This window comes from Ambystoma mexicanum, chromosome 1q (genome assembly GCF_040938575.1).
Source record: "Ambystoma mexicanum isolate Mex_15411 chromosome 1q, UKY_AmexF1_1, whole genome shotgun sequence".
Taxonomy (NCBI): Eukaryota; Metazoa; Chordata; class Amphibia; order Caudata; family Ambystomatidae; genus Ambystoma; species Ambystoma mexicanum.
This window is the reverse complement of record NC_090922.1, coordinates 817,766,670-817,838,758: the sequence shown is the minus strand read 5'-3', so window position 1 is coordinate 817,838,758 and position 72,089 is coordinate 817,766,670. Positions and strand designations below refer to the sequence as shown.

Sequence of the window (72,089 nt, the reverse complement as noted above, 5' to 3'; positions counted from 1 at the left end):
GGTGAAGGGAGCAAGACGGTCAGTGGACAGGACAAAGGAGCCTCGTGGTCTGGCCATTTTGGGAGCCAGGCCACCATTTTGGGTTCAGTGCGAAAAACGCGCTCAGAACGCCAAAAGGAGCTCAAAATACACAAAACGATCGCTGCCACCATTCCAGTCCCTGAATGACTTGCACCGATCAAATACCATCCTAAAAGAGTATCTAGGGCCTGTAGAAGGCTAGAGACCCAAGAGAGCTGTAACTTAGCTTACAGTGCCCTCTTGTGTCATGTTGCACTAAAGCCGCAACATGATAAAAGAAACTACGGGAAACAGCGTTCCCCGGTACTGACTGTCTTAAGGGCATGTCAGTTTCCCCATAAGAAAAGGAGCGAAAGCCCAGAGGAGTGCGGCAGAAGGCTGCACTTCTCTGGCAAAGTCAAGAACAAGGTGAAAAACAAAAGCAAAAAGTTTAGGGGTTGCCACATGGAAGGAAAATTACCTACAATTACGAAATCTTTCCTAACAGCTCCCAATATTTTGTGAGTATGGAACATGGAGATCAGGGCTTATAGGAAGTTCCGAGTGAGAGGCATTATCTAAAGCTATATCATTTGCAGGTGACAATGGCAGATGTAAGTTTGATGGTAAATATACATCAGAATTATCTGCATTCATATGCGAATCACGATTTTTTGGTATTAGTGGAGTCAATAAACCGATAGATAACCTAATACGGGAGTCCAAATCAGCCAGAGTTTCGAGATCTAGATTACTATTACAAGGCTGCGATTCATTAGTAGTGCCTGGAGACAAGTCATCAGGCTTTTTTGATTCTATATTCAGATCAACCGGATGTCTTGTAATATCCATATCGGCAATACTCATGGAAGATGCCCCATTATTAGTTTGGTCGGTAAGATTAGAGGGGATCGCCATTTCTGAGCATTTTCTGCTCCTCAGACCACAGGCCATCATATATGATGACAAATAAGTGCCCGATAAAATAACTCACACTTTTTTTTATTATTTTTATAATGATCACAGAATAGCTATGGATTTTAAATAGCAAGATCCTACCTAGAATACAATAGAGGACTCTACAAGTGTACTAACAAAAAAAAAAAGAACCTATATTCAATCCAAGATTAATCCACGAACGCCCTCCCGCTCACCCGAACAGCCAAACAGCCTCAGCACTTCCCATGCACTTCCGGAGGCGCGCGCGAGATGCGCGGGCACCGGAGATGATGTAGGGAAGACGCGATCTGCAAGTGGGCGGGTCGGAGGGCGGAGCTAGGGGGAGAGAAAAAAAAAAAGAAGTTGGCACGTATCTTCAAAGAAAGAGATGCAGAAGTTGCACACAAGTCCAGCACAAGTCCAGCAGATCTTACTAAAGATCTAAACAATAATAGTTAAGGTCTTTCCACACACCTCGCGCTTCCTCTTGCCGACGGCTTCGCTCGCGGCATGAGACGAGGAACAAAAGCGAGGAAAAACAATCAGATGCAACTTTTATCCTTGAGCAGCGGTCCCAGCCAAACAGCCTCAGCACTTCCCATGCACTTCCGGATGCGCGCGCGAGATGCGCGGGCACCGGAGATGATGTAGGGAAGACGCGATCTGCAAGTGGGCGGGTCGGAGGGCGGAGCTCGCGCTTTCTCTTGCCGACGGCTTCGCTCGCGGCATGAGACGAGGAACAAAAGCGAGGAAAAACAATCAGATGCAACTTTTATCCTTGAGCAGCGGTCCCAGCCAAACAGCCTCAGCACTTCCCATGCACTTCCGGATGCGCGCGCGAGATGCGCGGGCACCGGAGATGATGTAGGGAAGACGCGATCTGCAAGTGGGCGGGTCGGAGGGCGGAGCTCGCGCTTCCTCTTGCCGACGGCTCCGCTCGCGGCATGAGACGAGGAACAAAAGCGAGGAAAAACAATCAGATGCAACTTTTATCCTTGAGCAGCGGTCCCAGCCAAACAGCCTCAGCACTTCCCATGCACTTCCGGATGCACTCCCTACTTTTAAACTTTGAGTGTAGATGTGATTTCAAAGGAGCAAAAACGAGTTTTGCCCTCCACAAAAAAGTAAGTAAAAGGTATGGCAAAATCCAGCCGACGCATCCAAAAAGTTAAAACTGTATGGAAATCCTTATGCAGCAGCGGTCCACATCATGACAGAAGAGCAGGTGTCTCTCTAATTAACAATTAAATCACAGTGTGCATATTTTTTGCTGGTGTCTTTTAACATGCCCCAAACAATCAGAAACATACCCCACCCAAAAAACAAAGAAAATACTATCAGTAAATGAAAAGACATTTTCAAATGCCTCATTCCCACACAGTACCACGCCTGGATGCCTACGGGCTTTGGCGCGGTATAAGCACAATAACATAACATAACATAACATAGAAAGCAGGGTTTTAGCTTCATAAAGACTTGTATTCAGTAGCACTTTAGCGGTCAGCAGGGTGCTAATTGTAATCACTCCTTTTGAATTTCAGTGCCTTGCTGGAGTCAGAAGGCCAAATACAGAGAGGGCCCAAAAGGGACGTTTGAAAGTACAAGTGGAGACATCCCAGTCTCCGCTCACAGTGATTGCACACATACATACTATACTTTTGGGCTAATCTTAGTTACTTGGTTCCTGCCCATCAAGCGACACCCATGAATGCAGAAAAATACGAACTGCGCTGTTATTGAATAGTTTCTTTTCTGATGATGCGCACCTCTCATGTTTTACACACACATCATGTGTAGGCAACAAAGAAGAGAAATGCAATAAAAAGTTGATGTACATATTTTAAAGTGTGTGTTTTAATTAACAACATGTTTTTCTTGTCTACACAACTTTATTTATTAAAAAGGCAACTATTCTGCTCCGTATTCGGCTATGTCCGAATTCTTGTCCAACTTTTCGGATAAAACTACTATTCGGTACACCCCTAGTAATAATATGGACAGCTTAGTTACAATTAGGAAGTATCCCTTTAGCAAACAGATGTTGCTTTTTCAGTGAATGCTTACTTGCATTGCACAAAAGTATTTTTCAGAGTTTCTAGAGGGGTGGGGGGGGTGTTCAGGGTGCTATAGCCCCGGGTCTTTTGGTTGTAGCCCTGGATAGAAGCCCAGGGGCTACAACCAAAAGACTAGCTAGCCCCAAGTCCCGACCACCCCGACATTAGCATAGCCCCAGATCTTTTCCAGACCTAGCAACACACTTGATAGGTACAGTCATAGCAGTACTTAATTTATTCTGTTGGGGAAACTAGTCAGCTTCAACCCTAATTATTACTGCTACAATCCTAAAATACTAGGAAAATAAATATACGTGAAAAATGCCCCTCTCCACCAGACACAAAACACAGCAGCAGTTGAAAAGAAAGAAACAATTTCTCATCTCACTGTGTGCTCTGACAAGCTCAGAGCACAAAGCTCAGTGGAAAATGTCTGAACTGCTCCTTCAGGGCTTGCAGTTGCATCCATACAGATAAGAATCAAAGCATGTGTTCTGATTTCTGCCAACCCTGCCCTTTGCAATGACCTCTGCTCTCAACTGGTGTGTAAAATGGTACACAGAGAAAGAAACAAGATGTCATATTTGCAAGGTTTTAATGCATGAAAAAGCCTGGCATGAGACTTATCTTGAGGCCTGATTCCATTGTTTGAGTGACTGGATGTCCTTCAGTTCTACAAACGGTACATCCGTCCTGTCCCGCTCTGCCTATGGCCATTGTAGGCAAAGCTGTTTCTGTAAATGTCTTAAGTGTAGGTTGGCATTTGGTACCAGAAGAGTACAATATGTCATCAGACCCAACATATTCATTAATCTCCGCTCTGTCCAAGGTTGTGATGACTGCTACCTGAGAATCAGGTCCTGAAAAAGCTGGTATCATCTACTATGAGCAACAGGCCAGTGCCCGTTTGGAATCTATTAACACTCTTAGAATATTCTTGACTTCGTTGAGGACTAGGTAAGATGTTTTAATGTTGTCCCTGATTCCCAAGTGGTGTAGGTGCTGGGCCATTCTCCAAAGCATGGATTGGACATGAACCCATTACCTGCCAATCATGTAGGTTATGGCATTTATGTGTAGATATGCTGCCACCGCAGGTAACACCCTTTTGGAAACTCTTGTGCTTTGAATTGGTAAAGAAAAGCACCTACCTGAAAGTGCAGCTTTTTTATGTGGCCCGCAGGCAATTAAATCTGAAAATAAGATCCTTGATATTGATAGTGGTTTTGCAATCCACCTCTTGTATCCAAAGTTTGACTTCTTGAAGTGTTGACCTCTGAAATGTTTGTTTTAACAAACTTGTTTAGTGGATGTTACTGCAGGATGGGACTAAATAATTTTGAGGAATAATTGAACTATGTCTATTAGCCGAAACCTAGCCCAACATTGTTTCCCCTTCCTGACCCCCACCCAATGAATCCCAATCACTTATGCTCTCCTCTGTGAGCCCATTCACTGATATAGTTCCTTCGATGCATACTCCTTTCCCTTGAGCTTCGCTTTCAAAATTGGGGTCTCCACCACCATGCCCTCTGTCTATCTCCCCTCTTATACCCCGTCAACCCACACACCCTCTCTCTTCATTCCATTTCTCTGCTGGTGGGCTGCGCCCCTATACTCCCTGTCTTTCTCCCTTCATATCCCTCATTATTTCTTCCTCTCCCTTTGTATCTAAATGGGGGATGTCACCTACAAACCACCTATGAACCACCAGTCGCTCATATTCCCCAGCCCACACCTCCACTCCTCTACTAACTCTCCCTTCTCCCTTACTTGAAAGAAATCCAGGGCAGGCAGTGGCAAAACAAACATCGGACTGCTGCGACTGCTGTTGGCAACTTCTGTTGCTGCTGTTTGCACTTCCTTTGTTGCTCACCCATGAGCACCTCAGCACCTATCCCATTCCTCCTCCCTTCTGCACTTGCACATTCTGAACACTCACAAGGCATAGTCGGTTCGTCTCACCCCCACTGTATTAATATTTGTATGTATTTCGATTGTTATTACATCCTCTTGTCCCCTCCCTGTTGCCTGGTGGGTGTTTTTAAACAGTATTTAATTCCTGTATAAGCGTCTAACAAGTAAACATTAAATAAATAAATAAAATAAATTTGGAGTGCACTGAAAACAGAGATCACATGAGTTGAGATTCGAAGGAGAATAAAGCCAAATAAATATCTTGATTGTTTTCTCCCTGGGGACTTCCTGTATGGCTCTCGTTTGCTGCCAGAGGACCTTGGCCTCCTCAAAAAGATGGGTTCAAGGTTGTTGTTGTAGAATAAACTGGTTGGTGCCTTGGTGGCCTTGTCTTTTGACAAATGCGTGCAGTTCCCGCTGTGTACTTTGTGTAGCACTCCTTGGTATGTCGTAGCTTCCTCCCAATGTTCGGCAAATAGTGTGATCCTGCTTCATTGTGGGGTGCTTTGGGAGGGGATGGCAGTGAACAGCCACTGCTCCTGTGAGCGTGTTCACCCTCATGCAACCTTCTCTATTTTTTCCTTTTCCGCTTGATCTCTAGGAAGTTGATCTGTAACCAGTTTGAATGTGTTGTTGCATGATGGTGATTGGCTCTAAAAGGACTCTGGCTAACCAGGAACGCCTAATGTTGTCGACATCCCCTCCTGATTGATGCAGTGCCTGTTCAGCAAATCTGCCTAGATGTGAATATCTCCATGTATCGTGCTATTTCAGTATCTCCAACGATCTTGACAGGCACTTGTTTTCTAAAAAATGTTTTTACAATCAAAATGCATTATAATAACTTGCAGTTGCATCTAAGGGATGGATCTGGGTACTCTTAGCAATGAATGCCACTTGACCACGAGCCCTCTTGTTCCTCGTCTTCATGCAGTTTCATCTACATCTAGACTTGTGTTGATCACTGTATTGGTCTCCTTTCAGTACAAATGTATGAGGTCCCTGAAAACATAGAGATCCAAATACTGATGCACACATGCTGACGTCCAATACAGACCGCCAACAAAACACAGTGAAATAGCCTGGACCTTTTGCTAGATAGCGACCTATGCATAGCATGTCAAGTCACTCTAATAAAGTATCACCGAGGCAGTCAGAGCCCCCGGAGCCTAAGGGCTATCTTCCCTTGCGTGTGCTCTCGCTTCTTAAACATCATACTATGCCATCGCCTCTCTGCTCCTCACTGGGCTAATAATAACGCCGTTGCATTAGTCATTGCTATGTCATATGCTGCTGGTGTCGGCTATCTTCCTACCAACAGCATTTAAGGGTAGTTTCATGTTGTCAGGTGATGCGGTGGATAGGGAAGTAGGTATGCTGGACCTCATTTTTGCTACATAAATCGCATACATAGGATTTGTCTTTTTTTGTGTTTTTAGATTTTGGTTCCCAGTGATCCTATTTTTTTCAAGATTCAATTGCGGTGACCTCGTGTGTGTGTTTGACCTCATTTGTGTTTCAGTCATAATCATGAGGTTATGCACAGGATGATGCTTGACTATTGTAGGGTTCTAGGGCACCAGTTACCACTCTTCCTGCAGTTGGGTTATTTCCAGTATGTTTGCACTGGCGCCATCAGTGGTAATGTCTCTAACTTTCTTTGTGGTTCTGTTAATGTTCCCACCAACAAATCAGTATCACCGTCCTCTTCCTCATCTTGGTATTGCAAAATGAGTGCAGTCCGACGAATAATTACATAGTTTTTGTTTGGTCATCATTACTGGTGGTTCTGTTTTATCAACAGAATCCAGTGAGGAACTGTCCCGTACACTGTTGTTCATTCTCTTTAGTTTTTTGATCTTCTGGAAAATAGTTATTCTACCTCAATGGTGCCTGTGCTTCCAAGGAGGTACTTGGAAGATGTTTTGAAAAGGGATGGCCAGTGGATATGGCTTGTGTCCATTTTTTTCCCTGCTCTACTGCCCTGGATTTCATTAACTTACTGATGTTATGCAGAGCTTCTTAAAAGACAAACAAGTCCTTGGGCCTCATTCAAAGTTTGCTGATCCGGAAACATGGGTGTCGGTAGCTCTCCGGCACCCTTGTCCCCGGACCGGCAAATTACATGTTTGATTGCCGTGGCCGCTGTGCTCGACAGGTCTGACCCTCCTGGGCGCAGCAGTCACGGTAGGTAAACTCTTCACAGAAGCAACAGCACCGTTAGCAACAGTGCCGGTGCTACGGTGTCTCCACTCCTGTAAAGACTCATAGGACTATAAGGGAATGGGGACTTACAATTTACCAGCGCCTGACTTCCCAGGCTGCAGGACTTGTAATGAGCAGGTGGCACCAGGGACTCAAGCACCACTAAATTATGCCGCGACCGACGGCCCATGCCGGTAGCACCGGCAGGGTTACCGCCGGACCCGTAATGAGGCCCCTTGTCTTGTTTACTTGCTTCTCCATCTTGTGTTTTCATTAAATGGGTTACCGTCATGGTCTAAGTCTGATGATGATATCTGATGTTCGTTGTATTACTTGAACACCTCTAGTGTATACGCATGGAGTGTTTTCTGTGTCAAACAATATATATAATGCACTGACATTGATTTATTGAAATCAGGTTTATTGAATCAGGTTGGTGTCAAGTTTCAAAAATTCTATTTTTCTGCTTTATGTCTTTGATGACGATGTGTTGGTGTGAACATTTCCATCACTAAACTTAGTTGATGTGCAACCTCTTTGGTTGTGAGGTTGTGGCTTTTAGGACCAATGGTGGTGATGCTTGTCTGTGTTGTTTTGATGTGGCAATTTGTGGGTATTTGCTACACAGGTGACCTATGAATAGCCATGTTTTCCTTAACATTTTCTTTTAACCTTTATTGCTTGTATGAGTCGTAGACATCCTTTGGAGGGGCATGTCGGATATGACTTGTGTCGGACCAACGGGGAGGAGCCAATCAGTAACATTAATACCCATCCCTTCAATTCAGTCTGTATTGACTTGATCTGCTTGTACTCACCTCGCGTGCTCCACTTTGGTGGGGTCTTCTGCCGACACTGAAGATGTGGATGTACCTGCCTCCATGGCATACTCTGCCAACTGCCTTTCCTTTTATGTCTATAGAGTTTGGGACCTCAACTTTTCTTCTGTAGGCTTCACACCTGACTTTGTTGTTGCCCAGTGGGAGACACAGATATATAAGGATGGTAAAAGGGGTTCTAGCCAGTGTCGCATGCCACTGAAGAGAAAGGAGAATTTCAATTTGTAAAAGTTATTACATTCATTAGATACAACCTGCCTGGTCCATAACCCAAACATCTCTTCCAAGATGGTCTGTGCCTCAATGTTATGTCTGTGTTGTGTCTGTGCCATGTCCCATAGACGCTTCTTTTTGTTATTTTCCTTTCCGCGGCTCCAATCTGTGACCAAACTGATGGGGGAAATCTGAAGATGGCATCTCCTTTCAGTACAAATGTATGAGGTCCATAAAGACCTAGAGATCCAAATACTGATGCACACATGCTGACGTCCAATACAGACCGCCAACAAAACACAGTGAAATAGCCTGGACCTTTTGCTAGATAGCGACCTATGCATAGCATGTCAAGTCACTCTAATAAAGTATCACCGAGGCAGTTAGTAGTGAGTACTTTAGTTTATTATCAGAGCCCCCGGAGCGTATGGCCCCCGGGGCGTCTTCCCATTCACAATGGTTCTGGAAATGATACATTCCAGAACCATACATCGTATACAGCACTCTAGCACTCTGAGCAATGAGACCCATATATAACATCCGCCTCCCTTATATTATAAAGCAAAATTAGTAAGCCGATAATAGAAATAGAAAGAAAAAACAAAGAACAAACCTTTTCTATGGGAAGATGGGGAAAGAAAAAATAGAAGAAACCAAAAGTACAATTGAGGTAAAAGATATGTCTGTGATCCCGTGGGGCTCCAGTTTCAACTTAATAATTAATATAGTCATTCATGAAGATCTGGATCATCCTGCGGTTCTGCTTAGACAACACGCCTCCTGGAACATCACTCCTACTCCCAACCTCCTTGTCACTCCTGGTAGGGCTGCTGTATTCTATTGTCCTATCCGCGTGGCGTGTCGTCACTTGAGTATCTGACTTGCTGGTGCTCGGCATATTGAAATTTTCCAGAACAACTCTCCACTCTTTGTGGTGACCTAAACCTGGACTCCCCTTTTGATACTTTCTTGGGCTCCTTGATACAGACCCAGTCTCCACTCTTGATTTTGTTCTCCTTCACTCCATTCCTGTGATCATAGTTCCCTTTATATTTTGTTTGTTTCTCTCTCACTCTTCTTATGATTTGCTCAATGTCGATATGTCCTTTATGTGCATCCATGAACATCCATGCAGGCCTCAAGCGATTGGATGGTAGACTACCGCGCATCATGGTGAATGGCTCCACATCTGTGGTGGAGTGTGGAGTTGTTCTTTAAGTATAAAGAGCTTCTTTAGGAGTTTCTCTCTATGGAAGCGAGTTGGCTACAGCCAGTTGAATTACACCCTTTACAAATCTGTTCATTCTTTCAACAAGACCATTGGCCATGGGATGATAGAGTGATGTAGTTATATGCCCAATTGCCCTGTCTTTTAAGAACAATTGAAATTCGAGTGCAGTAAATTGTGCCCCATTGTCAGAGACAATTTCCTTGAGATCACCTTCTCTATTAAAAATCTCATTTAAAAAGTTCATTATTTTTCCAGTTGTGACATTCCCTTCTATTACAGTCACATAGTGCAAAACCAAAAATATATACTAAGCCACTCAGCTAGAACTGGCTGTGTGTCTCGCTACGTTACCGACCATCTGAGTGCTCATAGAAACAAACGTATGGTCTTCCCTCCTGTACCTCACCAATTTCCAAAAAGATGACAAACCTTACCCTCTCTGTGCAGCGAACTGCAAAACAGCACAAACACTGTACACTGTATTGCTCATTGGATAATTGCTCCACTGTGGTGCGCTTACATATGCATTTGAATAATTGCCCCATATTGCCTGCTTTCATATTTGAACAATGGTGATACCACTGGGCCCCAATTTGACTGCATAAACATGTAAATAATTGTGATACCACTGTGCCCCATATTGCCTGCACACACACTTGAATCATTGCACGTGCACCCCGGTAAACCTCCGAAATAGAACTTACATCCACAGCCTACTTGCTAAAACTAGTCTCACACTCTAAACTAGAAGAGCCTTGTGCAGGTGCAATATGGAACTTCCCCTAACCTACCCATCGCTTCCTGCGGCAACCAGCAAGCTGCAACCAACCTCAAATGGAAACACTACTCCCCACCGTCCTCCAGTTTACAGAGACTGCAAATGTCATCCACACTCCCTAACTCTCTTACTATTCCTCCAACTCACTTCCTACCTAGATTACCCCCTTTCAGTCTCCGGTGCACCCTTGTGGGAACTGCCTCAGACCACCCTGAGCTGTGAAACAAACTACACTACTATACTGTGATAGTATTACCCTCTTCACAAGCCTTACATGTGTATTACTTATTGCTCACCATAAAGCCCTGGTATGAATACGCGGATTATGCATGTTCAGCCTTTGCAATGTCAATGATGATATTATATGATTTGTATTCATCTACCCCTGTCAGATTTGCTCACCACTTACATTTAGTGCCTTAACACTTTGCTGAACTATTACAGACCCCATTTATCTCCCACCACCTGCTCCGATGCAACCGCCTCCCAACATGATGTCAGGCTTTTCCTTATCATGGAGCTGGACTTTACCTTTTGTAACTGCATGTTCTGATGTAGCCGCCTTGCAACATGAGGTCAGGCTTTTCCTTTTCATGTACCTGGACTTTACCTTTGTAACTGCATGCTATGATGTAACCGCCCTGCAACATGAGGTCAGGCTTTTCCATTGTGTGTATTTGAACAGTACAGCACTTCGTATTTGATGCGCTATATAAATGTCTAAATAAATAAATGCCTTGTTTAAGAAATTAATTGTCCTTGTAACAGCCATTCACTGCCTGTAAATATTGTTGAGTATTTCCCATATTTTCATTAAATGGATCCAAATATAATCAACACATATCCCATGAACACGCCTGTTTCTCTCATATGATCAGCATTACATTTGTAATGGTTGCTTTTGAATTAATTATCTTTGACTTTGTTTTTTGTGATATCTTTCATGCTATCTAGACACTAGGAGTCACTGATCATTACCACAGGTATGCGTTGTTGATGTTTCCTTCCATGTCACTGGGCCTCATTAGGAGGTAGGTGGCCAGGGAATTAACTGTGCCGGTAAGGGACTGCCACCGTTCATTCCGGGCCGCCCTACTACGAGGTCTGCAGTGGGTCCCGCTAAGGAACGCCTGGTCAGACCAGGCGTCCTTGGCGGGACCCGCTAGCAGACCAGGATGCTAACAACGGGCCCATCATTAACTGGCTCAAATGGGAATGGGGATTCATTTTTACCGTTGCCCAGAAAAGGGCAATTACCAGGTCCGTCAAGGTCGGCATGACCCAGTTATTGCCCTTTTCTGGGCTCTGGTAAAAAATCATCACCGGTGGCAGCCGTGCCCTTAAGAAGGGCACGGCTACCGCCAGGGTCGTAATGAGGCCCACTGTCTCTTAAGTGGGCGTGAATTTTTTTGTCTAACTATTGTATGCACATCTTTTATCTTCTAGCATCAGCCCTGACGAAGGACCCATGTGCGAAATGCATTGGCAAAGTGCTCATCTGCTTCTTTGTTGATTTCATGGTGTAAATTCGAGAAAAAGCCATCAATAAAGAAAAAAAAGACTCAGAACTCTATTGCAGAACTTGAAAACATTTTGGGGAATTAGTACTAGCAAATTTCAACATTTATTTCCGTATGTGTGCAACCAGACCTGTTGGATTGTCTGTTAGTTTTACTCTTGGCTTGGTAGAGAAATTGTTGCCAGAGTTCCCAAAGACTGAAGAGTATAGTCCCCAATGCAGGCGCTCTGTTCACACAAACATTCTACATTGAGCAATTATACGGTTATTCAATCCACTCTGTTACTGTTATCACCAGTCATCCAACACATAAAAGTGCCCAAAAATAGGTGAGTAGGTTAGTAACGTGACTGCAGCAGTCTCGAAATCCTTGCTATTGAATTATAACACTGTATGACATAAATAAACAATGCCGCCAATTAGATGGCCACGAGTTTCGCCAATCAGGGCCTTGTCATGGTGTTTAGTCTTCAAACCAGTAAAATAAACGTTGCCGAAGGATGTTCCATATTAATTATAATCCACCAATGAGTTCATCTTGCGGGCCAAATCAGCGCGTATGCCTTAAGAAAATCTATTTCGCAGTCAAATCTGTAGTTTGGCGGTAAGGGAAAAGAGGCGGTAAGGGAATTACCGCCACTTGTTTCCCACACGCCAAACTTATGAGGCCCATAGAATTGGGAGTGGCGCAGCTTCAACAGGTCGGACAACCTCAGCATACATCACAAAGACATTGCGCAGCTCAGCCAGGCCTCAGCAGGTGCCCCAACCAAACAGGTTCTTGGATGACTAAGAGCAAAATAAAAGTCCTGACGTGTATTAACAAAGTACGAACTGCTGCTATGACCTTTGCCAGGATAGTCGAGAAACCAAGCCCCCCAAAGTACAGTGAATCTAGAAATCCTCATGGACGAACCAGAAAATGCTTTTTGCACCCGAGATCAATCAGGCAAATCTCATCTCGCATTCCAGAAATTATTTAGAACCAAGCTTGTCACAAGACTGTAAGACACCTGCGATTCAACCAGAACACACAGAGATCCGAAGCAGACATGACAAAGATTGAAAAGAGAGCTAAAGCCCAACAGCAAACTCCAACCAATTTTAGAACCGACTGGCAGAAAAACAGGAAGCTTAACCTCGACCCATAGGGCACAGGCGAGATTGAGGCTGCCACCAGAGTATAAGAGCACCCTGAGCACATGTGAGACATATGGGGTTTTAAGACTGCAGCCCACAAGCTGGTCCAAGTAGAGGTGCCAGCTTTCCAGTACAGGCTTTTAAGGCCTGGAATGCCCTCGCACTACCCATTAGAGCCTGTAACTCCCTGCTGGCATTCAAAACCTACCTGTTTAACAGGCCATAATTAGGCATCTCTCACTTTAGCGCTTCTTCCTCCTGTTCCCAGCCGTGATCACGACTAGTCTTGATATATGTCTCTGTAGAGGAGGTCCGAAATAAAGCCTGCACTCCAATCGTCCATTTTGAAGTACCAGGAACGTTCACACCAAAATACGTGACGTATGACGAGCAAATAAACCAGCAGAGAGCCGCAGTAGGGCTCTTCCCAGTGCCTATCAGAAGAACAGCACCTATTGAAGTACCAATACCAAGAAAACCATGGACAGTAAGGTATCCATTAACAAAACCCTACCAACAAATGAAACGAAAGTACAGTCCTGGAAGAAACCAAAAAGGTCTTAATGGAAGACGAATGGTGACGTCACAAGGACCCGGACTGACTTGCAGATAGAAGAACTGACGACCCGAGAATGATGCAAAAAGACAAAACGCCATGAATAAGGATATTGTGAACCTGTGATGCTGGAAATGCATCAGAGGGACAGAGCCTCTCTGTATCCTTGTCCTTTACTGCTTTTTATCGTGTGTTCTGTCGTGTTTTCCTCGCAGGAGTTCATGTGGGACTCCTGGCGATGCAGCTCTCTCTTTTGGTTTTGGTGAACAGACCCCTGGGATACCCTTATGGCACCCATGGGTGGGGGTACAACCCTGTGCCCCTAGTATATGTTTTGGGCACCTGTGTGTGGCCCACAGAGAAGGGTACGGGCTGGTGGCAGCTCTGTGCTGAATTGACTGATGCCCTGAGCGTCCTCCATTTTGGGATGCCCAGGCCCTGTCATTGGAATCGGTAGATTCCTGATGGAGACAAGATGGCCCCCGTGGCCTCTTGCCTTCCATCACCTGTTACCTTGATCTTCCTGAAGTCCCGGGCAGCCCCGACTCTGTCCCTTCCCCTTGACTGGCTGTTGGTCCCGACGAGGAACTCTACAACACCAGGTACTTTGGGGTTGCTGAACTATTGGAAAGACTCTTGTGAACAATATATGGACTGGGCTTGTGACATATCTTTACTTTACAGGTTGCCCAGGTGGGGGGATCCCCGCACAGAGCTATGTCTAGGTAGCAGCGCCAGTATTCTGCCTATTGTTCTAACCAACTGCTTTCCACTTATATGTATTGTTCGTTTCCTTTACAAACTGATTTGTGTGACATTTAACCGTACAGTTGATACACTATAATGAGATCTAATAGTAAGAGTGGTACCACGTAGAACTGTATATTTGCCATTGTAGATAACGGAGTACAAAGTGAGTTATCCTGATAGTGTACATAACTTTGAACATTTATTATATAAAGACTGTGTTTTAACTAATAGTGTTTGGACATTCCTTTGTGGGGGCTTGAGGACTACACTGTACTTAAGAAGCAGCCTGCATCACCTCCTGAGAAGCTAGGCCCTGATTGTTCGACCACATACCAATAATAGAGAATCTTGGCTGGGGTCCTCTGTGCCTCTCCCCTACCATATAGAGAGCAGAAGTACAGACACCCCCCTCCAGTCTTTACAGAAACTAAAGTGAAAGGATGATGTCGAAATGCAAAGAAGTTTAAAGCTGTAAGCAAGATGAAGGCATTCGACCAGTTTACACATGTGAATATGCTTGGAACCACAAGAAAGCTAACAAAACAGTGCGGCTTGCTATGCTTAGTAGAAGAATAGTGCGGCAAGCGCCATTATACATAATCTACCTCAAAACGAAGCACATTATTATGAGTGTATTTCTACTTTGCACAAAAAGCAGAATCAACCCAGGTTACTAAAGGCCAAATGAGAAAGATTCATATTTAGCAAAACGAGAAGAGACGGCTGAAACGAAACTCAGCAGAGGCAACTCATGCCAGGAAAGCCAAGGTCATACTAATAAAAGAAGCAAACAGTAGCTACATCTAATTGAAACTGGGAACAGAATATCCTGCCTCTGAAAGGTCAAGATAAGAAGACGAAGGCAGGTGGCGGGCTAAATGAGAATCAAATACACAAATTGAGAGAAAAGAGACAAATTCACGGTGTAGGAATCATGTGACCAGCCGAGCTTGAAGAAGCAAGGGTTCACACCTACACTTGGCACCTGACCAGGCAGAGATATCAGAACTTTTCCAGACAGAAGATGCAGTCTCAAGGCCAACCACAGTGAACTAATAGACACGTGGCTACTAAAGTGATGATTGATTGTAACCATAATCGAAGGAAGGCCGGGTAACTAAGGGGCACCTCGCACCTGGCCAACCATTCTGCGTGCTGATAAGCAAAGTAAAATGTATGCATGGCGTTAGTGCCAACCCAATCACAATGGACCAAATAATCTAGGGTCCTATAGTTATTAGAACCAATGAGATGTTGTACTTTCTGTGACGTCTACAGTAGTCATGGTTGACGGAAGGGCTAAGATGCCCACCTGACGGCGTTTACCCAATCCCCTCACTCCGTTACCATATACAGATATAGTACCTATAGTAAAGTTACTTTTTCCTAACCAATAGAAATGCATGTTAACGTTTGAGTGGTACAAGTCAGTGATGACGATTTTTGAGTATAAATGTTACAACTTGTATGAAGTTGGAGTTGAAGCGAGAAGGACGATCGCATCACTGCTGATATCCATAACTTCCGTTTTCTGTACTTGTCATTAAACGGACTCCCTTTGCCAAACCATTGAGTTGTCCTTATTGATTGGTGTTGGAGTAATGAATCTGCACCCCCATCCATCTCAAGGGTGCAGCTATCTTAAAGTACTTCTGAGGAAACCTCGGCTCTATGGGCCGGCCAGGGGTCTCAGAGTACATCTCTGTCTTGTTTCGTTACTTGTGCACCCAGAGGCCCATGGGCATGTGGCGCTTTATAAGAAATAAAATAAATGCATTTACGATCTTAAACTAACCGTGTGGCGGCGAAGGCTTTCGGCTCTGGAGCAACTATTGACCCAGCTATATCGACGTCCCTTTTCGACTACGAAAAACAAAATGCAATACTCCGCAGTGACCACTGGATGTCGGACCTATGCACAGCATGTGAATCTAAGCAGATTAACAACCATCAGAAATAAGCCTTCTGCTTCAACCAATATACATGTCTCCTCTGCACTAGTACCCACAAGCGGGCCTTCATCTCTTGCAACTACCTATTCCATGTGTTACTCTTCACTTGAAGCATAACAAGTACCCACTCATACCCAACACTCAACTCACCCTAGAGTCTCCACAAGACCGACCAGAACACCATATGGCGTTAGTGCCAACCCAATCACAATGGACCAAATAATCTAGGGTCCTATAGTTATTAGAACCAATGAGATGTTGTACTTTCTGTGACGTCTACAGTAGTCATGGTTGACGGAAGGGCTTAGATGCCCACCTGACGGCGTTTACCCAATCCCCTCACTCCGTTACCATATACAGATATAGTACCTATGGTAAAGTTACTTTTTCCTAACCAATAGAAATGCATGTTAACGTTTGAGTGGTACACGTCAGTGATGACGATTTTTGAGTATAAATGTTACAACTTGTATGAAGTTGGAGTTGAAGCGAGAAGGACGATCGCATCACTGCTGATATCCATAACTTCCGTTTTCTGTACTTGTCATTAAACGGACTCCCTTTGCCAAACCATTGCGTTGTCCTTATTGATTGGTGTTGGAGTAATGAATCTGCACCCCCATCCATCTCAAGGGTGCAGCTATCTCGTCTTAAAGTACTTCTGAGCAAACCTCGGCTCTATGGGCCGGCCAGGGGTCTCGGGGTACATCTCTGTCTTGTTTCGTTACTTGTGCACCCAGAGGCCCATGGGCATGTGGCGCTTTATAAGAAATAAAATAAATGCATTTACGATCTTAAACTAACCGTGTGGCGGCGAAGGTTTTCGGCTCTGGAGCAACTATTGACCCAGCTATATATAAGCCTTCTGCTTCAACCAATATACATGTCTCCTCTGCACTAGTACCCACCAGCGGGCCTTCATATCTTGCAACTACCTATTCCATGTGTTACTCTTCACTTGAAGCATAACAAGTACCCACTCATACCCAACACTCAACTCACCCTACAGTCTCCACAAGACCGACCAGAACACCATATGCAAACATGCTCTCAATCCAGAGTCAAGAGAGCTCCAGCCGGGGGCGCTAGCTTCCCATACTTATCAGCTTTGTAATGGAATGCCCTAACACTACCCCTGCGAGGAGAAGTCTCCCTCTTGGCGTTCCACAAAGCCGTGAAAACACTGCTCTTCACATAAAGCCCTGACCAATATTGACCAACACCAACCAAGGTATGATCCATCACTGCATGTTCAGAAATTTCCCAATGTATGTATTTATGATTGTACTAATCTATCCTTTCATGTATATATGAGTCACATGCATATGTTTCTCCTGTAACTAAGCTAGCTAAAAGTAACAGTGCTGCGATGCCCCCAGGCTGTATGGGCGCTATGCAAATGTAAAAATAAAATAACCGTCATGTCACACTATGCCAACCTTCCCATTGCATTATTATATTCACAAAGGCCAGGCTAAGACTTGCGGACACCATAGCAAGTGAAGCAACGCACAGCCTTTCCTCAAGTGCCCGGACACTTACCTGTAGCAAAGCATGGTTTCCCTGTTAAACCTTGCACCAACATCTCAACAATCTTGATTGTATCTGTATATCCCAATACCTACCTACCATCATCCAAAGCAGCAGAATAGGGGACACCAAAATAGTTTAAAAAAACATGTTAGTAACAAGCAATAACATGGCTGCTATGTCAGAGACATTTTAAGGTGTGTGCCTTGGGTCTGATTTTTGATAAATGTTGGAATGAACATGCTGCAATTTGAAGTTGGGATGGGAGGATTGTGGACACTAGGGGCAGGTGTGATGCCAGTATGTAAGTGGTATTGTTTAACACCCTTCAGCCACTTTTGGTGGCCTTGCTCAGTGAAACTCTGTAAAAAGAAATGGGGAGGTCATTAGTGGAATAGTAACGGAGACAGATGCGGAAGCTGTCGTGTCGATGGGTGCAAGATGGTAGTATCCGGTTCATGTGTCAATCTGCATTCTATGGGTTTGGTGGAGAGACTTGGAAGTATGATAACCATAGGCAAAAGCCCAAGATCTGATAGACTAGTTCTTTGGGTCAGCTTAGCCGCTGATGAGGGACAGTGTGAAAGGGCTAGAGATGTGCTGATGGCTATTCCTGTGGTAGCCCTTTGTGGGACATTTTGTGTGAAGTAAGGTGGTAGATCTTAGCAGTTAGTCAACAGGGGTGGCAGTGGATGGACCTTACAAGGGAAAAGAACCTACAACCCTGCACTCCTTCCACTGGCCTCTTGAAACAAGTCCCATTTCACTATTTTGCACTGCCACTGTCAATCCCTCTCTCTCTTTCTCAAATAGATACAATGCATCCAATGTACAATAAAGCAAGGCTCGGCAGTCTGGCAAATTATGGAAAGGGGCAAGTCTAGAAACTCCACTCATTACATGCTCAAGGCAAGAACTTATTTTTCGGAGAAAGGGCTGCAGGTACTCATTTTATCTTTCTTAATATGTTGGTCGACACGTTGACAAGACATCTCAAACCTCACTCTAACATGCTCAGGTGCTGTGCACAGTGTGGCATGCTGGGACTTTTGCTGGGTTCGTTAAATTGCTGAACTAGGTTTACTTGTTGGATTTGACTAAGATTTGTGCTTCAGTTCCCTTTTCAAGGGTGAAGGAATAGTTATAGGGGAAGATGATGGGGAACAAAGGAGGTGCTGTAGTTGTATTCAGTTGTGAAGGCTGGTTAACAGTGCGCAGAGACCAGGCCATACAAGTAGCAGTAGAATAGGTTTTAAGTACTTCTGCAACTTCAAATGTCTGACTACAGGGTTTAGTGGTACGTGATGCCTCAGAGTATGGCAGTCTGCGTTCAGGGTAGAAAAGCACCTCTAGGTTGATGACCAGTTGTGTTGACTTTGTTAGTTGGCCAAGCAGCTTCTGATTATTTTGAAGGGTTTGGGTTGATGTTCATCTTAATAATAATATCATACTTTTAAATATCTCTTTGTGTAGGATTCAACCTGCTAATATAGTAGTAGTAATATTAAGTGTAATTATTTCCCAATCTATTGGCACTCAATATATTGACCCTGGAAGGAAGAAAGGCTGAGACTGAGGCCCTGCTGGGCTTCTACCTTTTGTCTTGCAGGCTGAACACGGATGTCTGGGGCAAGTGATGGACACGCTTAGCCATCTTGCTACATCTACAGTGATTCTGGTGCTGTAGGATTGTTTTGCATTAGCACCGTCTTCTTGAAGCATCCACGGATGCTAGCTGATCCTCTGGATCCTTAGGCGTCCTTTGGTGGATCAGTGTGTATGAAAATAGGGAAGCCCAATTCACTGAACATTATACATCTGAATACATCTGAGTACAGAATTCCCCATCCAGATCATGTCCACTCCAGGCTAGGCCAGCAAGTAAACTAAAGAGAAAGTAATTCAAATGTGACTCAAGAATTGAAACATGTATAGCACTCCTCCGAGTCTCCCGCCAATAATTGTTGGGAGGAGTCTAGAGAACAAGTTTGTGAAAATTGTTTTTTATTACAAAAACAAACTATTCGGAAACAGAACATTTTAGAAGAAAGAGAATTGTACCTTGCAAGAAACTGCCTAGGTAGTAAATGAGGACTTTAAAAAATGTTATTGACCTGTCTCATAGCCCCCTAGCCGGAGGCTTCCTACCCAAATGGAGAGATGGGCAGGGAGGGGCGAAGACCACTCAAGGTTATAAAGTATCTACAATTTGTGCAACCCCTGGGGCTGTTGCACTATAGTCCAGTGTGACGATCCCACAGGGTTACAGGGTGGCTTGGCAGTCGAAACCTTTCGATTACCCGCCCCTTCCCTGGAAAAGGTTCTCACTTGGCAAGAGATAAGACTAATTTTCCTCTGGCTACACTTACTTGAGCCATGCCATCTCACACCCAATAGCACCCATAAGAACTAACACAGGTTCTGCTTTTGTCTAATATAATCTTTATAATTCTTTTTTTACATTTAAATATAAAAATACTACAGATCCATGTACTAGAAAGAGGGTCCCGGGGTTACAATGAGTGAGGTTAAGGGCCGTAAAGTGATGGCATGAGGTCTTGGTCCAAGTGGGTACCCTATCCCCTAGATATTATTTAAAATCTACATTTTCATCAAATAAAAACTTTTCACCCCACAGCCACTTTACCACATGCCCAAGGTGCAAACAAGAGACACCCCGCACACAAACCAAAGGGAAGGAAGTGGTTGAGTTTCTTCAAAATGTTGGCAATTTTTTGCCACCAGGAGGTCTACCATCGAAGCTGGCCATTCTATCATCTCTTCCCTCGCCTGTCCCTCCCTCCTATTCCACAGTTGTCCATTCCAACAGTGACATTTATTTGGGTGGACTGTGCAGAGGAGGGCGTGGGAGAAAAGCAGCTAGGGAGGGAGGTGTCCCCTTAGGAATCTTATGCTAGAATGTGGGCTTCAACTGGGCCCCGAGTAGAGGCTCTACAGGTGTAGACATCGGTCCAGCTAAGTCTTTTGTAAAGTGTCCAGTGGGCTGGAAGCTATAACCGAAGCTCCCTTAAACTACTCCCAGTCTGCTGATGCCTCTGCCCAATGTTTGGTGGCCCCTGCCTAACTTGTAGATCGGATTCCTTTCAATGCGAGATCAAACAGGACAAGTGTCTTTAAACTGAGCTTCTACCAAGCAGTTTGCTTAGTTCTTGTACTCAGCGGGCCGATCTCCGGTTTCGTTGAGGAGGCATGTACGGACTAGAGCCTCAGTCACCGGGTACGGGTCGCAGTTGGCTGATGGACGGCGGTCCTCGAAATAGCCCTTCTGGTCCTGGCCCACGTTTCTGGGGATGCGGATGCTGGCGCCCCGGTTGGCCACACCAGCTGAGAACTCATGGATGCTGGATGTCTCATGGAAGCCTGTGAGACGCCGGGCATTGTCTTTTCCCCCCTTTGGATCATAGATGCAAATGTGATACTCGTGGCGTTTTGACAGCTTCTCAATCGCGTCCTCGATGACCCTGTAAAGAGAATGACAGTGACAGGTTAAGGAGGATTTTTAAGGATCTTGCAGCGTGGGAGGCAACTTGAGGAGGCCTTGTGTGCTAAGGAAGGACAGAAGAACAATCTATTTGTTTTAAGTTATCACAGGACATGGTCGGACGCACTCTAGTGATTTTTCAAAAAAGAGTGGCAATGGATGACCCTCTTTCGAAGGCATACTTTCCCTTTAAGGGTGTTGGATCACTTTTGACTAAAATTGGTGAGAGAGGATCCCACAATCTACCCCACCTTCCTTGGCAAAGCAGCCACAATTATTTGAGTGGGGTATGGGGGGGTTAGATGAAGCTACACTGTAATAAACAAGATTCCAAAAAATTGAAACAGCCTCTGCAGAGTGAACAGAACAAGTGAGCATTTCACAGAGATGGGTGAACAGGGCCGGGCAAGCAGGTTCTTGGTCTCTCCTCTTCTCTTAATTCCGTGTTTTGGGTCTAAAAAAGCATATGCCAATGAAACTAATTCATGTACGATGGGGCAGGACAAGCTCAATAATACCATACCTTTGGTATGTTCCGTTCAAAACAATAATGGGGTCATTTTATGCACTTGCAAACGGTAGGCAGATTCCATAGTAATCCGTGTAAATGTCATTCGCCATGCAGAGAAATGCCAGAGAGCATTTATGGTCCATTTTGACAATGATGTCATTCTGACATGGAAGCCTGTATTCACGTGCATTTCCATCTTAAAATAATAAATCTCTGAAACAGTCTTTCCCAAGCTGTGCGATAAGGATCTGGAAATCGGTCCCTCCTGAACTACATTTTTCCTCATCTCACATAATTTTCGGGAAATCTTTTCTCTTCAAGAAAAACCTGACACACAGGCTGTAGCCTGACACGCTGAAAGCTACTGATATACATTGCAAGCTCACAATTATTGCTGAATTATTTATGACAGTACCTGGCCACGTCCCCTGACATTATTTCTACCTTGCTGCCCCTTCACACCTTGCTTCTTAGTTGCAATGTCTCCCCCATTCCTAAGTTTAACCTTGCACGCGCTGGCCCTCTGTCATCCCTCTTCGGCAATGAGGACGCAAAGGCTTAACTGCTAACCATAACCACTTTGTGCACTCCTTCCGTCTTTCCCTCTTCTGTCCCGCATATGCTTAACTGCCACCTACTGTGGCCATCTTTCCTGCCCCGGTCATCCTACGACTATGGGCTTTTGAGAACTGAGGCCTAAGTGGATAGCTTCAATGCACTGGACATTTTGCCCTCAGCAATGGGTCTCCAGCTATTCTCTTTGTTGGCAACCTGTGTATGCCCCGGAAGAGCAGCTGTCTGTTCACTCCTCACTACCCAATACAACATTTGTGCAAAGCTACTTACATCCCAATGCTAGCCTACAATTGCAACCTTTCGGTTTCCACCCCTGGTTCTGTTAGAAAGGTGATGAGATACTTCCGTCATAGCATGTCTCCTCCTCGGCACACCTACACATCCCAATAGACTGTCCCATGGATTGCCCCTGGTCTTCCGTGGATAAAAGGTTCTCACCTTTTCCTCCTGAGCCCTGTAAGACAGCCTTCCTCTCTACCTGTGTGTAGAAATACTGTATTCGGGTGATGTTAAGAGACTAAGGGCCTCATCATAAGTTTGGCAATGTGGGAATAAAGTGGCGGTAATTCTGTCACCTCGACTTTTCCAGCACCACCAAACTACATGTTTGCCAGTGGGGGTTGACTGATTAACCTCCAGCCAAGAACTGGAAGTAAATCAGGACCCCACCTGCAAAAAAGCCGGTATTATCAGCTGTACCTATGCTCTCCATGGAATGGGGATTTACTTACCGTTGCCGGCACCTGTAATAACCTAGAAATGCCAGGATATCAGGCGCCGCTAACAACAGGTCCATTTGCCGTTATACCATTGTCATTACCAGAGGGATACTGGCAAACCTCTGAGGGCACAAGATCATTATCCAGATTTATATGTCATACATAGACGTTCATTTATATACTGTTTTGACTATTTTGCTATATAATTTCCTGTACATCGCTATGATGCCACTTGGACTTGGTCCGCTATATACAACTACAAAAATAAAGTTTAAAAAATAACCCAGTGAGTTGAGCGGTGGTAGGAAAAACCCAGAAGAGTAGTGCAACATTAGAGCCTAGACACTTTTCATTTTCTGCATGGATCCAATGAAGACTCATCCTCATTGCCTGTAATGTCTCAAATAGAGGGACAACTGGAAGGCAGAACGAAAGGTGCGGGGGAGATATAAGACGATACACACCACATTACTAACACAAATCGCCCTTATATTTCAATAGAGAATGGGCAATCTCACACCTCATTGTCAAGAGCTTGAGCAGAGCGTGTCATCCGTGAGCAACACTGGAGACTCATATTTGGGCAACAATCCAAAATTGACAAGTGGGGGCTTGCTTAATCTTGGGCATCCAGCCAACGAAAGAAAGGACTCTCCAAATGAAATGTAACCCAGACTCATTCTCAAGTATATCCAAGAGACACCTTAAGGCATAGTCTGCCTGTAGAAAAACGTCTGGCCATAAGGGGAGACACTCTGAATAAGTAACAACATGACATTTGGGGTTTTCTCCACAGGTGAGGTGTGTCATATTGTGTCTGCCTGTTGCACTCTTCTGGACTTGGCGCAGAGGAGGCTGGGTATTTGAAGGCAGACTCATCTATTGTTCTTTTATCTAGTCACTTACTTGAGGCCGCCATCTTCCCTCATGGCCTGGGTGCTGAAGTTCGTATGGCATCCTGCTCCATTCCAATTGCCAGTGATGGGTTTGGGGTCGAACGAAACAATGACACCAAAGTCTTCACACACCCTGTGCAGGATAAAGCGTGCAATCCACAGGTGATCCCCCATGTCTATTCCTTCGCAGGGGCCGACCTGGAACTCCCACTGTAAAGAGAAGAAGAGAGTGCTCTTTCACTCTACATAACCAGCTTGCAATACACAATGCACAGCCTGATGAAGGTTTCCCAGCAGTAATCTGCCAGTGCAATAGGTCGCGTTTAATACCTTGTCAGGGATTTAAGACTCTGCTAGTGTGAGGTCCCGACAAAATTACATAACAGTGGTGAAGGATCAAGTTACTTACCTGTAACTGTTGTTCTCGAGCATGGGTCTGGCATGGATTCACATGCTCATGAATATTCCCGTCATCAGGCTGGGAATCCTCGGCAAAGAAAAAAATCAGTTTCACTTCTGAACTGTCTTTCTCCTAACAACCAATCACTGGTCTCTGGGTCATACTGCCCCCAGCCAATGCCTGCCATCTACCTAAGCCCCTCTTCTGGCAACCATCTTCAGATTTGGTAGCACGTAAAGTGGCAGTAGGACCAAGAGAAGAGCCGCAGAGGGGTAGGCTGGAGGGTTAGCATGTGAATCCATGCCAGACCCATGCTGGAGAACAACAGTTACAGGTATGTCACTTGTTCCTTCTCCAGCATGGGGTCTGGCATGTTTTCACATGCTCATGCATAAAGAATACATAGCAGTACACACATGCACAACCACGGGAGGTGGCAAGGCTCAACATTAAGCATCTCTTACCTCCTCACCGGGCTCACCTTCAAGCGAACAGGTGGCGGAGCACTACTTGGCCGACTCTGGACTCCTCCCTGGAATCCCTGTCGATGCAGTAGAACTTTGTGAAGGTGTGCGGCGACCGCCACGTAGCAGCCCTGCAGATGTCAAGCAGGGGCACAGCAGACAGGAACGCCGTAGTTGCAGCGATCGCTCTGGTCGAAGGGGCCCTCAGATGGCCAGGCAACTGCCGGTTTGCCGACCAGTGACAATGAGTGATGCAGGCGGAAAGCCACCTGGAAATGGAAGCCTTGGAGACGGCCTTCCCATGGTTCACAGGGCCAAAGTTCACAAAAAGTTGCAATGTCTTCTGAAAACCCTTTGTGCGGTCCACATAGAACTTCGGCGCTCTAGCCACATCAAGCGAGTGCAAAGTCCCCTCAGCTGGCGACAAAGGCGTCGGGATGAACAAAGGTAACACCAAGGGCGCGTTTAGATGAAAGTCTGATGGCACCTTGGACGTGAAGGAGGGGTGCGTCCGTAGCACTACCCTCGTCTTGTGGAATTTACACAAGAGGGCCTGCATCTCTCCCACTTGTCGTGCGGAAGTGATGGCCACAAGAAAAGCTGTTTTCCACGACAAATATTTCAGTGGCGCCGAATGCATAGGCTCAAACAGAGGACCCATGAGCCTAGTCAGCACCACACTGAGCTCCTACGCCGAGGCCTTCAACGACAGGAACGAGTGAAATGGTCCTTTGACGAACTCCTTGACCAATCGATGCAAGCATAAGGATGATCGTCCAGGAGATCTGGTGTAGCGGGAGATAGCCGCCAGATGAACTTTGATGGAAGCGTGGGCCAGTCCCACCTTTGCCAACGACAACAAATACGGAAGCACCTTCAGAGCAGTGACTCGTAGAGGGTCGATTTTCTGAGTACGGCACCAACCAGCGAACCTCTTCCATTTGTGCCCGTAGCATTTGAGAGTAGACGAAGCTCTGGCCTTGGCGAGCACCTCCTTACAATCCGCTGGGAGATTGTAACCTCCAAACTCTATCTCCTGGGCCGATGAGGGCTGGCGATAGGACGAGGCACCTCCTTCGAATCCTTTATAGGAAATTTGGGATTTCCCTCCAGAAGACCGAAAGGACGGCCATCGTTGTTAAAGCATGCCTAAGGCACGTGCCGTCTCAGTGTCTGCTTTGATGGCCTGGAGAGACTCGTCCAGTCTTTACAAACAAATTGTCCCTGTCGAAGGGCATGTCCAATACCCCCGACTGAACATTGTGGCGGAAATTGGTGGCCCTCAACCATCCTCGCCGATGAGGGCAAACGCTGTTGCCCATTTGGCAGAATCCCGTATCGGCAATGTCCGTGGCCACCTCGCCTTCCTGTAGAATCTCCAACGCTTCAGCCCTCTTGTCGTCGGGAAGGAAGTCCAGGAAGGGGCCATCTTGAACCAAAGTTCCCTGTCGTAATGTCCTATGATGGCGAGGGTGTTAGTGGCCTTTATGGTCGTCGTCGCTGGCGTGATCACTCTTCACCCCATGGCAATCAACTTCTTCCCCTCACCGTTTGGTGAGGAGGAGGCCGCCAACAAGGATGAGCCCGAAGACTTCTTGGCCGCCGCCGTCTGGAGATGGCTGGGATCGTAAGCACTTGGGCGCAGAGTCCGGCACTCCGTATATCTTCTCGTAGCGATCCCTCTTCACCGGAGCCGACAAAGGATTCTTCATGAGAGACAACCCCTCGTCCCAAATGTCATCCAACAATGGGATCGACAGCACGGTCTTCCTCTTCGTCTCCCGGCGCTGGTAAAGGAAACCTTCTCCTTCTTCTCCTCCGGGACGAGCTGGAGCAGCTCTGAGGCCCTGGAGATCATGGCGTGGAACAAGCCAATCTCGTCGGGTGATGACGATCTGGCCGGCGGAGGCGGGAAATCCCCCAGGCCGCCGTCGTCGTCCATGCCAGTGCCTGTCGTCATTGTGTCCGGCTCCATGTCATCCCTCGGGAGGGGGGTGGAGGCAAGGGGTGAAAAAGCAGAGGGGGTGAACTCTCCAACTCTTGGGTGGTGGTTCCTCCGAAGGGGTCAGCGCCGCAGGCGGGGTCGCGGCACAAGGGGCATCCTTGTCTGGATTTCCGAGCACAGGTTATGCAGAGCCGTCAGAATGTCCACTGAGATATAACCAGAAGGCTGCTGGGGTGGAGGTGAGGAGGACCGGGCGTTTGTGGCTTAGGCTGGTCCATTCCGTCGTTAACGCCCTGCTGCTCCTCGTCGCCGCCCTCGTCGGGATCCCTCCCGTGGGGCCTGCTCTCAACGCATCTCCCCTCCTGGAAGACCAGGAGGCTGGTGATCTCTTCCTCTGAGGAAAGGTCTGTGCCCTGGAGGACTACCGTTCCCCCCCTTCTCTGCGACCAAGGGAGACGGTTTTGGCAAAATGATGGGTATCATCTTCTCCAGAGTCCTTTCGATGGGCTGGAAGGAGGACTCCCTCTTGGCAGGCAGGTATACTTTCGCCTTCGGGGCTGTGCCCTGCGAATCTGCCCCAGCAGCCTTCGTGAGGGATGCCGCCACTACTTCGATGGAAGTGTGGGCCTTCGTCTGTTGCACCTGGGCCTTCGGGTCCTGGCCGAGCCCGCGGCCTTCACCTTAGGGGAGGGTCGGAGCCCCGCTCCCCCTTGGCCTTCTCCGTCGGGCCGGGCTGGGTCTTCTCCAAAAGCTTACCCAGATGGTCCGACTTCCTCTTCTTTGCAGAACCTGAGCGTTGGCTTGTGGCCAAAGGTGCTGGAGACGCTGATCTCGCCCTGGCCGCCAAGGAGCCCACCGCAACGGTGCTCCCAGAGGCAGTGGACTTGCGGTGCTTAGCCATATGTTGGGCCCCCGCGGGAGGGGAGCCCTCAAAGTTCTTAGAAGACCGCTCAGCTTTCTTCTTCTGGGCAGGGGAGGCATGCTGCCGGGACTCACCCAGAGCAGAGGCCTTGGCTTGCAGTCAGTAGTTGAGACGCTTGCATCGGTCGGGCCGCGTGTGTGGCACCATCTCCCGACAAGCCACGCAGTCGTCTTCCACATGCGTCTGATCCAAACGCAGGCAGTAGAGGTACAGGGAATGTCCATCGTCCGAAAAGATGTTCTGTAAGTTACAGCTGGGGCAAACCTTGAAGAGAGGTGCCGAGTCCTTCTTTTCCTCCACCATGACACGCGGTGTAGGCCTCGAAGAAGCTTCTGGAATCCTCCAAGAAGAAACTTGATGAAAGTCCGCCCTTGAGGGGCACTGAAGAATCCGAAAACAGGTCCCCGTTATGCAAAACGCAGTAAAAGCTCGAGAGCTATAGCACAAGGACTCCCAACACTTGAACGTGAGGTAAAAATCTGAAGATGGCTGCCAGAGGAGGGGCTTAGGTAGAGGGAAGTCATTGGCTGGGGGCAGTATGACCCAGAGACCAGTGATTGGTTGTTAGGAGAAAGACAGTTCAGAAGTGAAACTGAAACTGATTTTTTCTTTACCGAGGAATCCCAGCCTGACGACGGGGAATATTCATGAGCATGTGAATCGATGCCAGACCCCATGCTGGAGAATGTTGCATCTTTTCTGCATGACACCAACCGTGCAAACTTCCACCCAATCAGTAGCATAGGTATACAGACGTTTAACGGTTTGGTTACCCCAGTTCTCTGCTTGTATTATGGGATCCAAGCAATCTGATCTTTTTCTAGGTGAGCCCTGACTTTTCATTAGGACTTAAGCAAAGTGTTTTCCACCCAGCCCTGACCTTCCAGTAGGATACGACGGGACCAGTGTAAGCCATGTCCCTACGTTCGGTTCCAAGGCATCAGCCGCAGTTGCAATAGATTTCCATAAGTGTTCCGACCATGGCACCCACCCAGCAGTGGACTATCAACTGATACAGAACTTCAGCAGTGTCAGCTTCTTTCTAAAAACGATTGTCCCAAGACTACACCTATATTGATATAGAGGGCACTCCCAACCCCATCTCCAACCAAGTAAAAACCCTTGGAGTATATCTCGACTCTAGCCTCACTATGAGTAAACATATTAACTCTCTCGCCTCCTCCACAACCTACACAGCCAAACTCATCTCTCTCAGTAGACAATTCCTCTCCACACAGAACGGTATCACACTTGTCAGAGCACTCATAATGTCCAAGTTAGATTATTGTAACATACTGCTGCTAGGCAACACTAACACAAACCTAAACAAACTACAACTACTGCAAAACAAAGCATTGAGAGCAGCCCTAGGCATAAAGAAAAGAGACCATATCTCACAAATCAGGAAAGATGCTCATTGGCTCCCAATCCAAGAAAGAATCCTGCACAAAAGTCTTACCACCACTCACAAATGTATTACCCAAAATGCCCCCATCTACCTCAACCAATGCCTCACCCATAAAACCTCTATCAGACTCCTCGGGTCCAACACTAGCTTTCTTCTACGTATTCCCCGTTTCAAGTATAAGAGAACCGGTGACGCCAACTTCCTGGTCGTTGCCCCCAGACTATGGAATTCACTCCCAGCCAGCATCAGCAATGAAACCTCCCACACCCATTTTAAGAAACTGTTAAAAACCCGGCTATTCAACAAATTCTAAGTCTAAATATGGCCCCATACACACCCCTAGGACTGTTGTATTCCCCACTGTATTTACATCTATTTCTTCAAACTGTAACCACGACTGATGTCACCATGGCTGTCTAATTTTGTTCCTACATACTGTACTAACGTATGTTCTGCAAAAATTGATTTGCTTCTCCATACCTTGTCCTCTAGCGTTTAAGTGTGTTTTTTTCTATGTAACAAGCAAGTAACCTGTAACCTATGCTGTGATACCTCTCGGTTTGGGCGTAGCAACAAATGCAATAAATAAATACAGTATTATGTAAGTGCTGTAGAACTCCAAAAGCATTAGCTGCCAGCATTAGGGCACTCTCAGTGTTACAGAATCGCAGCATGGTGACCATCGATTAGCAGTGACGTGTCTATGCTGTATGCCATCAGCTGGGCACCCTTTATCGAGCAGTGTCCTGTGAATATAATGCAGCATCAGCATTGTGAGGTTTTTTAGAACCTCTGCAGAGCACACTTTTATCCAGCAGTGGTGTGTCAATTGATAGGAGAGCAGCAGAAGCAGCAAAGCCCTGTATTTGCTCCCAGCAGGACATGGTTCCATCCCTAGAGCACAGTCAGGGGTGCAGGACTAACGCAGTAAGGGCTTGCTTCGGCAGTGGCCAGTAGGTGCCAATGGGATGCTTCAATGTGAGTCTCCTTCCAGCAATGGCCTCTAGTGGTGTGATCTTGTAACAACCGTTTCATGTTAGTGCTCTATAGGGCCCCAGCTATGTGGCCTTCCTCTAACAAGGCCTAGTAAGTGATATGGAACTCCAGCTGTGAACGTTTTCCCCAGCAGTGCCCAGTCAGTGATGTGGGTCCTCTGTGTTATTTTACAGTCATCCCTGTCTGTGCTGTAAGCTGTATCCCCAGCATTGTGCATTTCCCTAGACAGTGGCCCTTGGCGCCCAACAGATCCAGCTATGTGTGTGTGTGTCCCCAAGCAATGTCCTCTGGCACCCAGGGGGCCCAGCATAGACTTGAATGCTCACCTGTGCTGGCATGACTTCTGCGTTTGTTCCAGCAATCTTCACACCGGCATACAGGCAGGCTCGGTAGTGAGCCTCCACAATGTCCCTGCCATACGCTTTGTCTGCCCCAACACCACAGTAGTACGGGCCTGCAGAGAAGGTCAAGGAAGAGAGGGGGCAAGATTAGAGAAGACCATGGCAATCTCACACAACTGTCGAAACATTAACAAGCCATCCAAGATAACTGGGTGACTCTCCCTTCTGCGCTAGAGAAACACGTCCATTCTACCAACACATGCTAGCCATCCAAGAGAGCTGCAGTGACTCTCCCTTCTGCACCAGAGCAACATGTCCATTCCACCTACACATGGTAGCCATCCAAGAGAGCTGCAGTGACTCTCCCTTCTGCACCAGAGCAACATGTCCATTCCACCTACACATGCTAGACATCCAAGAGAGCTGCAGTGACTCTCCCTTCTGCACCAGAGCAACATGTCCATTCCACCTACACATGCTAGACATCCAAGAGAGCTGCAGTGACTCCCCCTTCTGCACTAGAGCAACATGTCCATTCCACCTACACATGCTAGACATCCAAGAGAGCTGCAGTGACTCCCCCTTCTGCACTAGAGCAACATGCCCATTCCACCTACACATGCTAGCCATCCAAGAGAACTGCAGTGTCTCTCCCTTCTGCTCCAGAGCAACATGTCCATTGCACCTACACATGCTAGACATCCAAGAGAACTGCAGTGTCTCTCCCTTCTGCTCCAGAGCAACATGTCCATTCCACCTACACATGCTAGACATCCAAGAGAACTGCAGTGTCTCTCCCTTCTGCTCCAGAGCAACATGTCCATTCCACCTACACATGCTAGCCATCCAAGAGAACTGCAGTGTCTCTCCCTTCTGCACTAGAGAAACATGTCCATTCCACCTACACATGCTAGCCATCCAAGAGAGCTGCAGTGCCTCTCCCTTCTGCACTAGAGAAACATGTCCATTCCACCTACACATGCTAGCCATCCAAGAGAGCTGCAGTGACTCTCCCTTCTGCACCAGAGCAACATGTCCATTCCACCTACACATGGTAGCCATCCAAGAGAGCTGCAGTGACTCTCCCTTCTGCACCAGAGCAACATGTCCATTCCACCTACACATGCTAGACATCCAAGAGAGCTGCAGTGACTCTCCCTTCTGCACCAGAGCAACATGTCCATTCCACCTACACATGCTAGACATCCAAGAGAGCTGCAGTGACTCCCCCTTCTGCACTAGAGCAACATGTCCATTCCACCTACACATGCTAGACATCCAAGAGAGCTGCAGTGACTCCCCCTTCTGCACTAGAGCAACATGCCCATTCCACCTACACATGCTAGCCATCCAAGAGAACTGCAGTGTCTCTCCCTTCTGCTCCAGAGCAACATGTCCATTGCACCTACACATGCTAGACATCCAAGAGAACTGCAGTGTCTCTCCCTTCTGCTCCAGAGCAACATGTCCATTGCACCTACACATGCTAGACATCCAAGAGAACTGCAGTGTCTCTCCCTTCTGCTCCAGAGCAACATGTCCATTGCACCTACACATGCTAGACATCCAAGAGAACTGCAGTGTCTCTCCCTTCTGCACCAGAGCAACATGTCCATTGCACCTACACATACTACCCGACCCTCTCTAGCAGACACAAGTCCCTGCTGACAGCTAGATGTGGTCGGTTCCTTGGGTATCCTTTATATTTCTCCCTCCAAAATGCCCACAAATAAAAGTAGTCCACGCTGTCCTATGACATTTTCTGAGAAAAAAAACATCTGTATTTAGTGTTGTGAAACAGACTGCACAGTTTTAAAAGTCTAACTTGAAACATACAATTTGATGGAAGGGTCAGTGGTCCCATCCTGTCTTTCCAGTCACGGCTTGCTCTTTATTCACATACCTTACATTGTCTCCAGCTTTACCCTAGTTCCTGAGCACTAATGTCCCCTTGTTACTGACCCAGACGTTTTGAAAGGAATGTGAGGAATATACTGTTTCCGTCGTTGCTCCATATTATGGTAGAAAACAGGAAAATAACACATAACACGAAGTAAAGATAAAGGAGTCTATGTGACGAGCACAGTGAAATAGATTGGGCATAAAGAACATTTTTTTATTTCAACTGATGTTATGGTGGTCCGGGCTGGTCTTTGGCCGCTTGAACGAGTCTAAACTGGTCACTCTTTAGCTGCTAGTCCTCTGGTATCTGCTTGCCCGTTCTAAAGAGTGGCGAACCTCTTCCCATCAAGCAATATCCTGGTCAGTTCAGGATTCCCGAAGGACTCGGTTTCTCCGGAATCTTTACTTTCTGTGGCTCCTCTGGGATTTTGTGTGTCAGCACGCTGTATTTGCAGAGGGGCCTCTTACTCAGTCCAGTTCACTTGGGGATGTAGGACTTGAAATGCCAGCATCAGGACTAGCTTGCTCAGTTCTCTCTGGGATTTTGAACTTGTGTCGCAGCATACACAGGCTTGTCTTTCTCTGTCCACTCTGGAATTTCTGTCTTAGTATCACAGTATGCAGCATCACAATCAGGCTTAATTTCCCAATCCACTCCAGTATTCAGTACTCGGTATCACAGTGTACAGTTTTTCAATTATGCGTTGCTGTCCCAGTTTTCCCTGTGATTCAGGACTCGAAATCCCAGCATGCAGTGATGTTGGACTTGTGTCCCAGCATGCATTTTCTTAATCCACTCAGGGCTTTAGGACTCGGTATTCCAGTATACAGCAGTTCAATTATACTTTGCCTTCTCAGTGTGGTCTGTGACTCAGGACTAGAAATCCCAGCATGCAGTGTTTCAATTAGGCTGTGTATCCTCAGTCCACTCTGCGATTCAGGACCCGTCGCGTCATTCCGGTTTGCAGCATTGCCATCAGGCTGCACTTTCTCAGACCAGACTGAGAATCAGGAGCTGGTAGCCCAGCATGCAAAAACCGTGCTTGCCTTTCTCCATCCCTCAGGAATTCTGGGCTCGCCCAGCTCGGCAACTCGTTGCATTGTTCTTCTTTTGCCGTGTGCCATGTCTGAAAGCTTGGCTGCTTAACCCCACTCAAGCTTGATTTCTCAATGACTGAACTGCCTGGAGCACATACTTTCATTATTCTAGGAATATGTATTTTTTCTTTTTGGTTTTTCTAACACTACATGCGGTTTCTAAGCACTTGATGCTTTATTAGTTAGCTCTGGAGTTTCCCACGTGACCATGCAACCCTTTCCTATTATTTCTACTGCCCATGATTCTATTGTTTCTTCATTTGCATGCAGGGAAGGGCGTTCAGCCAATCAGGTGGCTGGAACGGTACGCAAACTCACAGTATATACTGCTGCGGTTTCCAGCCACTGGGGACCTTTCCCAGGTGACACCATTGTTTTTTAGAGGTTTCTCAACAAATTGGGCACCACCCGCTCAACTGACTCACCATTCTCTCCCCATCACCCATCCATCCGCACGCCATCCCCCAACCGCCCCCACAGCACACCCGGCTCTAAGCTCCTTCCCATCTCAGCCGCTATAGAAACAGAACAGGGGCTTCATCCCTTTTCTATGCACCCCGGACAGAGTCCCGAGGTGCACATAGCTATCACCCCCTTATCAACGGGCATACAGAGCCAGTAACGGTGCACAGCCTCCCTGCCTAGGCTAGGGTTGGCTGTCCATCACTGGTCCTGTACGCCGCCTCATGCAGGGGGTGATTGATACAGTTTTGGGGTCTTTCTACTACAGAAGACTCAAGTCCATCTGTATTGCACATATAGCACCCTACTAGATTGCTCCACTCTGGCTTTCCCAACTTGACTGTTCCATTTGCTAAATGAAGAATAATGGGTGTGCCTCATGCCTTACCCTTGACCAAATGGCCAAATGGATTTGAAGCAGGTCTAATTCCTCAATAAAAGACTTCATGGCAGTTACTTGGCTCAGGTCACAGTGGCACAAGATCCTGGCATGTACAACCACTCAGAGTAAAATAGCTTGTAGTGCTTGCAGGGCGTTGCATGCAGAGGCAAAGCCAGGATTGTCTAACAAGTGGGGCCTGAAGCTAATGTAATTGGGCCTACCACAGTGACATTAATATCTGTAAATGCCCACACAGTGCTGCTGAGTGGGTATTTTCAGATACTGGGTGGGCTTTGCCCGTTCAGGCCCTAGCCTGTCTAGACCGCGGGTTGCATGTGCAGGTCTAGCTTCTTCGCCTAGGCTGAAAGAGCCCCCTGTGAGGTGTGCAGTGGGATTCGAAGTCACGATACTGGTGCTGTATTCATAACATGTATAAGCTCATTCAGTCACTCACATCCTAATGGCAAAAAGGATATGGCTGTCAGAGGAGTGGCTTCATCTATCTGGGTGCCCCCCTACCTTAAAGGCTGTGACTCTTACCCTGAGGTCCTGGAAAGCCATTGGACGGCCAGCCGAAAGGATGCCCATCTGTCCCCAGAATCGTGTACTCCTGCTCCATGCCGAACCAGGGGTGCTCGTTTGCCACCATGTTCATAATTCGCTGGCATGTGTTTCTGAGATTTGTCTCTGCAAGAAAAGGGAAGGTTCGATCATTGTTTGCAATTGGAGCCATTCAACCTCGACCATGCAATTTAAGAAACTGTATTGCACTTTAAGAAGCTGTATTGCACTTTAGAAACGTTATTGTACCTTTTTGAAATTGTATCGCAATTTAGTACCTGTATTTACACATTGCAAATTGTACTGTACTTCAGAAATTGTACTGTAAATGTTTTAATGTGATTGGTTAATTCTCTTTTCGTGCGTTTGATGAACCCAAGTTTTTGTTGTAATTATTGATGAAATGCTGAAATTGTGTGGCTCTTATTTGGATTGCCTTTTCTTCATATGTTATTAATGTTAAACGGTATTGGATAGCCATCTAACATAAATTAAAAGAAGATTCCATCATTAGCCGTGTGCTCCTCCCTCCAGTTGCCTTAGGAGAACCCCTCGTGTCCCACAAACTCTCACTCACACTCGATATCATTCCCTGAGGCATTTTCCTCTGGGACAGCCATAACGGGCAGCCATTTGTTCAAAGAAGCCATGATCCTCGCAAGGAAAAGACAAATTTGCCTTCTCTGGCATATTGGCTCACAGTCTCCCCTAATCCTGTCCCCTCTCTTTCTATAGCGTACTCTTGGGGAGGTGGGCTAAAGAAATCAGGTGGTAGGTACGTATTGTCTCTGGCATTTTGGCTCAGTCTCCCCTAATCTTGACCCCTCTCTTTCTCTACCCTACTCTTGGGGGAGGTGGGCTAGAGAAATAATTTGGCAGGTACATATTGTCTCTGGCATACTGGCTCACAGTCTCACCATATATTGCCCCGTCTCTTCCTTGACCATGCTCATGTGGAGGCGGGCTACAGAAAGCATGCGGCAGGGACATCTTGGATGGTCACTACCATGTCTTGCCGTATGCTGGGGTGAGGATAACAATAACCAGTGCCTAAATCATGCCCTGGCAGGTGAGAGAATCGAAGTCGGCATAGGGGCCAGTCTGGCTGCAAAGGGGCACTTTTGGGAGTTATTTCCATAGTTGGAGGCCAATGGGCTCTCGGGGTATTGCTTATGGAAGATCAGACTGCCACTGTCTCATGGGGCTGAATGGAACATCTCACACTTCTGGGGAGGGGTGGCAGTTTGTTACTTATGGCTTTTGAAAAGTACTGTGGTTTACCCGCTGTACCTCGCAATTGAGTGACTAGTACACGCCCTGCTAGAGGTCAGCTAAGCGCCCTCTGCGGATGTTTCCCATCATCATTGTATAGTATTGTTTATTTACATAGCGCCTACACACAGGACAGTGTTTCAAAGCGCTCAAGGAGGGTGGGAACAAGGAGAAAAATAACAGTCGCTCAGAGCCCCTTAAATTCTGAAACGATAATAGTCTGCACATGCAGAGTAAGTGTGCGTAACATACATTTATAGTTGAGCAACAGCAAATAGGCCTGACAGCGATTCAGCAGTTTTACAAGTGCAATTAAGGGGAGAGGAGAGGGGAGAACAGACGACTATGTACACCCATTCGAAGGTGGTTCCCAAAAGAACCCTGCAGTGTGTGCATCGGAATGACTGAGAGCCTGTTCCATAGCCAGCGATATACTGTTCTCCCATCAGCTTTGGTTGCCTACACTGTTTGGCCAAAGACAACATTTAGCATCCAAACATCCCATATTGGAAATATACAACAGCCACAGTCTACGCTGTACCACAATCACTGTGGCCACATGGTATTGATTTCTAGACCTGTGTAGATCTGACACCATTTAAGACATGTTCTCTTGACCCAGGAGCATATTTCAAGTGCCCCTTTGCAGAAGAGAATCCTCAGCAAGTTTTGAGGGACCTAAGTGTAGAATTCCCCGCTGCTGCTCTCTCATTACTGTGCTACAAACACAAATAAATGACAAAAAAATAAAGGCGTTGACTGGGACCTTCTCAATGGCTAGTTGTTACATCACACCCACCTGCCACCTTATGGTTGTATTTCAAGACTTCGCACATGACCAGCTTGTTTGGGTCCCTGAGGAAGGGGTCTCGGAAAATGGCAACAGGTTCGAGGAACATGTCGCTGTTGGAGCCCTCGGCCTGGTCGGTGCTTGATCCATCAAAGTTCCATTCAGGAATGTCTGGTCATAAAAAGAAAGAAAGACGTGAGTTAACACATTCTCCCCCGCCCATCTCCGAAGGGGTGTCCGGATCCTTTTCTCCCAGAGTTGTATTGCCCCCATCCCGCTTAGCTCCAGGAGGGGAGCCAGACCTAGTAAGGACTCACCTTCGATGGTTTTGGGCTCGTTGTCCAGGGTCCGGGTCTTGCAGCGCACATGTTCACCGGAGCCATCAATCCAGACATACGTGACCTGCACCTTCTCCCCTTGTGGAAGGTCCAGGTACATCTGCTTGACGGCCTTGCTCAGATCAGCACTGGCTGACGTGGCCATGATTCTGGATGCAGGGTCCTGAGGAAAGAAGGATGGGAGCTGCGTAAGTGTTCGGTGGCGTGATTGTCAGCATTACACAGCAGGCAAGAAATCACTTCAAAGCCTCGAAGGTACCAACATTCGTAACAATTGGAGGGGGTTCCAAGATCACCATAAAGGCATTTATCATCTCCTTTTAGGGACATAAGGTAACCCCCGCCAGGGGTCCATATTTGCCAACTATGGAAAAAGCATGGAGACTGGATTGCTCTGACCGCTAGAAGTAATCCCATTAGAGAGACCTAGCTATCAAATAGCCACTTGAGCCAGTCCGGGTTTTTCATTTTGCATGCTGAGAGTTTTAGGCCAGTACTTATAATGGGAAAAACGAAACAACAAGTCCATAATGAAAAGCGACGAGCCAGGAATGGCTCAGGGCATCATGCATGGCATGGGCCTCCTTGGCTGCTTCAGAGGCCAGAAAAGGAATGAGTTTAGAGAAAAAAACATACCTATAGTCCCACTACCAGCACTTGACACCGGATGTCTGCACTTACCCTTGCACTTGCCACCAGCTGGCCTTACTTTACTTATTGTTAGTATTCTTATCCCATGTACTGCACTCCCCCCACCTCCTCTCCCTTGCACTTTCCCCTTCCCCCTGCCCATGCACTTGCAAGATCTGAATGACACCTGGCCTAGTAAGATCGCTGTCTGTCTTCCCTCTGTTCCCCCTTCCCTTGCCTCGTCGCGCCTTGAAATACTTGTGCATAGGCATGTTATAAATGCCATATCATATCATACCTCAACATCCACAGAGCAAGGCTAGCTGAGAGGGCCAGGGGAATGCAAGGAGAAGGGGCTCCCACTCACTGATCCTTGTTGCTTTTGAGAGAAGAGCAGCAGCTGTGCTCTCGGCCACTAGGCCTGGTGTTACTTAAGCAATATGACCCGAGCGGCGGGGCATTACCGACTCAGGTAATGCCCCGGGGCCCATAGGTATAGGCCCTGAGTGAAGCGAGGGCCTTACTGAAGGCCCCGGGGCATTACCTAAGTCGGTAATGCCCCCGCTGCGAGGGTCATATTGCTAATAAATAGTACCCCGGCCCGCATTATGTGCATGACCGGGGCACTAAAAGCATTTTTTTCTGTCCCGAAACGCTGCAGCGTTTTGGGACAGAAAAAAAAAAAGAAACGACCAAGAAAATGGCCGCCATGGAAAGGGAAAACGCTCCCGAAAATGGATCAAAAAGAAGGTAAGTGGGGTTGGGAGGGCGGCAGTGGGACGGGGAAGAGGGAAAAAAAAAATATGTACCTGCGTCCCCGGCGGGTGACGAGGGAAGCCCCCAGCCGTGTGGAGGTGCAGAGCGGGGATGGCCCCGCTCTGAGTCTCCACACGGCTGGAGGCTTCCCTCGTCCCCTCCCGGGGACGCAGAAACAAGAAGGTAAGTTGGGGGGGACGGGTGGGAGGGAAGGGAAATAAAAAAAAAAAAGACTTACCCGAGTCCCCGGCGTGGGGCGAAGGCAGCCTCTCAGCCGCGGGGATGCTCGGAGCGGTGATGCCCCCACTTTGAGCCTCCTCATTGGCTGAGGGGCTGCCACGCCCCCTGCCGGGGACAAAGGCCGCGGAATCCCGACTGAGGGATTCCTGGCTTGGTAATGACTCGGCGAGGGCCAATCAGAATGGCTCTTTCATTCTGATTGCACCCTGGCTGGGTACTAATAGGGCATAAAGGCTAGAGTGTCACAGATAATGCCCACTCTGGACCTGACTGAGGGACGAGGGGATAAAGAGTTAGTCTTCATACAAACTAGTGTTAGAGGGAGTTTTAAGACCTGGTCTGTATCCGAGTGTGGTTGTTAGGTCCGTTGTGACCAGCGGGAAAGGGAATGAGCGCAGACGTTATGTTAGTGCAGCTCCTGTTGTTTGAATGAAGTCTCTTTACCTTTAGGTCCACAAGAAAAATATGTGGGTGGGTTAGTCGGGGTAGAGCAAAGGTTGCCATTGTTCGCTCACAGGTGAACGAACGTGCTGTGTGTGCTCCAGGCCTTTAAATGGGCCGTAAATAGTGTCCGAGACGGGCCCCTCCGGGGGCTCCCTAAAGACTGCTGCTAACCCCAGTGCACCAATCTCCTAGAGGCCAAGGCTTTCTTTTCGAAAGTCTGAAAGCCATGCCTTTTCATTGTGTCTCTGCACCAATCCCTTGCCAGACACCCCTTTCGTTCGAGATGCTGGGGTGATGGTTTCTACATCTCTAATGAAAGGGGTGCCTGGCAGGGGTCGGCGACGCAATGAAAAGGTGAGGATTTTTTTCTACAGCCCGAAGTTTTCACATTAAGGGAGAGTTTAACGCTTAACAAAAAAAGGCTCGCCTTTTCATTGAGTCGCCAACATCCTGCCAGACACCCCCTTTCATTAGAGATACAAGGATCATCACCCTCACACCGTAGGTGAGATGATCCCTGCATCTCAGTGAAAAGTGCCTGCAAGAGGGGGTCAGCGCCTCAACTAAATGACAAACCTGTTAGGCCATTTTACAAAATCGAGCCTGGGCTCTTGGGGGGCGTGGCCTAAGAAGTGTGTCTTCTTAATTGCGGCAGCAACGCCCTGCCAGGCCACGCCCTCTTAGAGCCCCGGCTCAAGTTCGAAGACCACTTAAAGCACTGGTGTTCCCTGTGTTTTCTTTCCACTGGGCATGTGCTCCTGGCAGGCCCGAGCGTGTCAGCCATTGTTATTAAGGGAAGAGCCACTTGCTTGCATGTGGCTCTGTATAGACTGAACATTGAGGTAGACATTGATGCTTGGTGTTGGAGACAGAATTGGGGAGTGAATGCTTGATTTGTAGATCCATGTTGCATGATGAAGTGATAGCAGGCAACTGTGTGCTAGAGTGGGGTTGCTGTGTTGATTAGGGCCCAAGGTACACATTTAAAGGCAGGGCTAGAGTACCAATGAATCAAACAGTGTGTAACAAAAGGGAGAAAAGCACAAGTCTACATTCTGCTAGCGATGGAAAATAACAATGGAGCGGAAAGTCGGAGAAGGCACCAGAACATCCTGGATGTTAGAGGTTGCTATGGCAACCAGAGGAGGTGCAGGACTGCAGCTGGCAGTGTGCTCTGGCGAATCTATCCTTCTGCCTGAGCATTTATGCTCTCGCAGAGGGGAGAGGGAGAGAGAGACCGAAACAAAGAGAAAGGGAGAGAGGTAGGGGGGAGCACAAACAGACGGCAAGCCTTTTACAATAAACTGGCTACCAGGAGCCGTTTTATAGAAGAAAGCTGCATCTTCATGTGGCGCTAGTCAGTTCAGGGATCGAAATTAAGATATGTTGACCGAGAGCAAAAGCTGCTCCTGGGTATCAGTCATCACCCGTAGGGCAGAAACTACCTCTGGGGAGCAGGGAGCTAGTACATAGTGCACAACAAATCTATGTTGCATGCAAGATGCAAACTCAAACGTTGTGTCTATTATATATTATCCAATATGCTTTAACTGTCCCAAACCTACACAGTTAACATTGCATAGCTATGTTTGCATGACACCACTTGCCTCGGCAGTGCAAAGTAGCTCCAGGTAGCAGCTGTTGGTTTCGAACTAACCAGGCTCCTCTTGGTTACAACCAGGAGCTAAAATAGCTCTCGGCAATTTCGAACCCTGCAGCGGCTTTCCCACGTTGGGGCGCTGAATAGTCAGGGTTGTTAGCTGACAGGTTTTGGGCTGTGAGCCCTGATGGAAGTAAAGGCATCTCAAGTCCTTGTTGGCTCACGTAAATTCTACATACATAACAGGTAGGAAAGCAGCGTGCCGAATTGAGGAGCTTGAAATTAAGCAACTGGAGCAAGCGGGGGAGGGGAGAATAATGAACGCAACCACTGGGAGAAGTTCACATTTTTTAAGGAGCCGTTTGGTCTCCCCCAACTTTTCCTTCGCTCCCTTCTGCCCTGCCGCAGTATCTGAAACTCTCAGCACCTCAGCAGGACCTTGTGGTGGGCCCACGATTACATTTGAACAGTTTTTCTGTTTGTTCAGTTGGTGGCCCCCTCCAGGCATCCACTAACCCATCTCTGTTTTGCCTGGTGTCAGGTGAAGTGGAGCCTCTCCTATTCGCAGGTGTGCATCAGCTCACGAGTGGTAAAACTGGGATGGGACACCAGAATTAAAAATGACGTCTCCGTCACAGCCCAGAATTGCTTCTTTAGTGAAGGAAAAGGCAAACTGTATAGTTTAAAAAAGAAACAAAAATGCTTGTTTGACAAGAAAAGCTTGTTTTAACTTGTTTTCCCAGCACTGAATTGGCAAGCCCGGGAGAAACAATGATAAAAGCAGGTTACTTTTCCCTGGTTATCCAACCCAGGGCACAATGTACTGAATGTGTCAAGTTGGCCTCTTTCAAAACGTACATTCAGCCCTACCTCTTCTATTTGCTTTCTGCCACGTTCAGCCTCGCATTTACAATAGAAACGCAAAACTACCAGTACCAGAATGCAAAGCATAAAGAGTACACTGTGTTTCTCTCACTCCTAATATGGGGCACAGTTTGATGTTTTGTGTTATCATATTGCTGCATACACCATCAGACCCAGACCTCAAAATACAACAAACAGCTGCGCAATACCATGAGTGAGCGGCACACCCAGTCCAGATGTTTGACTATTGTAGTTCTGCATTGATAATGGGATCAGCATAAAGCAGGGGAACAAAAATGAAAGGAAACAAGACAGACTATCACTGGTGCCTGACTTGGTGCAAGATAATATATCTCTTCTTTCCAGTCCACCATAGAGTCCACAGGTGGTGGTACGAAGGTACCTGGCAAGTGGACAGTCTCCGCTTCTTCACCACTAAGCACTTCACAGTTGAGAATGTATAGGCCCCAACTGATTAGAAAAGCAAAATTGCAAGTCTTGGAAGCTATAAACCGGGGGCTGAATGCAAGTGTCAGGCAAGCCATGGGACCACTTGGCGGTAAGCGAAGGCTGGGTGAAACGTAGCCCCAACTCTCCAGATCTTTTAGGCTGTCCAATGTCAAGCCGGACATGCTCGACCAATCCTGTCCTCCAGGCCCACACCACTCAGCAAGTCCAGCACTTGTTGCCCAGCATTTATAATGTGAAATGATACACCAATAGCGTAGAAGAAAACAAAATTAGGTGATCCAAAACAACAGGACAGGCTGAATATGTTAAATGTGCCATAAGACAACACAGTTGGTCTGTCTGCAATCTTTTTTTATACATTAATGTAATCGAGGGAGTGATGTCAGATGACAAAAGTGGACAAGTTTCTGTGAAGATTTCTTGTTTATTGCGAGTTTGTTTTATCATCTGATTTGGTGCTTTGCAACAATGCACTAGCTTTGCTATGCAAACATCATTGTATGTTATTGTAAAAATAAAGATGGGACAGGGAGATGCAGCCTACTTCCTAAATTGGAAACTTTAGAATCAGGAAACCTGGGACAAAATCCCAGAAACATTACTTGACCACAGTAGCGGATCCTGGGTAAATTGCTATACATTACTGTATGTTGTTTTCGTCAGCTGCTAACAACTTGAATCATCTGAAAGTGATTATCTAAAGGGTATTTCCCAGAGAAAAAGTATCACTAATGTATGTTTAATAGAATACAGTGTTATTCAGTAGACTATAATAATATTGGCCATTTGTAACATAAAATATTAGGGCCCAAAAGTTGCAGTCGCCAATAGCCATTGGCGAATGATAATCAACACATGGTGTGTCAGAAATGATGTGCTTTTTGCAGTTTTCAATATGCTCCCCGATGCCCTAATATACTGCTCATCACAGGAAGAATATGTCTTATCTCACTGATGGTAACATCAAATGCGAGACAGGGCTCCCTTCTCACACAGATAATTCAAATAAATGATACTACGTTTGATGGATGGGTGGAAGAGTGCAGGGTGGGAGAGAGGGAAGCTCCTCCATCAGTACACTGTCAGCGGTCTAGGATTCCTGACCAGTGAGTATCCTCTTAAAGTACACTGTCAGTACTTGAACACTCTAGCCAGAACTATTGCGTCAGCGGTGTCCTGCCTGTTTTATGGGTATCCAGTATTATAACGAATACAAAACAGAGAATGAATTTACAGCAAAAACATTTACAGCGATAAAATATCGAAATTTATAAAACAAAAATATATTTATTGGGGTGCGGTAAGGGGTTAAAAAGGGTGGGGGTTGTGGTGGTTTTAAATGCATGGAGAAAGTGGGAGTAGGGGAGGGCCCTCAAATAAAAAGGAACATCAACATTTTTTCGTTATAAGAGTTCAATTGAACATTCATGAAATGTAATTTCATTTGTTAAAATCACAGTGAACTGTTTTATGGGAGTTCGGTGTTGCTATGGCCATGCTGTACAATTCCAGCAGTGTGAGCCTCCTGAAGCAGTGCTCTGCAAGGTCATAGCAGGGCTAACCAAAACCTTGACATTCCTTACATGTTATGCCACCGAAATAACTCAGACATACAACAATATTTTATTGGAATAACCATGGTCACTTTATTGGAGCCTTCCTCTGGAACAGCCTCCCTGCCACTCTGAAACTTGAGGAGAACCATCTCCGGTTCCAAAAGCACCTCAAAACCTTCCTCTTTGCTTCTGCCTTCGCTTCTCCTCTCCCCTGCTGATCTGTTCTGCTCCGGCATCGTGCACCTGGTTACCCTCTGATTTTGGGCCCTGCCATGCACCCGCACTGCCTCCCAGCAACCCTTGCACTTGGGTCTGTATCTGTAACCCTATAGTCACAGCCCATTTTTTTCTCCACTTATCAGACACCCACTGTCTGTGCCGTAAAATTAGCACTTGCCACTTGCTGGCTGCACTTCCACTGTTGTTTTTAATTCCTTTGCTCAGCACTTTCCACTTCTTCCCCTCCCCCTGCACGTTCTGCCTTCCTCTCCCCTGCACTTGCACGTTCTCAATGTCACTGGGCCTAGTAAGATTGTTGTTTTTTTTCTCCCTTGTTCCCCTTCCTTGCCTCGTCGTGCTCTGAAACACTTGTGTATGAGCGCAATACAAATAAAATATCAATATCATCCTAACGGGCGCTCCTAGCCCTGCTCAGACCACAATTGTGCCTGGCATACAAACACTTCCCTTGGAGGCCCTTGCCATTCACAGTGTTTCACAAACCGGTGAGTCCTCCTCACTTCAGTTTCCATTCTAGCGAGAACAGCACAGCACGTCTCTGGTATCCAACTGCCAGGTCAGGCACTCCCATAACCTTTGTATGGAGCGAGCCTCAGCAGTGGGCTCTCAGGGTTACCATACTCACTAATTTGATATACCCTAAAGTGCCCTGGCGAGCTACAAGGCAATAAAAGTGTTTGTGCACTATGTTCTAGCGATGCCCTGTCAGGGACACTAACAGTGCAAGATTCCTCCACTGATACTACTAAAAGAACGATGAGTGCAAGGTGCCCCAGACTGGTACAAGCATGCTTTCAAACTCTAGTAGCGCGAGCCCTCAGTGTTAAGGTGCCCCACTGCGGTCGCTCAGCTTTTTGTCTCTAGCAGTGTGACATTCTTTTAGTAGTGCCTTGTCCTGCATATGATCTTCCTTCAACAGTACCCTGCCAGGGCTCTCGGTGCCCAGGATTGCCCAGTGCAGTTGCAGGGGCGCTGAATCATGTCCACAGAACCACACAAATGTGCGGCCCCTCCAGTGGTGCCTGTTGGTGCTCACACTTGTGAATTAGGGATCAGAATACGAGAAATGACTAACTTGCCAAGCACGCACCTGTGGCATCATGGAAGCATTGGCTCTCCGACTTGTATCTCAAACCTTCTCTGTAGCATGCACACTCATTGCCATGGTGGGTAAAAGATATAGTGAAAACATTTTGTGGAATGGAAAAACAAGTCAGGATCATCTACACAACTTCTAAAACATAAACACAACCATCTCCCTTCTACCTAGTTCCTCCTATTGGTCTTGTCCATTTCACCCTTATTTGCTTCCATACCCCCTTCCCTGCATCCATTTTTACTGCCTTCCAGTTATTCCGTACTTTGCTTCCATTTTCTCTCCCGCTAACTGCCTCCGTTTTCTCCATTATCTTCATCGCTTCCATTTTCTCCCTCTGTATGACTTTTAAATCTTCCGGCGCTACTTCCGATCCTCCCTAACCATGAGCTGTTTTCAAGCTCATTGCCTCCCCCTGGTTTTCAAGGGTTCGGCTCCACACTCCACACTCTCTTAATTTGTCTTGGTGTTCCCCAGCAAATGTTTTTTTTCTTCTCCCTTTCACGTGCTGCCTATCCTTCCATCATCTCCTTTGCGTTCCTTTGGTGTAATGGATGCTTGCTTCCATGGGCAGACATGGGCCGGGCACCCATATGTTCATTAACAGAGCACTATTCACAACCTTTATCCTTCCAGCTGCCAGATGGCAATGGTGACCAGAAGTGCCGGTTTCGGTGACACAGTTCCAGTTTTTCTTGACATGTGACCCTGTCCTGAAAAAAGTTTATGCAAAACAGTCAAAAATCACGGGATTAGTAAAAGACATTGAAGCTAGATGTTACCCTAAGTACTTCTTTGATCGCTGACCAGGTTCTAGGTGTAGAAAAAGCCTTGTGTGAGGGATAGACGTGGCCGCATAAGCAGCTCTTGGTTCTGCCAGAAAGAGAGAAGTCTCAAATACAAAAAAAGGGGCAAAACAATACATGAATGAAACACAGTGGGGATAATTTACGGGGTCTGTTAGAGGATAGTGGACTGGATGATGGAAGGAGAACCGATCAATAGACAACATCATGAAAGATGGTTTCAAGGAAAGAAAGGAATAGGAAATAAATGTACACCCAGTGTCGTGGAAGTATCCCCAATATGGTATATCATCACCACTCTGCAGAAAAAGACCCCAAAACTTCCTGAAAAGGTGTGTACCATTCAAAAGTTGGCATAACCCTAACATGACGCAGAAAGAAGCAGAAGATAATTGAAAAATATCTCAAACAAGGAGAACTCAGATATAAGCATATTTCTGTGGCCGTAGCCATTCTCACATGTCCTCGTTTAGGGCTCCACCTTTGACCTCTTTTTTCTACGTTTAACTTTGCCAAATGGTTCCGTTTTTTTGTTTGGAAAATGTGTGCACTCTGCCCAGAGAAAAGACTTGGCGGGTTCAATGATTTCTTAGCAGACCTGATAGTCTTTCCTCCATCCAAGGTCTTCTGGGCCAATGAAAATTCGAGTTGGGTGAGAACAGCTTGGTCTGCATCTACATGTGCCTTCATGCACAGGTAATCGCCCCTCCAGAACAATATCATAGTCAAGAATGCAAGAGGGGACTGACCCCTAACTCAAAGTAAAAAAAACGAAACAAAAAAACATGCCGTTTCAGCATTTCTCACATACTAACTCTTCTTGGCGCTAATCTAAAGGCAGCTGGACCTGGCATTTGCACGATGCATACTACGTCTAATGAATGGTAAAACACGTCCTACTCTTTAAAGCCCAAAAGACCCCTTTCGTGTGTGGCGGCACAAGGGTTGGATTAGAAAAATGAGCACCAAGAATCCTCAAGGTGTGCTTAGAGACAATGTCTGGACATTTCAACCGTTGACACTTTTCAGGCACGCCAGCTTTACTCAGGGTTCTAAATTGCTGGGAGTTTGGAGCTGTTTAGGTTCTGGCTATAGACTAGGGTAGCCTGATTTGGTTGGCACAAACAACAACACAGAGGTGCTTTTGACCGGGTCAACTGTTGCCATACAATCTTATCCATGTTAGATTAACTCGGTTTGCCAGGAATGGGCATGAATGGGCAAATCTGGAAGTCATTTAAAAACATGCAGGGAGCCGATAAAATGGTTACCATGTTATTGTTTGCATCACATGTGCGAGTTCAATTTGAGGCATGCCATATGCTAGGTTCTCTTTCCCCAGTGGTAGCTCCTGCTTAATGGTTGATGCCACATACCCAGGAAGGAACTGCTTTCAGCTATGGCTCGTCAAATCCTAGTTTTTATTCCTGTTTACTTAAGTGGTCGCCTAGGGTTTGCACCCGCCTGCTGGCTGGCTTCCTTTATTAGGCTGTGCAGAGGACAATGAGAATGCCCCTTGATAATCTGCACCCCTGCCCCGTGCACTGCTCTGTCTAGGATTCTGTCACAGAATCCAGGCGCAAACTGAGGCGGTAGGCAACGCACTGATTTCTAAGGAAGTAGGGAATTAGGTTGTTCTATTAGACCAATAATCCAGCAATGCATAATGCTGAAAATCATTTACTATGATTAAAATATATTTTGTGTGATCAAATAACTTCACCAGGGATACACAAATGCACAAACTGTTTTGGTCCCAAAACACGTATATACCATTTGTTCACTGTCCTTTTGAATTTGAAAGCCTTAGACTACCCCCCCAGTCAATGCATTTCTATTGCTGACATATGCAGTCAGGTTTCTAGAGATGAAGGCAAAGGGGCAGGCAGACATAATTGTAAAATGGTGCCCAAGCATCTTCCACTGGCCCATGCCCGGGAAGTATATTCTCATACATATTTCATTCTCACCCCCACACATACAGTGGGACCGGTAACCAGTGCTTGGAAACGGCACTCCCAGAAAAAACAAAATCACTTAACAGTTAAGTGATGTGTTTTTTCTTTGAGAATGTGCCTCAAAGATCCATCACTCGTGGCTATGACGGAACTGGGTATGGGCGCAGGAGCCGGTGTCAAATGGTCCCCTCAAGGGCATTTAGCCTATACCCGCAGAAAGAAGGCACCACTCAGAGCTCTTAAGACTTGCCTATCGCGCAGGACTTTAAATCCAAAAGGAGATAGACCCTTGAAGGCAATTTAGCCTAATGGGCACGAGGATCGACGCTACTGCCTATAGGGCATGATGCTCCCTCTGAAATAATTCCCAAAGACATAGGCCCACTAGGGCACAGCAGCTGTCAATGAAATGTGTATACCCCAAAACATATGATACACCTCCATTTCAGGCTCACCCTACAACAGCGGTCTGTAAACTGAGGCTCTCCAGATGTTTCGCAAAAACGTCACTGATCCCTCCTCGTTGATTAACCTGAATAGAACTGATGAGGGTTGTTGTCCAAAATATATAGTGAGCCAATTACTACTGACCCATATCCTAAAATACCCAAGGGAATACGCACATGCTGACCCAATCCCTGAGAAGCAAGCTGTCTATTCGGGGATCCGAATTCGAACTCAACTCAGCTTTTCAGTCCCAAGTGCCATTCAGTTGTGCTACGCTACACTATATAATTGATTAATGCTATTGAGAATGTGTTAATGGCTGGGTGTAAGTGAGCAGCAGCCTTCACATCTGTCAAGGGACTGCAAGCGTAGAGTCCTCTCAGTGATCGCGCACAATTTCATCCTTGCCAAAGGGGGGCTGGGCTAATTACTTGGGAAATAACACCTCCTATTAAAGCACAATATATAGAATTGTAGATGGGTACCTAAGAAATACTGGGATATATTCTACAGAGGGGTTCCAAATGGCATCTGATAGACAGTGAGAGGGATGCTCGAGGTATCTATGTGTCCTGGAACTCGGAGGTGGGATATACCTCAGAGATGATAGCTATCCATCTATATTGTTATGTTGTGTATGGTCCCCTGCATCCCTTCTCGATACCTCTGAACTGTTAGCCTGTACCACCATTGCAGGGGGCGGTGAGAGGAAACAGCACACAGCAGTGGACTATGAACATAAAAGGTCCTTTCCCCAAACAAGAAAAACATATCTGGCATCTCTACCCGAGCCCCTCTCGCACCCCTCTTGAGTACTTCCCTCCCCAGTATTCAAGAGGAAGAAAAGTACCTGGCTACCGCTCCCCTCTTCCAAATTCCACAAGTGCCCTCTTGTCTGACCACAAAAAAGGAAAGAGCATACCTGGTGTACTGTCACCCACCAACTCCATCCGTTTCCAATACACCCAACCCAGTTCGCCCCCAACCAAAAGAAATACCTCTCCTCCTGCTACTAACCTTCACCCCGTTCCTTCCAGAGAAGATCCCGCTAAGAGTGGGAGCCGTACATCTGACAGTTTGTCAGAGCTGGGGCTCCCACGCTGAGAAAGGCAGAACAGCCCCTGTCAGCCGCATGTTGTCTCGGCAAGAAGATACAGCCTTTTGAAATACAGATATCTGCTAAAGTACACAACAACCCGATGGTGTAATGTCTAATTTCATAGCGTTGGTGATGCCATTAACCAACATCGGAAATGTGACATCTGCTGCAAATGGGCTATCGTACAAAAAGGCTGAAAACCTATACTGTGTTCTGTATGCAGGGATCGAAATTAAGATTGAATTAACAGGAGCTAAAAGCAGCACCTTGGTATGCAGCATTAACAATCGATCAGCAGCTACCCCTGCGGAATGAGGAGCTAGTGCACAGCGTTCCGCAAATCTAACTTCCACACAGATGCAAACATATAATTGTGTCCATTATTTACGACTCCTTGTGTATTAAATATTGTATAGATGATTCCTAATGTTTATTTATAGAAAATCCCAACTGTACACAGTTAAAGTCACATGGGTGTGTTTCTTCAGCATCAGTTTGCCTGGGGAGCCAAAAACAGTTCCTGGTAGCTGTTAGTGCCAAGCTAACCAGGCACTTCTAGGCTGTAGGAGCTTGACAGCTCTCAGCTCCCCTCAATTTAGGACCCTATGTATATTATTGTGATTAGAGGTATGCTGAATCTGTTGGTAATCTTCATGACCATCAATCCGGCTTCAGAGCGGCCAGAAGCACGGAAACTGCTCTCCTGAACATCCGTGAGGACCTGCTCCTGAACCTTGATTCCAACACTCCCTGTGTTCTCATTCTGCTCGATCTCTCCTGAACCTTGATTCCAACACTCCCTGTGTTCTCATTCTGCTCGATCTCTCCTCTGCCTTTGACACTGTCAACCATGCCATCCTGCTCAACCGTCTCCGTGATAACCTGGGTATCACTGGTCAGGCTCTGGCATGGCTGACCTCTTTCCTCTCCTGTCGACCCTCCCAGGTCCAAATGGGCTCCTTCCTCTCTGACATCTTTTTCTCCACCTGTGGTGTCCCCCAGGGATCCAACCTCTCTCCCTGGCTTTTCAACCAGTATCTGGCACTCCTTGCCCACCGCATCGCCGCCCTCTGCCCCCACTTCCAGTGCTATGCGGACGATACCCAGCTCATTTTCAGGCTACCCTCGGCCTCCTCCTCTCCTTCCCTCATCTCCGACTGTCTGTCTGCTATCCAGGAATGGTGTGCCGCCAATGACCTCTGCCTTAACGCCAGTAAGACTGAGATTCTACTCATCGGCGCACCCACTCCCTCCTTCCCTGCAGCTCTCTGGCCGGCCTCCCTTGGCCCCCTTCCTGCCCCTACCTGCAAGGCTAAAAACCTCGGGGTCATCTTCGATTCCACACTCTCCTTCTCTCCTCATATATCTGATGTCTCTAAGAAATCACACTACCAGCTGCACCTCCTCAGAGGTATTCTTCCCTTCCTCTCCTTCCCCCAGAAGCTCACTGTCTCCCGAGCCCTGGTTCTCTCAAGGCTGGACTACTGTAACAGCCTCTATCTTAATCTCCCTGCCTCCACTCTCCGCCCTCTGCAACTTATCCAGAACAGAACTGCGAGACTTGTCCTTGGCCTCAAGCCCAGGGACCGTATCTCTCCAGGACTGAAATCTCTTCACTGGCTCCCAGTGGCTGCGAGGATTAAGTTCAAAACCCTCTGCATTGTCCACAAGGCCTTCTGGGGCCTGGGGCCTAAATACCTTCAACTCTCTCTTCCTAAATATCTTCCTTCACGAGCCCTTCGCTCATCCATCTCTAACTCCCTCATGGTCAGCCGCTTCTCGAAGCAACGTGCTGGGGGTAGATCTCTCTCCGCAGCAGGGGCCTCCCTCTGGAACAGCCTGCCTGCCTCCCTGAAACTTGAGGAGAACCACCTCCGGTTCCGGAAGCACCTCAAAACCTTCCTCTTCGCTTCTGCCTTCTCTCTCCCTCTCCCCTGCTAAACCTGCTTAACTCCCCCCTGAATTCTACACTTAACCTGCATCTGGGCCACTCTCAGCGACCTCGGTCCAGGGCCCAGCCACTCTCCACTTGCACTGCCCCCCTGGCTCCCCCTGCACTGTGGGACTGTCACTGTATCCCTACAGCCCCCTACCCAGCACTTGCTCTGCACTTACCTCGCACTTGCCACCAGCTGGCCCTTTTATTTATTATTTATCATTTATTATTTTATTACGCCACTTACCTTGTACTGCACTTTTCCCCCCACCTCCTCCCCCTGCACTTTCTCCTTTTCCCCTTACCTCTGCACTTGCGCGATCTGAATGACACCTGGCCTAGTAGGATCGCTTGTCCGTCTTCCCCTTGTTTCCCCCCCTCCCTGCCTCGTCGCGCCTTGAAACACTTGTGTATAGGCGCGTTACAAATACCATATCATATCATATCATATCATTTATGTAGCACAGCTCCTGTCATTTTCCAGGCTCTTGGCCCGTCAGGAACTGCAACGGGTTGGTTGGGGTGGCAAGTTAGTAGTGTAAAAAAAGAAGAATAACGTTGCTGTTGCTGAGTGAAGATCAGAAGAAAGGGGGAACCTAAGCTCCTATGTGTTTTTGCGGCAGTGTCCAGAAGGATCTCGGCCCTGGACGTGTGCTGGGTGTACCCTGGGGTGGGGTATGCGCGATATTGAGTATAAGTTTGTTTGGTGAACCAGTCGAGTTCATGCATGTACATTATGTGGTTTACGTTAGTGGTTAACAGTGTCATGAACCATTTTGTAGTTAGTATTCGCTCTGTGTGAAGCTCTGACATGGAGGGGCCTTCCATCTACTTGGTCAGTGATGCTCCAGCAGGAAGGCTGGGTATTATATCTGTTACCAGTTTGTGTATGTTGTTGTAAGACCCTGTACTGGCCAGCTTTTTAGCTGGCTGTTTGCCTTTCACCTGTTGGCTACAGACTCTGTCTGATCTGTTTACTGTCTCCCTCAGTGCAGATTTTCCTACTCTGGAGTCATGTTTCCAGGTTAGGGTCTACATGTGGGTATTTTCATTGACCATGAATTACTAATGTATCATTAAGTGGGCATTTACAATTCTTGGGCAGTTTTGGAATATTGCTGGACGATATCATAACTTTGACGGTAAGAAATGGGCCGGAACAAGACCCACTTTATCTTGCCAGAGCTCTGCTGCGTCTCGGGTGCAGGGCTAGCCCAGGAAACTCACAGAGATGTCATCAAGCCAAGCTCCTGCAGCCCATGCACTGGAAAACTTGGCAGGGAGACTGAGTACAGAAGCAGCTAAAGCCTCCCATACTGCTTAGCCGCTGTCCAAATTGATATACATGTCTTGCATTTTGTGACTAATGAAAAGAGCAGGGTCTATCTTGATATGATATCGCATTTATAACACGCCTATACACAGGTGTTTCCATTACTCGCTCAAAAAGCTTTCTTGCGGAATCACTATCAGACATGTTTCAAATCTGAAATTGTGGGTATTCTTATGTTCCCATAATGCTCTTTGCTTTTATGCAAATAGTTAGACTTGGGTTTTATGAAGAGTTACGGTTTAGCGTGATGTGGCCTGTGGCCAAGGCTCTCAGATCTACCCGTCCTCCTCTTAGCCACAACCTCCCAAGGAGGAGAGGGTTCCCCCACTACATCTTTTCCATTTCTAGCACTGATAACTTCAAATGTAGAGATCAGCCGGCTGTAACCTCCACCTAATCTGAGAACAGAAGAATAAATAACACTGCACACTGACCAGTCATGTTACCCCAGGTGACATCTTGCACATTGTGCCCCACACTGCATCACACATTACACCCTTCTCCATTGTAAAAATACCCCCCACTCCCACACTCCAGGGCAAATTTCCCCCAAAGCACAAAAGTGAGGCATAAAAGCAAGGCATTAGCTATTTACACCTTACTTTTACACTCCAGGGCATTTTAAAGCCATTAGGAAGGGGGCGTGCATGAAACTGAATTAAAATGTCAACTGTGCATTCCTTCTCCTACTTCAACTGGCTCATGCTTTAATGCCTGCAATTGATTTTCATTTTCATGCAGGTGTAAAAAGAACGGATCCCTATGGAATTTAAGTGTCTCACTTTTGTAAAAAGGCTCAATTGTATGCAGTGAACCACCAGAGGAGTTAAGACGAATGTGCTATTGTGTCAGCTACATGAAATGTTCAACTTTTACAAAACAGTAAGCAAAACTAAAGCGCCAAAACAGTTGACATTACCCTTACACTCTTATTTTACGCTTCGTTTTGTAAAAAATATAAATGCTGCCTACAAATTACGCTTTTCAGACGCCATTTAACAATGGAGTCCTCTGGAAACCACCTGCTTTTATGATTCCATGGAAATCCATTTATTTCGCAAATGCATAAAACACTCATGCACGCCAAAACGTACGTGCCCTTTAAAGTCGGAAGGGGAATGCAACGCAGATTTTTAAAATGTTTTGATTTTTTTTTATCCTTAGAATAATATGGTTACATGCGTTTCGAGCCCCTTCTCCGCCTCCAAATGGATGTAAACCGCTCTGAAGTGCAGAAGCAAGGCGTAAATGACTAGCGCTTTGCTTTTACGTCTTTGCACCCCACCGGTGCTTAGAAAATGAGTCCCCAAATGTCCCCAACGTGCTCTTGGCAGGCGGTAAACACGATTCCACTCAACATGACTTTACAAACAAAAACTATAAACAGCCCGGGCATTGTTGGGACTTTCTCTGCTTCCTTCCTCCGGGACGTGCTAGACTGGTCGAAAGTTCTCCCCTGGGATAAAGCATAGGCAGGTAGTCACCACCACACTAGCAGAAGACCACCACCCATGCAGGAGCGGGTACCTTCTTTAATATATAAGGGAAGGGGGCGAGGGCAGTCAGATCACCTGGGGCTCCTCGCGGAGCACAGGGTGCGAAAGAGAATGCACACAAAGGCATCCCATGATCCCAAACGCATAACGAATTCAGCCCTCGACACCGAGGAGCTGAAGCAGTCACACGCATGCGCACTGTCCGTTCCCTCCAGCCGCCGATCCTTTCCACAAGATTGATCTGCTCGAGACAACGATGTCCCCCGCGCAAGTACACGCTCGCGCCGCATAGTAACGGGGCTTCCCGTGTGCTCAAGCTCTTTACCGGCAGGTTCACGAATTAGACAACAATGCTGTGTTACTTACCTGTGAGGAGGAGACCAAGGAGTGGGTGGCGTCTTCCTAGATAGTGGTGCCTTCCCGACTGGCGTGTCCCTGGATGGTGGCGCGCGCAGGTGTTTAACCGTCTTCCAGTTTTTAATGCCCCTTTATTAGTCCCAATCGTAGCTCTCTGCGCCCCAAAGCTCGGAGACGCTACTTTTATGGGCAGCCGCGGACCAGCCCACGGGCTCAGAGATTGGCCACAGGCAGGCGTGATCGCTACATGGCTGGGCGGATGCCAGCCTCATGGTGCATGCCCGTTTGGCGATAGGGCCACGGGTGTTGCGGGGGCGGGAACTAGAAAGGGTTTCCCGGGAAGGACAGAACAAAAAACAAGCTCAAGTCGACACAGGCGGGATGCCCGCTTTCCTCAATGAGGACAGAGGAAAAACAAGCACAGCGGGGAGCGACGGGCCCCCCGCCCACCCCGACACCTCACCAGCCCCTCGGCCCCCTGTCACAGCAGCAGGAGGCAGACCCCCAAGCCATAGAAAGGGAGAGGATAGGCGGCGCTCGCTGCAAAACAAGCCGCGCGACGACAGAAGCTTCCCGTGCGCTTCCGCCGCATAACATCCATGAGCGATGAGCGCCCTCGTCGATTTACGGAGAGAAGCCGGTGTAAACGCGTCTACTAGTGATTTACAAACGTGGATTGTATAAGCACTGTTACTAGCAATCCCTGCCGCTTCCTGTCACACACGGACTAATATCACCAAACCACACAGACAGATTTCTGTTCTAGTCATTAAAGGAATAAATATCTATTATATGCGGGGCAGTTTCTAGACAATATTGCGCCCAGGTCGAAGCACCAGAATATGCCCTACACGTTGTTCCTCTACTTCTACACCGTACCGCACCCCCTCTCCAAAATGTAATCATTGCAATGGGAATGCTATTTTATTGACTTGCACGTAAAACCAATGAGAAGACAACGTATACCACATTTTAAACATGATTTTTTTTCTCTTTGTGATTGGTTTCTTACAAACCTTACACAACATCTAAAAGTACACAAGTTGACAAGAAAAAAAGGTTGCATCTACTCGCAAGTACAACGGAGGAATAGTGCAGAATCTGTACTATTTACAAGGACAAAGTGTAAATAGTTCAAACTACTATTTACAGGGATGGCAGGTAAATAGTGCAGGATCTCTACTATTTACCAGGGCGAAGCGTAACTAGTGCAAACTACTATTTACAAGGACGACAGACAAATAGTGCAGAATCTCTGCTATTGACCAGGACAAACGGTAAATAGTGCATAATACCTACTATTTACAAGGACAAAGGGTAAATATTTCAGAATCTCTGCAGTTTACAAGAAGAAAGGGTAAATAGTGCAGACTATGTACTATTTACAAGGGCGAAGGGTAAATAGTGCACAATCTTTGCTATTTACCAGGACGAAGAGTAAATAGTTCAGAATCTCTGCAGTTTACAAGGAGAAAGGGTAAATAGTGCAGAATCTACTATTTACAAGAACAAAGGGTAAATAGTGCACAATCTTTGCTATTTATCAGGACGAAGGGTGAATAGTTCAATCTACTATTTACAAGGACGATGGGTAAATAGTGCAGAATCTCTGCTATTGACCAGGACAAAGGGCAAATAGTGCAGAATCTTTGCTATTAACCTGAACGAAGGGTAAACAGTGCATAATCTCTACTATTTACAAGGGTGAAGGGTAAATAGTTCAGAATCTGCAGTTTACAAGGAGAAAGGGTAAATAGTACAGAATATGTACTATTTACAAGGGCGAAGGGTAAATAGTGCACAATCTTTGCTATTTACCAGGATGAAGGGTAAATAGTTCAGAATCTGCAGTTTACAAGGAGAAAGGGTAAATAGTGCAGAATCTCTACTATTTACAAGGGCAAAGGGTAGATAGTGTACAATCTTTGCTATTTACCAGGATGAAGGGTAAATAGTTCAGAATCTCTTCAGTTCACAAGGAGAAAGTGTAAATAGTGCAGAATCTACTATTTACAAGGGCGAAGGGTAAATAGTACACAATCTTTACTATTTACCAGGACAAAGGGTAAATAGTGCATAATCTCTGCTATTTACAAGGTTGAAGGATACATAGTGCTGAATCTCTACTTTTTACAAGTCCAAAGAGTAAATAGTGGAGAATCCTTGCTGGTTTAGAAGGGTAATGGCTAAATAGTGCAAAATATCTACTGTTGACCAGTACAAAGGGTAAATAGTGCAGAATCTCTACTACTTACTAGGACGGGTAAATATTCCACCTACTCCACTATTTGCTAGAACGGGAAGCTCTGGGGGGACCTTATAAAGGATCTAGTTAGCAGCACCCATTGTCTTAGTAAATGGTGATGTTTTGCTACGTTTACCAAGGTGAAGGGTAAATAGTGGAGAATCTTTACTATTTTCCAGGACGAAGGATAAATACTGCATATTCCCTGCTATTTAAAAGGACACCACAGGATCAACTCTGAAAGTGTTTTGGGGGATATAGCCAGCTGTACCCTTTGTCTTGGCAAATAGCAAAATATAGAAACATTAACCTGTTCAAAGGGTACTGTTTACCAGGACAAAGGGCAAACAGTGATATAATCTACTATTTACAAGGACTCCATAGAAGAAGCTCTAAGATAACTTTAGAGTGTGGTGAAATTGGCACGTATCTTAGGAATCTTGCTTCCTGCGGCCTGCAAACATCATTGACCCAAAGGGGAACATGTGGATGTACCAAGTGCTGTGAGCACTTACCCTGCATTCAGACACTACGAAGCCAGCACTTACCACATCAATTGCTCCCCAGCTCTGGCAGCACCTGCACCTTCCAAACACACAAGGAAAAAGAGCCCCCTGACAACAGAAAACGCTCTTGGCAACTGTTTGCTCCACACCCAACAGTGGTCCCTATTCAATTCTGCACTCAGCATGCATTGCAGCATGCTCCAGAGTTGGTGAAGCGAATGCAGAGCTCTGGGGCCCTGCTTCTCTCAGCCTGCAAACATCATCAACCTGATGTGGAGCACTAGGGTAGGCCTCAAGCACCCTTAACATTACCCAGGCCAGGGCGGGTTCGGTGAAGAGAGGGTGACAAAGAGTAATGCCTCATAGCCTGTTCGCCAGACAACTCTCTGCTATACTTGACCACCCTTCATGTTGTCAAGATGCCAGCCTGCGTCACTTTGACTGCTCCAGTACATTAGTAAGCTCCTTTCTCTTTTAGATTTCCTTCCAGTGCTCCCCCCTCCTTGAAGCGTGAAGTACTTAGGTGCCAACCAGCCTTCACCCATCCTCACGTCCCCTCTGTCACTTGCTACCAGCTTATTAAATATGTATTTTGGTTACTAATGGCCTATTTAAACGGTTGTTTTGTTCAATACCATTTCAAAAAAGGTAACGGGCGCACCTCTCCAGAAAGAACATGGCATGATAACCTGTTCTGAGATAAGAGTTTTTTAAATATTTGCAAGAAACTTAGGGTTGGTCACCCTGAGTTACCTGGGGGCAACCAGACATGGACTCCCTGCTCACTGTGTTCAGAGAGGCACAGCTTCACCTCACTGATGAGGCCCAACAAGGCTGAAACATGTGTATGGGGTTGCTGTTGGTACTCTTGGTCAGAGAGGAATTGCTATAGCATTCCGGTGCTGGACTGCCTATGTGGGCCGGACAAAGACTGATATGCATTGTGCAAATGGATATTTCCCATCTGTGAAAGGTACAGTGAGCAAAAAGCGTGTGCTGCAAACTCTCATCTCAGAACAGGTTATGTCATGTTCTTTCTGGAGAGGAGCGCCTGCTACTTTTTTGAAATTTTTGTTCAATACCAGCGTTCATCATTGTAATACAAGGTAAGCACTGCCTCCCTGTGATTCTTGTGGTCTGCCGGCTGCAATCCCGATACCCTAACTATGCTCCTGCCTATCCTACTTCTCATCACTGTCCTCTCTGTCCCTCTCTCATGGGGCCTCTGCCTACCCCCATGCTAAGTCCCACCGCTTCCTCAGTCCTACCGCTCCCGCTGTCTGATTTATTAATTTTATTTATTGGGCATTTATAATGCGCCTATACATCACAGGTTGATTCAAAGCGCATTAAGAAAAAGAAAGGGGGGTACAAGGAAAAAGAAAAACAAAACAAAAACGTTCCTACTAGACATTCAGATCGTGCAAGTGCCAAAACATGAATGAAGGGGACAGCAGGTAAGGGAGGGAAAGGGAGAGGAACAAACAAAACACTCTTACTAGGCAGTGAGACATTTGGATCGTGCAAGTGGTGTAACATGAATGCAGGGGGGGTAGGCAGAAATGCGAGATGAGAAAAAGGTGGGATTACATTAGGTGGTACAAGTAGATATGAAAACAAATTTGAGTAGAAGAAAGGTAGAAAAACAGAGGGTGAAACAGTGCAGCGCAGGATGAAATCAGAGGCCCAACAGTAGTTACAGGCAGATAAGAAGCGAATGCAGTTATGCGGCTAAGTGAAGATAACAATCGGTAGATACGTTTGGGTGGATGCAGAGGCAGCGGTAAGCATAATATAAGTCTAAAAAGTAGATACAGGCAAATATGCCAGGTCCGTTGAGGGAAAGCGCTGCAGGGTTTGATATAAGTACAAGTCAGTCAGATGAAAATCAGCTCCAAACCCCCACTAGTTAGGAGCCCATTAACGACAGAGGGCAGGTGGAAGAAACAGAAAGATGCAGGGATGTAGAAACAATGAAGTTGGTAGGCGCATGCCGGCGGTCTCGCCAATTAAGGTGGCAGGCTGCATAAGCCGCATTATGTACGGGGAGGGTTACAAAGTTCACAAGGCAAGAGTATGACCGATTCAGTCATTGAGAGTAAAAACACAGTGCAGTGCGCAGTGTGTGCCAGGATGCAGAGGCGGCAGCCAGCTAAAGGCAGTAGTAAACAAACTACACAGGAGAAATGACAGGGGGACACAGGGTGGGGTAGGGAGACAATGATGGGAAGCAGGAGAATAAGGGGGAGGAGATGGGAGACAGTGGAGAATCTTACCTGCCAAGTGCAGTGGCCTTAGCAGAGATAAATGGGGAAGCAGGCAACTCCTGAATTTGGCGGTAGCTTGTAGGAGGGCAGAGCCCCTCCGTGCCCAGACAGACCCAGACAGGGATGGTAACAGCCCTTAAAGGTGGCCCTTCGAGGGGGCCGGCATCGCCTGCCAGCTCCCGGGCCCACAGACAGGATATTCAAGCCACGTGTCCCATCCTCATTCTCCACTCACCCTCTAAATGGCACCCCATCTGCTCCTCACCCTCACATCCTGCCATCTCAAACTTTCCCTACCCTTTGTCGCCCACAAGCTACTTCCTGCTTCTTCAACCCCCTGTTCCCCTTACTGACCTCACTCTGGGCCTCTGGAATGTCTAATCATTCTTCAACAAAACATCTTTGCTCAATGACCACTTCAACTCCCATCACCACACACTCTGCATGAAGGCAGGCCCCAAAACTTGAATATACCCACATGGCAACCTCTGTCCATACTGATTTTCATTCTTTCTCTCACTCTCCTCGACTTAATAGAAAAGTCAGTGATGTTGGCCTAATTATCTGCAGGGCACACAGTCAGCCCCTCTTCCCCCTCTGACTGTTCTCTCTCTGCCTTTGAATTAATCTCTGTCCAACTTCTTGCCCCTGCTCCTCTTACTAGAGTCCTCATCTACTGCCCTCCTGCCACCCTAAATCTATTCTTCCTTGAACTGGACCTGCTACTTAAAACGTTCCTGGGTGAAATCCCAACCATCATAATGGGCAACCTGAACCTCTCAAATATGACTAAGTACCATTGAATACAGGTGCACTCCACTCTCTCCTGGAACAAGCCCCGGTCAACCGAAAAACCCTTCCTACTTATACCAATGGAACTCGTGATCTGGTCTTCCTATCTTCCAGTCTACACTCTGCTTTATCAATCCCTCACTCTCTGGTCTCCCACTCATCTACTCCACCATCTCCAGTCCAACATGACTTGCCCCACCTTCATTTTCTTAAGCCAAAACCCTTTATTAAGGTTTCCTTTCATACAAACTGTGCGGTGTCAAATATTTGATTCATAGCATATCCACTTAATCAGATTGCAATGTTCCCGAACCCACCCTCCATTGCCCCACTCTTGATCTGCACAAACCAATCGACAAGATCTTTTTACCATTCAATCCCAGTCCTTCCAATAATAAAATGGTCGATCAACTCATATAAAGCGAGATGACATACAGCAAATAGATTTCTACGGCTGTAACTCTTAATGGATTACATCCAGGTCTCATTTGCAACTTCTCCTTCCCATCCGTCACCCCATCCGTCACAGTTTTCACTCATGGTCAAACAAATTCAAAGCCCAAAGGCGCACAGGGCAGAATATATTCCTATTCTCTTTTTCCAAATAGTCTAAACGCCTCTCCAATCTTTTCCAACGAATGCCTGGGTCTTCACTAATGTTCACTTTCAGGTTTCCACTGACAGTAAAAAACACACCTTGTACCACCATGAATTGACATGGGGCAGTTTTGATTTTCTCCATAAGGCACCCAAAACCAATTTGGCTACCAACAACAAATTAGATGAAACTCTTCCTGCATGGGATAGTCATGTAGTTGTCCCCTAAGGTGCAAGGTCCAAAAAGAGAATTCCAGGGTCCCAAGGGAAGTGGAACCTAAGAACATCAGATATTGGTTGATATAGTTCCAATACAGTTGCACTTTTGGTCAGTCCAGCCAAATGCATAGCAGTGTCCCCTCCCTCCACAATACCTCCAGCAATTCCCCAAATCCAGCAAGGTAAAATGTGCCAATCTCTGGGGAGTCTATTGCCCCGGTTTGTCAAATTATAGTACAAATCTCTGCATTGTAAACATATCAAGGACGTCTTACTTCCCTTGCAAATGCACTACCAATCCAGCACAGAAAATGCTCTATCCAAATCTTCATCCTATTTCTTCAAGTAGACCCATTTCAGTGACCCTCATGCAGACATGATTATTTTGCAAATGTTAGAAAAGAGTGATTGAGAGGAAACATTCATGGATATAAACATGCCGAATAGGAGGAGAGATCTTGGTGCTAGTTCTTTTATATTCATGTGCATGACACAGTGATGCAGCTGATGGCATTGTAGTCGTTCCTCCCCCCGCACCTCAAGGTCTATCTTACAATCTTGAAAAAGCATTGTTACCTCCCTTAAACATGTCAATAGCCCCTTCTTTCCCTCCAGACTTTAAAGGAGACCCTCTCCCACACTGGTGTAAAATGTGTTGGAAAGTTGGTCAGACCCAGTGTCAGTGCTAGGTCATTCCAGATTTCTAGGACAGAGTTGTTTGTTACTGGGTTATGTGACGAATCAGGAGTATTCATCCCTTCTCCCTGAGGGGAAGCAACCCCCTTTGAGGTTAGGGAGGCAAGCCCGTCCTGCAAGACCCTCCCTAGGAGTGTAGGCAAGTGGGACCTCAGAGAGAGTGACTCCCCCTTAGGGGACAAGGACTCCCATTCCAACGAGGAACTCCCTTGGCCAAGCACCATATCTGCATATATGGGACTGCCTTCTTTGAAGAATAATGTGTCATCCTTCTATATTGATTCATGCAATTTTGGATCCAACAAAGACAAAGAGAGTAGAGAGAGTATGGCGTGCAGGGGAAGCCCCGTGATGTAGGCACGACTTGGAGAGGTGTTACTGGAGGAAGCCACAGAACCTGTGGCAATTGGAAAGCTGTGAAAAGTCAGCCTGAGACACAGGAGAACCGTCAACAAAGACAACAGAGAAACTGTTGTAAAAGCAGGGAGAGAAAGCCTGTCCAACGTGGTGGTGTGACCACCATCCTACTGGGATGGGGCAGGTGCCCGGTGAGCGACGGCAAGACCATTACCGCAGGGAGTGCTTCCAGCTACCAGCATCCAAGGAACTTAACCTCTTGCTAAAACACTGAGAACGGGATGCGAGCGAAGCCGGTGATGGAGAAGCCGGAAAGCCAAATCGATTACCGGGTGAGTAGTGAGTCCTGCAAAGTCACCCCAGAGAAAAACAGGTACTGGGGTGAACGCGAAACGTGGTAGGCTGCCAGGGCAACCAGATATAAGAAGTGCAATGTGTGGAATCCATGAAGGCGACCCTCCCCTAGTAAACCAGCATAACTGGACATACAAAGAAATTATAAAGAACTTAATGAAAAAAACTAGTTGGGGAAAAAGAGATAAAGTGGAAAAGAGAGCCATGGGAAAGAGGGAGAAGACCACCAGAGATAGAAGTTAAAGAATGGAGAGAACAGACCCTTATACAGTGTCCCATGTGTTGTGAATTAAGACTGTCAAGTGAACATAATAAGGAGGGACATAAGCCAATGGGAAGAACCCAGGAGAGGGAATCTCCTAATAAAAGTAAAAGTATACAATACCTAAGAGAGGTTGAATCTCTAGAACCTGAAAGGCATAAACTTAAAGGACAGAGAGTAAGAGGACATATCAAGGAGAGATATTCTAAAGAAACCAGAGAGAAGAATATAAAACCCATGAACAATTGGGAGGAAACACAAGAGCTCCTGAAGGAAACACCAAAAAAGTCTCGGAGAAGAGCTGCATAAGGAATATAGTTTTAGCCAGAGCCATTTGTACCTCAGGCCTAAAAGGAAACACAACAAAAACCCTAAGAAAAAGCCACGAGAAAGAAAGAAGTCATAACAAGAAATTCCAGGAGATGAGAGACATTCATTTGTAGTGGTATGGTCAGGTAGAGTTGGCTTTGGACCGAGGACATTTATTTAGAAGTTAAACGAGCACTGTGAGTTACTTTAGTGAGGCAGAGAAAACACCATAGCAATAGGAAAAGATATGCATTTTTTAAAAAATAATTTCATTAAAAGAAAGTTAACATGTCCAAAATGTGTCAGACTGCTTCTTTCAACCTGCCACAGTTAATATAAAAATGTGGGGGCCGCCCTTGCCTGGGTAACCAAATATAGTGCCATATTATTCCTCCACTGCCATACCCCCATTAAGTGGGGATATCCCAATCCTCCCTCTTATCAAGTTAGATGGCAGCATCGGCCTTACGATTGTTGAACATTTCACACCTCAAATAAATGTGGTTGCCTCCTAAAACTTAGCTAGGTCAGTGTTGGGAGTATATGTCAGGAGTTCCTAAAAAAGGCAATAGATGCAGAAGGACCACCATCCTCAGCATATGTACCCACCTCCCCCATCCAGGAAAGCGATAGTTTCCCTCATCTGGCCAGGTCCTCCTTTAAAGAAGCATATAAGTGGGGATATTTTGCATTATATAATCCACAAATATCTGGAGTAATGTTCACTCCTAAATACTATATGTGGTGACCTGCCCAGTAAAAGAGAAATGGAGCCTGTAGAGATTCTCTTTCTACCTGCAGAAGGGATAATAGCAGAATTACTGATTTCGAATGATTAACTTTAAATTCTGAACTGTTCTCGTATTTCTGCAGTTCTACCATTGTGTGTGTAGGCAAAGTGGAGGGGTGCGTTATGTAGAGCATCTCATTAGCTGCAAACATTAAGAGGTTTGTTAAGACGGATTTCTGAACTCTGTCCTGGTGGCGCAGAAGTTCAGAAGGCCAACCCAATTACTTGGAACAGGGTAACCTCTGGACAAGCCAGACCAATCAAGGTAGCGATCGCGGCGGTCAAGACTAGGTCTCAAGAGGGGTGAGGGTGACTGAAAGCCCGCAATGAGCACACAAAGCAAGAGCGCTTACAAACTACTCCAAACAGTTGTTATATCAAAAATAGATACACATTTATTTTAAGGCCTTTAAAACAATGACCGTAGCGAGAAAATCACAACATCACAATATTAAACCAACACATACCATATCAACACAATATATATACAAATACACAGTCGCAAGCGTTTAAAGCACGAAATATGTAGTCCACCTGAAAGGAAAGGAAAACAGGCAGTGCGATACGCTTTTGACTCAGTTCGCCTTTAGAGGCACCTAACTAGATGGAAGTCCGAGCCCTGCGAAGAGTGGAGCCTTGTGCTCAAAGTACCTGCCACGCCGGTGCCAATGGGCAAAAGGGGAAGCTCTTCGGAGGAAGTCAGGCAGTTCGGGTTAGTGCACAGCAGAAGGAGAACAGGTTCCGCAACTCAAGCGCAGCCTCCACAGCGGGCAGAAGCAGAGCGCGAGTACGGCCAAAAGGGTGCTGTTTTTACACAGCAGGGAAAAGCAATGGGATACTGCAGGAGGGCGACCAGATCCTAGTTAAACTACTCACCGGTCCCCGAAGCAAGCAGACCCAGGCTTCTCCACGTTGTTTCAGCAGCTGGCAGGTTCAGAAGAGCAGGGAACGCCTTGTAGTCGTGTAGAGCAAAAAGACGTCCCAAACGACGAAACCAGCACAGTTTTGTTGTCGCAGCAGGACAACGGAGCGGCCGTGTGTATTCAAGCCAAATGTACACTCCTCCCTTCAGACTTGGGAACGCCAAGTGTACGAAGCGTGGGAGAGTGACAAGGACTCGAAATACAACACAACCTGGCGGCAGTTAGCAGGACTCCCTTGTAAGCTGGTCAGTCAACTGGATGGCCCAGAGACACTTCCGAAGGCTTACTTGGCAGGAGATGATGAAGTCGCCGGGAATAGCTGTTCCTGCTATTCCAAAGGTCGAAGCACCAGTACAGGCCTTCTGGTTCGATCCAAGGAGGAAAGGGCTTCACAGGACGACAGCAGTGCAAAGGAGGATTCCTTCAGCGGGTCACCAGCGATTCCTCGGTCCAGCCTCTGGGTTGCAGGATACTTGGCTCCTGTATTCCTTCGTTCGTGAGAACTCAGGAGATCGACATGGTAGTGGTGTTTCCAGCTCCCTCTTATCCACGGTTCCCTTCGCGCCAAAACAGAGGGGAGCCAATGGGAGATCCGCACATCAACACACATACCATACGTGGACCAATCACGGACCACGGTGGTCCCAGGCATTCACACCACCCCAGACTCTCTGGCACCCAGGATGTGTATTGGGACCAGACATCCCAGCCCACACCCTGGAGGCACACAAACGACATGTAGAAGCCCCCGAAAGCAACCACGTTTCGCGGGAAAGTACATGCCCAAATAAGGAAGGCCCCGGGTCGCCCGACCTGGGGAAGGTGAAGGGAGCAAGACGGTCAGTGGACAAGACAAAGGAGCCTCGTGGTCTGGCCATTTTGGGAGCCAGGCCACCATTTTGGGTTCAGGGCAAAAACGTGCTCAGAACGCCAAAAGGAGCTCAAAATAAACAAAACGATCGCTGCCACCATTCGAGTCTCTGAATGACTTGCACCGATCAAATACCATCCTAAAAGAGTATCTAGGGTCTGTAGAAGGCTAGAGACCCAAGAGAGCTGTAACTTAGCTTACAGTGCCCTCTTGTGTCATGTTGCACTAAAGCCGCAACACGATAAAAGAAACTACGGGAAACAGTGTTCCCCGGTACTGACTGTCTTAAGGGCATGTCAGTTTCCCCGTAAGAAAAGGAGCGAAAGACCAGAGAAGTGCGGCAGAAGGCTGTACTTCTCTGGCAAAGTCAAGAACAAGGTTAAAAACAATAGCAAAAAGTTTAGGGGTTGCCACATGGAAGGAAAATTCCCTACAATTACGAAATCTTTCCTAACACTCGCCCCTCCCAGACTATGGACAGGGGGAACTAATCCACCCCTGGATGAGTCTCTTGTTCAGGTCGGTAAAACATTCTGGACAACCCATCAGCATTGCTATGTTGGACACCTGGCCTATGCTCAATAGTGAAGTCGAAGCCTTGTAGACTTATGGACCACCTAAGCAACTTTGGATTCTCCCCCTTCATGTTCATTAGCCACTTTAACGGCTTATGGTCAGTCTGCACAGTGAAGTGGGTCCCATAGAGGTAGGGCCTCAGCTTCCTTAGGGCCCACACAACAGAGAAACATTCTTTCTCTACCGTGGACCATCTGAGCTCTCTGTCCTTAAGCTGGCGACTAATAAAACCGATAGGGTGTTCCTTACCCTTCTCATCTACTTGTGATAGTACAGCTCCTATCCCAGTGTCAGAGGCATCCGTCTGCACGATAAAAGGTCTTTGATAATCAGGGGCCCTGAGCACAGGGGCCTGGCACAAGGAGTCTTTTAAGCCATTGAAGGCCTTCTCACACTCGTCGGTCCAAGTTACCTTCTTGGGTTTCTTCGGAGTTGTGAGGGCAGTCAGAGGAGCAGCTATGGTGCCATAGTCTGCCACAAAATTGCGGTAATACCCCGTGAGTCCTAAAAAGGCTCTCACTTGGGTTTGCGTAGTGGGGGTAGGCCAGTCTTGTACTGCTTGTACTTTACTGGGTAGAGGCTGTATCCTCCCTCCACCTACTTCATGTCCAAGGTAAACCACTGAGCCTTGTCCATTTTGGTGAGGGGCCACTCGGACACCCTCAAAAGAGCTAACTGAAGGACTGCTTGGGAACAGGTCGGGGAGAGGTTCAGACTCCTCTTCCTCAACATCTGAAGCCAGTAGCAGTGCTGCGATTTCGACGCTTGGGCCGAAAGCCTTCAGCCTATTCATGTGAAACACTTTGGGAGCCTGTCCAGGCCTTCCAAGGTCCACTGAATAGTTAACCTCACCCAGGGGCTCCACCACTGGGTAAGGGCCTGACCATTTGTCCTGTAAAGCTCGAGGCCTTATGAGATTCATGATCAGGACTTGCTGACCAAGTGTAAAGTTGATGAGGGAAGCTTTCTGGTCGTACCAATGTTTCACCAGCGCTTGCCCTGCCTTCAATTTATCACTAGTCAAGCCCATCAGAAGTACCATCCGTTTTCTGAGCCCTAGCACATAATCAACTACATTGGTAGCAACAGGGGGAGTGGGCATCTCCCATCCCTCTTTGACGATGGCTAAGGGTCCCCGTACGGGATGACCGAACAGAAGTTCGAAGGGGCTGAAGCCAACACCCTCCTGTGGTACCTCTCGGTAGGCAAACAGTAAGCATGAAACAAGAAGATCCCATTTCCTTCTCTGAGGCTCCTCCAGAGCCCCAATCATGCTCTTTAACGTCCTGCTCAAGTCTTTTAGTTCAGGATGATCGTTGGGGTCGAATACTTCAGGCATCGCCACCTCCTCGTCAGGCCCGGGCGATTGACCAACTTCCTCCACCGCAGTGGTAGGCGAGCTCGGGGGAATATTCTCTTTCCCTCGTCTTGACTTGTAGACTCCTTTCGCCTTGGGTTTCCCCTTCGGCTGGGGCGGCGTATTGGACTTGGCCAATGCTGCCCGTGCTTGAGACCGTGTGTAGGGTCTTTCGGCAGTGTCTCCTACGAGCCCTAAAGCTCTGAGATCATTGCCCAACAAGACCTTTCCCGGGACGTTTCTCTGAATGCTCACTGGAATCCTGACTGCTGTACCATTTAAAGTAAGATTTACAGGGATCACGGGAAACATACGGAGGGGGCCGTCAGCCAACTTAGTGGGCATCAGAGTAGCTCTGGCAACTTCCTCTGAGTCTACCAAGGTAGAATCCACTACAGTTCGACTGCACCCACTATCCCTAAGAGCTGGAGTATCCACTCCATTGATCAGCACACTGTCCTTAAAGTAGTGCTTGGTATTATCCGGAATCCTAGCATAAGCCTCTGCGACTTTAGGCTCCCAGGAACCCAGGGACACTAAAACTACCTCAGCCTCTATTCCGCTGGGAAATGAGTCTGAGGAGAAGGATGCTCCTGTAATCTCTTCTTCCTCGTAGGAGGAGAAGGCCAGATTAGCGGAGTGGACCCCCAAAGGTCTAACCTTACAACGGGGATCCCCCTTCACATGGTCAGTTGCTCCACAAGAAAAACAAGCCCCAGTGGGTCTGTTTACGTAGGGAGGCTTATTGTAACCAGAGTTCTGTTTTGGAGGCTGACCTCCACTACCCTGTGAGTTCTCTTGTGTCTTACCCTTGTTTTTCTTTTTGTGGCCCTTATGGGAAGAAGATTTAGCAGATTCCCCACCCTCCATATCTTTGGACTTTTTCCCTTCCTCCTGCTTACCAGGATGAGTTTTGTCCTTATGGGACACTCGATGTGACACCCATAAGTCTGCTGCAATGGCCAGCTTCTTAGGATCTATCTCCTTCGAATCGGCCAAATGCTGCTTAAGCTCTGGGGAAGAAGAAGCAAAAATATGTTCCAGCATGACAAGATTTATCATGCCTTCGAAGGTAGAAACCTTATAACCTTCGACCCAGCCAGTTAAGTTTTTCAAAGATTCAGCAACATAAGATACCCAAGTACCACCTTCCTTTTTCTTATACTCTCGAAAACGCTTTAAATATTGGGCCGGAGTCTTCCCAAACTTTAAAATGAGAGTTTGCTTTAACATTGCGAAATCAGCCCGCTCAGCCTTCGACATTTCCATAATGGCACTGCAGCCAGAATGGGGCAGTCTACTGAGCAACCACGCAATCTTATCAGCATTGTCAACTTCCTGGACCTCGCATGCATACTCAAACGCATTCAGCCAGTCCATAATGTCATTCCTTTCTTCATACACACTGAGCAGATCTTTCGGAAACCGTGGATGAGAGGAAGCCCCAGACCCATGTCTAGGACCCTTGGACCCATTTGCAACCTGAAGCTTGGCCAGTTCCAACTGGTGATCCCTGTCTTTCTGTTTTTCTGCCTGTTCGATTTTTAGTTTGGCTATGCTGAATTCAAGCTCCTGCTGCCTAAACCGCAGCTCTTGCTTCTTGAATTCAAGCATAGCCTCCCCCTCAACACTGGCAGAGGAAACATTAGACATTACATCCTCCCTGTCCTCGTGGTCGCGATGGATCAGTGCAGCGGCAGAACCGTCGGTTCTGCCAGTGAGAGCAGCCCCACCACCTTCTGCACTGTCCTCGGAAGTTATAGCGTCAAGCTGCGCTTCTTGCCACGCCACGATTCTCTGGATCATTTCCAATTTTGTGCCTTGAGAGGAAACACCTCTCTCCGCACACATCTTTTTCAGCGTTTCTGATTTGGAAGCATTTAAAGTTAACAAGGTATTTGCTTCCATACTGTTTGATAGGACTATGGCCTTTTTAAAGTTATATTACAACAATTCACTACGTGTACTGTTTGGAATAACCTGAAATGCCCTAGTTCGAGCGCAACACTGGATACCTTCAGTCGTATCCCACCGCTGTACACCAATTTGTTAAGACGGATTTCTGAACTCTGTCCTGGTGGCGCAGAAGTTCAGAAGGCCAACCCAATTACTTGGAACAGGGTAACCTCTGGACAAGCCAGACCAATCAAGGTAGCGATCGCGGCGGTCAAGACTAGGTCTCAAGAGGGGTGAGGGTGACTGAAAGCCCGCAATGAGCACACAAAGCAAGAGCGCTTACAAACTACTCCAAACAGTTGTTATATCAAAAATAGATACACATTTATTTTAAGGCCTTTAAAACAATGACCGTAGCGAGAAAATCACAACATCACAATATTAAACCAACACATACCATATCAACACAATATATATACAAATACACAGTCGCAAGCGTTTAAAGCACGAAATATGTAGTCCACCTGAAAGGAAAGGAAAACAGGCAGTGCGATACGCTTTTGACTCAGTTCGCCTTTAGAGGCACCTAACTAGATGGAAGTCCGAGCCCTGCGAAGAGTGGAGCCTTGTGCTCAAAGTACCTGCCACGCCGGTGCCAATGGGCAAAAGGGGAAGCTCTTCGGAGGAAGTCAGGCAGTTCGGGTTAGTGCACAGCAGAAGGAGAACAGGTTCCGCAACTCAAGCGCAGCCTCCACAGCGGGCAGAAGCAGAGCGCGAGTACGGCCAAAAGGGTGCTGTTTTTACACAGCAGGGAAAAGCAATGGGATACTGCAGGAGGGCGACCAGATCCTAGTTAAACTACTCACCGGTCCCCGAAGCAAGCAGACCCAGGCTTCTCCACGTTGTTTCAGCAGCTGGCAGGTTCAGAAGAGCAGGGAACGCCTCGTAGTCGTGTAGAGCAAAAAGACGTCCCAAACGACGAAACCAGCACAGTTTTGTTGTCGCAGCAGGACAACGGAGCGGCCGTGTGTATTCAAGCCAAATGTACACTCCTCCCTTCAGACTTGGGAACGCCAAGTGTACGAAGCGTGGGAGAGTGACAAGGACTCGAAATACAACACAACCTGGCGGCAGTTACAGAGCAGGACTCCCTTGTAAGCTGGTCAGTCAACTGGATGGCCCAGAGACACTTCCGAAGGCTTACTTGGCAGGAGATGATGAAGTCGCCGGGAATAGCTGTTCCTGCTATTCCAAAGGTCGAAGCACCAGTACAGGCCTTCTGGTTCGATCCAAGGAGGAAAGGGCTTCACAGGACGACAGCAGTGCAAAGGAGGATTCCTTCAGCGGGTCACCAGCGATTCCTCGGTCCAGCCTCTGGGTTGCAGGATACTTGGCTCCTGTATTCCTTCGTTCGTGAGAACTCAGGAGATCGACATGGTAGTGGTGTTTCCAGCTCCCTCTTATCCACGGTTCCCTTCGCGCCAAAACGGAGGGGAGCCAATGGGAGATCCGCTCATCAACACACATACCATACGTGGACCAATCACGGACCACGGTGGTCCCAGGCATTCACACCACCCCAGACTCTCTGGCACCCAGGATGTGTATTGGGACCAGACATCCCAGCCCACACCCTGGAGGCACACAAACGACATGTAGAAGCCCGCGAAAGCAACCACGTTTCGCGGGAAAGTACATGCCCAAATAAGGAAGGCCCCGGGTCGCCCGACCTGGGGAAGGTGAAGGGAGCAAGACGGTCAGTGGACAAGACAAAGGAGCCTCGTGGTCTGGCCATTTTGGGAGCCAGGCCACCATTTTGGGTTCAGGGCAAAAACGTGCTCAGAACGCCAAAAGGAGCTCAAAATAAACAAAACGATCGCTGCCACCATTCGAGTCCCTGAATGACTTGCACCGATCAAATACCATCCTAAAAGAGTATCTAGGGTCTGTAGAAGGCTAGAGACCCAAGAGAGCTGTAACTTAGCTTACAGTGCCCTCTTGTGTCATGTTGCACTAAAGCCGCAACACGATAAAAGAAACTACGGGAAACAGTGTTCCCCGGTACTGACTGTCTTAAGGGCATGTCAGTTTCCCCGTAAGAAAAGGAGCGAAAGACCAGAGAAGTGTGGCAGAAGGCTGTACTTCTCTGGCAAAGTCAAGAACAAGGTTAAAAACAATAGCAAAAAGTTTAGGGGTTGCCACATGGAAGGAAAATTCCCTACAATTACGAAATCTTTCCTAACAAGGTTATGCTCAGAGTTGCTAAATTTGATTCCTTGGATATACTGATTGCCTCTTGCATTCTGAGCAAATGGCACATTTGTGACTGCAAATAAAAGAGAAGAAAGTGGGCAGTCCTGCTCCTCATAGCCTCTCTTCCCCGGATAGTCTCCCATTCACCCATGCTCTCAAGTAAGCATCACGTAAACTGCAAACATCCACCTTAAACGTTTTCCTGAACTCCATTGGCTGCTTCGATTCATATAGAAAGATGCAGTCCATCCTTTTTATGGCGTTTAACACATCTAGAAACAATAGAAAGGGCAGGGCTACTGGGACCTGCAGATTTTGTCAAACTAATGAAAGACTATCCCGACATTGCCAAATGCTTGTCTACCCCTCATAAACATATCCT

The 72,089-nt window shown here is 47.0% G+C and overlaps 1 protein-coding gene across 1 annotated transcript; it reads right to left on the bottom strand.

Annotated features, from left to right (window-relative positions):
* Positions 1-19,606: 19,606 nt before the first annotated feature.
* LOC138537140 (glutamine synthetase) lies at positions 19,607-54,712 on the bottom strand. Its single transcript, XM_069641430.1, has 7 exons — positions 54,447-54,712; positions 37,088-37,271; positions 36,780-36,941; positions 34,688-34,834; positions 30,289-30,416; positions 23,838-24,037; positions 19,607-21,105 (listed from the first exon to the last, which is right to left on the bottom strand). The coding sequence occupies exons 2-7, from the start codon at positions 37,251-37,253 to the stop codon at positions 20,787-20,789; spliced, it is 1,122 nt and encodes a 373-aa protein (XP_069497531.1). The 5' UTR covers positions 37,254-37,271; positions 54,447-54,712; the 3' UTR covers positions 19,607-20,786.
* Between the last annotated feature and the right edge of the window lie 17,377 nt (positions 54,713-72,089).

Coding starts and splice junctions, on each gene's coding strand:
- LOC138537140 (XM_069641430.1), bottom strand. CDS start 37,253: ATGGCCACGTCAGCCAGTGCTGATCTGAGCAAGGCCGTCAAGCAGATG. Junction 34,835..36,779: donor ATACAACCATAAGGTGGCAG/GTGGGTGTGATG, acceptor CTTTTCTTGCAG/AGACAAATCTCAGAAACACA. Junction 21,106..23,837: donor AGGGAAGATGGCGGCCTCAA/GTAAGTGACTAG, acceptor TTCTCTTTACAG/GGTCATCGAGGACGCGATTG.